Source organism: Rutidosis leptorrhynchoides, chromosome 10 (assembly GCF_046630445.1).
Source record: "Rutidosis leptorrhynchoides isolate AG116_Rl617_1_P2 chromosome 10, CSIRO_AGI_Rlap_v1, whole genome shotgun sequence".
Taxonomy (NCBI): Eukaryota; Viridiplantae; Streptophyta; class Magnoliopsida; order Asterales; family Asteraceae; genus Rutidosis; species Rutidosis leptorrhynchoides.
In genome coordinates, this window is record NC_092342.1 from 284,410,638 (window position 1) to 284,482,726 (window position 72,089).

The following is a 72,089-nucleotide window of genomic DNA, read 5'->3' on the forward strand; positions in this document are numbered from 1 at the left end:
CTTTGATTATATGCAATAATCTGTTTCGATAGCTCTGTCGGATATTTCACTATAAATTCACCCCTTCGTTTCCTTATTTTCCACGACTCACACCTTCTATTCTTTCTCCCTTGATTCTTACTTTAAAGCATTCATCAATATGCTCCATCCAGTCCTGATTCTTGATATACTCCTAACTTTTATATCTGTCATTCGTCTTTTTCATCTACCACCAGAAGAATCTATTTACTTCTACTATACTCTTGTGTTTATAGTGTTTCTAATTCTCCCGTGTCTCTATATTGCTATCTGCATCGATATACATGGTTTGTAATTTCGGGGTTATTATCGAAGTTTATATTCTTCATTATTTTTCGGAGCTTCATGCTTTCGTTTTCTTTTCCCGACTTCGAGTCAAGTGAGTAATGGTCCGGAATTCGTAGATATGAAATTCAGAATGAACATAGCTAATGCTCTAAGAAGAAAATAGTAATAGAACGATTTTGATTTGTTAAATTACCAGAATACCCTGGAGAAGACCGAGTCATCCAGAAAAATATTCGCTTGATATGTTTAGAGATTAGATAGAATGTAAGAGTCGTGTAAATGGCACATGATGACGGTACTGTGAATCATCATGCTTCATTAGAAACTCAGCATGACTTACTGTAATATAATGACGTTGATCAAGTTTCATTATATTATACTAATCCATGCTTCAGTTCCCAACACTACTTCAAAACATTCATATTTTAAACTCGAAGGTTTCAGAATTTAGAAACTAACATAGTTTCTTTTATGTTGCAGATATTACGGAGAGATAAATGATCTCAGATATGAATAGTTGTGAAAATATCGCCAGAAATATGGAGGATATTTATAATAGGACATACGAGAATATCTTAGAATTTCTAATATCAATGGATGATGAAGAAGATTTGTCTGTGAAGGTTTAGAATGAGAAATAAGATGTTTGCTAACGATTTCAGCAGGCACAGAATCATTTGGATTCTTTGAAGGCAAACTTATTCTTTGTGATTTGTCCACGGCTTTCTTCATAGTTTCACATAATCCGCTTTTCGGTACTAAATTTTCTATCGAGCGTTCCTAACACTCCTTTCTTTATCATCAAACTTTTGGCCATTAAGATCATCTACAACATGCTGCTTCGTCAGCATTTTCAAAGTTAACTGATCTGGGTCATCGGTTATCAAACCGAGGTAGTTTCAGGAGAATTGTGTTTTTAGAATGATTAATCGCTGATGGTAATATTGTGGAATATAAAAGGTTTCCCAGTAACAATAAAGAGTACGCATATATATCGCAGTTATAATAAAGTTGTTTCGGATGAAAAGTCGGAGTTGACTTGCTGGAGCTGTGACAAAATTAGCTACTTTGGAAAGGGATTGCAAAACGATCTTCGGTAATAACGATGTCAAAGGAACTAGAACAGATACGTGTCAAATGTTTACTCAGTTTCCTAGGGTTTTTCAGGTACATAACTATATGCATCAATCTTTTCTTCCGTAGATGAAGTGCGGTTGGTTTATCCTCTCGATTGAGGTGTTTTTAAGAATCGTGATAGATTTGAACGCTGATTGTAATCGTCGAGATACAATGAGGTTTAAGATGAAATCAAGTGGCAATATTGAAGAAATGTTTAGTTTCATATGTTATAATCAATATTTTAATTCATTTTAATTGTCCAATGTCATTAGTCCACAGTCGATAGTCCACAGTAACAGTCCAATAATTCATATATAGTTTAATATATAATATACGAATTAATTAATACGTGTCGTGACCCGTATACCTCTCAGACTCGATCACAACTCAAACTATATATATTATTGTAGAATCAACCTCAACCCTGTATAGAGAACTCGATCATTACTGCATATAGAGTGTCTATGGTGATTCCAAATAATATATATAGATGCGTCGATATGATATGTCAAAACATTGTATACGTGTCCCGATATTTAAAGTGCGTAAAATAATTACAGAAATTAAATGACGATAAATAAAAGTGCGATAATTAAATTGCGATAAATAAACTGCGATAAATAAAATGTAATCAGTTAGCTAGGAACAGTTAGCTGGAACAGCTAGCGTGGATTCTTAACAAAATTTTTCATAGTTAATTTGTTTGTTTCTAACAGATTTTATTTTGTCATATGTTTTCTTCATATGCCACTTGTTGGATTCTGGGAAGTAAAAATCCAAATATGAAATTGAATGAAAATGGTTATTCTACGGTGAATGGATACGTATATTGGTGGTTGTAAGTAGGATAGTAAATGACTGTTGAATCAGCTTCGACGAATGTACAATGTAACTTATTAAGATGAAATCTAATTATTCCTCGGGTATTACCTACCCGTTAAAAAAAAAATTCACCATTAATATTTTGTACAAAAGAACTTTTAATTACAATCTTTATGAAAACATATATACATATATATTTTCTTCAGATGAAATCATGAATTTAATGAGTTAATATGATATTAATCTCTTTTGCTTTTCGGTTTGAGCTAGAATAAGAAATCTCTAAAACTTTTTGAAACCACATATTCTTCGCAGAATATCAATGAAGTTATGGATCAATACTTCATCGTTCATTATTGTTGGTACTCCTTGGTATCTATGGTGCGTATGATGTTGATGTTTGTGGGACAGATTATGATGTCGAGACGTGTGATGCGGATGTTGTTTGTTAGTGGTGATGATGGTATTGTTGATGTTATTGATGGTGGTGCTGATTATGCTGCTGGTGCTGGTGCTGGTGTTTGCAACCTTCGCACCATGTTCTCCAAAGCCCTCACGCGAGCGCGAAGTTCGTTAACTAGTGCTAGTACACCGGGATGATTGGCGGTTGGAGCGAGCGAATGAACAAGATTTGTAATATGGGATAGTATATAATCGTGACGAAATACTCTAGAAATGAGAGAGAAAATGGTGTTTCGAATAGGTTCACCAGTAAGTGCTTCATGTTCATCGCCAAGAGGGCAATTTGGTGAATGGAATGGATCACCTTCTTCTTGTCTCCAGTGATTTAGTATATTACGAACCCATCCCCAATTCATCCAGAATAGATGATGGGAAATTGGGTGATCCATTCCGGTGACGCTGCTTTCGGAGCCCGAATGGAAATCCATATCGGCATAACTGTCGGAATCTGAAGAATTCGAACTAGATGCGGAATCCATCTTGTATAATGGGGAAAATGAATTTTTGGTATGGAATAGATTATAGGAGTTAGATTTGGTACTCTTCAATACATAATTTACATATGTATATATAATACCAAAATCCCGTAAATTACGGAGAATCTTTGAAAAGATATCAGTCAAAGTTCGCAATAACAGATATGCTAAGATAAGAATTTGTCTATACACTATCAATGCAGTAAATGCAGTAAAATGTGTCTAGACTTATGAATGATAAGCAGGTAATTTCCTAAGGATGATAAGCAGATGATTTCCGACTAGAAATGATAAGCAAAACTTTTGACATGTAGACACGGTCAAAGTCCAGACTCATTAATGCATCCTAACAACTACTAGTTAGACACACTAATGCAAGACCTGGTTCGCTACGACCACCGCTCTGATACCAACTGAAAGGACCCGTCCTAATCCACCTGGACGAAGTCATCAACATTTGGTCTCATTGCGATGATCGAGTCCAAGTAATGTCCTTATATTGAGCAAATGCACATCGGAAGACTTAATTCGTACCTGAGAATAAACATGCTTTAAAGTGTCAACCAAAAGGTTGGTGATTTCATAGGTTTATCATAACAATCATTTCAATATGTTAATAGACCACAAGATTTCATAATCATAAACATAATACACTCGCAAGTGTATGTAAAGCATTCTAAGTGGTTGAGCACTTGGTAACCATACTTAACATTTAATCAACGTCTCATATTATCTTTATTATGAAATCTCACTACACCATACCAAGTGTAGTCACCAAAACGAAGTACTGTGCAACCGTTGAATACTGGTCGTCCAGTCCGGTTGGGGTTGTCAGGCCCGATAGATCTATCAACAGGATTCGTGTTTACAATACCCATGTAAATAATAGTTATCAAGCTACAGGGAAATATGCCAGTGGTACAACTCAACGTAGAATATATTTTTAAGTACTTGTGTCTATTTTGTAAACATTTATAAAATCAGCGCATGTATTCTCAGACCAAAAATATATATTGCAAAAGCAATTAAAAAGGGAGCAAATGAAACTCACTTTTGCCTTGAAGGTATTTAATTCGACTTGGTCTCCGATAGATATCACGAACCTAACCATATATATAATATATCAACATATTATCTTTTTAAGTAATGGTTACATATATATATACTTTTAATACTTTTAATATTTTCTTAGTCCGTAGTTAGCAGTCCGATGTTAGTGGTCCACAATTAGTTGCTTAAATAAAATAAATAAAGACCCCATCGTATTCGTATTGATCAGAATTAATCTCGACCCATGGTACCATGTTGTCAAATGACGTGTTGCGTACATAAAGTACCGTGTTGTCAAATGACGTGTTGCGTACAATCATGAGGTCTTATGATTAATCTTCTCGTGTTATTTACGGGTGGTCCTGAAATATATAAAATTAAATCAAAAGTAATTATATATAAAATATCATATTAATTAGAAAAGATATGATTAATTTACTTTTTCTCCAAATATTTTCGTAGCTAAACTAGCTTCGGATACCCAATCTTGTTTTAGTCGTAGTTTCTTCATTACAACTCCGTTTTTGTTGGTTCAACTTGCCACTTCCTTGGATCGAGTCAAATTTTAAGAATATGAACTGAAAATACCTTAATTTGTATTCGAAATCATAGGTTATAGGTTAAACTTTGGTGAAACTTATGAAAGTGATCATTTTCCATCATAAAAACAACATTTAATGATCATTTTTCTAAAAATACTTACACTTTGAGTTAAACCATGAAATTTTTATGTATTAACATATTCATAAGAAATATCATTTTTCCAGAACATGAACTTCCAATTCAAAGTTCAAGATGGTTTTTAATTATCCAACCCAAAACAGCCCCCGGTTGCACTCCGACGACGTAGATTCAGTTTTTAAGATGTTCTTTGTAAAACCAAGTTATATCTTGTTAGGTTAGCATATCATTATGATATATTACAGGTCTTGAAGTGTTTTAAAAGTCAAGTTAGAAGGATCTATTTAGTTTGCGAACAAGTTTGAAATCATTCAAACTATGTTCTTGTTGTTAAAATTTTATACCACAAAATAAGATAGCTATATGAATATGAATTGAATAAGATTATGAACAAGGTTACTACCTCAAGTTACTTGGACAAAGTTACTGCAAAAGATAAGAAATAATCTTGGAATCAAAGAGTGGTAGAGTTAGATCAAAAGGTTGGAAGTAAACTTCTTCAAATGGGTGGTTATTTTGATATGTTCTTGAAAGAGTTTTCTTATGGTGTTTAAGGCTTGTAATTGAAGCTAAATGATGGGGAAAATACTTGGAGATGTTCAAGTATGAAGTTAGGAGTATTTTGAGAGAGAAATGAGGGTGTAGGTATGAGAAAATGGAGTGAAGAAATGGTATTCATTTATAAAAACGTTTTTAGTTTATAAAGAAAGAAAAGGATTCCTAATTTTGTTTTCTTACTAATAATTCATACTACTTGACAAATTCTAGTTACCTCATATCTAGGGCAGTAATAATGTTGATTAGGATGTTGATTTTATGTGTATATATCAATAGTAAATACGTATAGAAGTTGGGTATGATACGGGTACATATACCCTAGATATACGTATAGAAATCTTGAGGAAACGGAACGAGAATTCAAATATAGCTATCTTTTGTGAATATACTTATATTGTTTTATGTATTTAAGTCCTTAAAAAGTGATTAAATACATTATATATACGATACATGTATAAGCATTTTAGATTATAAGTATATATATCAAAGAATGTTACGTATAGTTATCGTTTTGAAAACTTAAGTTAGTAGTTTCAAAATATACTTATAACTCATTGTCATTAGTACACAATGAGATGTTAAACCATCCTTAGATCATGTTAAATATATATAAATACATATATATACACAAACGTATAATTGGATGGTCAAACGTTGTGTAAAACTCTTTTCAAAAACACAAGTCTCAACAATTTGGATTGCTTATCATGTTGGTATGGTTTAATTTATGTAAATATTAATCTCATAAGTATAATTTGGTCTGAAAATTCCGGGTCATTACAGAAAACATGCTTAAAACATCAACACGAATGTTGGTGAGCTATAGTTTAAATGTAACGGTAATGTAAGGTAGGCCACGAGATTTCTGTGTTTCAAAACAGTATGAAAAGTATATGTTCAACCGTGGGCACTTGGTAACTAACTTAACGTAATATCACCCCCTATAAGTACACTTGGCGAGTACGTAAGTTTACAAAGTATTAAACACCCGTTAAATGCTAGCGCGACTAGCCCGAGTGGGGATGTCAAACCCTATGGATCCATATCTAAGATTCGCGTTCACCGGTTCAAAAACCAATGACTAAATGTTACCGAGCTAAGGGGAAAGTTTATGTCGTTGTATAACCCACACATATATAAGGTTTAAGTACTCGTGCCTAGTATGTAAAATATAAAAAGCGCATATATTCTCAGTTCCCAAAATAGTTAAAGTAAAAAGGGATGCTATAACTCACAGTGAAAAAGTAGTAAAGTCGGTACGAGATAAGTAAGCAAGTAGTTGGTCCGAAAGGTCCTAAACCTAAGTCAAAAGTTACTAAGTCAGTAAATCGTTCCCAAAGGTTTAAAAGTATGTAAATTAGGTCTTAAGTACCATCATCATTCAACAACATAAGTAAAAAGTAAAGTAAGTTTTAAATCAAGAATAGAGACCGGAACAAAGGCTGACTTTGTTCAGCTGCCATGACCTCTATACAAACTGAAATGAGGTGAGACCAGTGGCCATGGCTCCGTATATGAGTACTTTAACCACTAACCAATTTTCAAAACCAAACTCGTCTTCGTTTGACCGTGGTGATGGTTTAAGTGCGAGTAGGTCACAAATTTCAGCACAACGTTAAAAGGGCGTAGTGACTTTCGGAAGGCTATAAATCCTAAACCGTAAATCGGATTAAGACGAGGCCTAAATGGAAAATCATCTAATCGAACCGAACTAACTGGAAATAAACTTTCCCAGTAGCTCAGGTGTAATATCCTACAAAACTAAAACTATATTAAACCCATGACTAATGTTTAATCACTCACTACTTACAAATTATTATAACCCAAATTAAAATAATTTAAGATTAAGACATAAGTAATAGGTGGTATATAAGTTAATTAGTAAATTAATTAATTTGACATCCTACCTAGTACTATTACATACGTAAAATATAAGGTATATATAAACTTAACTAGATATCATTCTTAACTAGTAATGCTAACAAATACTTGTCACTTGTCCTTTGTCCTAGCATTCACAAGTAGTTACAAGGTTCAATTTTAAATGTGAAGGTAAGTCCATCAGTTAGATGGAATTTGATTGGGACAACATTTATTAGAAGGGATAGTGATAAGTCTTTCATGAAATTATATATCACATACTATCACCCATTTGACACTCTCTTGACTAAACCAAATAAAATGAAATATCTACCTAGTTGATAGCCAGATTACTCCCTACAATCCATAATATTAAGAGAAAGAAGATATAGACAATAGAGAATTTAAATAAGAATACGAAGTATTTGCGGGTCTAGTTTCAGTTCTAACACAAACATGTTTTTAAGGTACCTACTAACCAACACCTTTGTTATTGTAGTATAATTTGTTAATGGGCTTTCTTAATCAACTTAATGTTTAAGATTGACTATATATCACATGGAGTATCATAGGTATAAGATGTTAAGATTTTGGTACAAAATGGGTATCTTTTGTAAATTTTGAACTCAAACAAATTGTAGTCATATATTTAGTAATGGAGTATTGAAAATATATGTGAAATTAGAATAGTAAAAATTATGATCTGATGGGACTAAAATGTAGAAAATTTTAAGGCTATGACTCTGTTTTTTTTATTAATTAAATAATATGAGTACCTATAAATTACAATTAAATAGCATTGTGTTTTACTCAAGGAAATGACAGAGAGTAAATATAATATGACTATGTTTTTATAGTATAATATGAATTCAAATGTGGATCATCATCCACTACTACTTATTTCATACAAGTATTACGTTCGCTTATGATTGTGTAAAATGTCATAGGGGATTAACTCAGACCACTGATCCACTGATTATGTGATGGATGATTTAAAACATATATGTAAATGAAAAATAAATCGAAACTGATGTTTGATGTTGGAGTCACATTTTCTTTTACGATAGTTATAATTTTTTTAGTCTTAAAATACTTTGGTCACTAGTAATTTGAAATATGAAAGCCATAGTAACATATACTAACATAATTATATCTTTAATATAAAATTTATGGAACTAGTTAGATGGAAGTAAACACTTAGGAATCATATGGTAACACTAATTAAATAAAGGATATTACATACTCCCTATTTGAATGTGTTTTGTACTCATACGTGTGTATTCATTAGATTTGGCTCGGTGATAGTCTCCTTTGGTGGTATTTTGTTGTCCTTGGAACTTCGTCATTCAACATAAGGTACGGATATTCTAGGTGGTTTTAGGATCGCTTCGGTAAATCTTTCCTCTCAAAACTTTGTTTCGAATTGTATAAGTATTATTGTATGACATGCTTGTTTAAAATTGTTTGTCTATTAGCCTTTGAAATGTGTTATGTTTTCCTCATTTTGGATGTACTAATGAGGTTGCTAATTGTGTATAAAAGTCGAGGAATCATAATATTTTGGCCTTTGGAAATTGTGTCAAAACCGTGTCTCAAAAACCCCACCAAATCAGTCCCGAAAACAGCCCAAAACGGCTGTGAAACTGTCCCCGAACAGCAGCTATTTTCAGCCCCGAAAACAGCCCGTATTTGCCTCGAAACAGCCCCGAAAAATGTCGGAAACATCCCGGTAAAGAACATGTGTGAGTGTGACGAGTGGTACGGTGATACGTATCGAGTGTCCCTCATTCCGTGTGGCTTTACATGTCCCGTTAAGTCCCGTTTAAGCTATTAATTTTGTGAAGGGCTAAGATATTATGTACCATGACTCGTGACAAAGGTTGGACCGATTGGTTGGGTGACAAGCGTAAAATACTTAAATCAACTCGTTAATTCTTTTTAAAACATACTTTAAAGTCCGTTAGTCACTTTAAAAATTTTTGAACATTTATAATTAATAAGTCGGTTAAAACGGTTTCTTAAAATATGCCTAAGAGTAACCTATCCATGGAGGTCCCGTGGGCGCATTATTGTGACACCGATAATGTGGCATCGACCGTAGCGGTGTATTTATTTATATCTACGGCGTCTCCTTTTGATTACCCGGTAGTTGGTACGAGCTCTTAATTATTATATTTTGATAGGAGGCGGATGGATCGATCCTAGGATTTTGTTTTGACGGTGTACATTCATCGTAGTGTCATACGAAACGTCACCGATATGGATGATTAGTGGAGTAGCTACCCTATGATTTCATTTTGATACTTTGTACATATTTGTTTTGACTCTTAGTGCATTATTTTATGAAATTTGCATCATGATATATGGTATTGTGGATCTATACATATTTGTACTTTGTTTTTCAACTAAGTTATTTTGAAAATAAGTTCGTTTTGAAATAAAATTTGCATGTCATACTATACTCCGTTATTTGTTATATCCGTTCACTGGGCTTTGGCTCAGTCGTATTCTTTGTTTTCCTTCTTATACGACAGGTAATCAAGGGGGCATTGGGAACGAGGGAAGAGTGTAGAGTGGAGTGAACTTAGCACCTTGCCTTAGAGATTTCCTTCAAGATTTAGTAGCTTGTTCTTGGTTTAATAGTACTTTTGAATAAGTTGTCAACTTTGGTTTTGATTATGGTTTGAATTCGAATAAGAATGACGCTCATTTATCTATTAAGTTACCTTTATTTATAAGTATTGGAATTCATAAGATTAGGGTCTTTACAGATGGTATCAGAGCTTAGGTTCTTTACTGTAGAAACTTTAGTCCTAAGTTATGGCCTGTGAGATTTGGGTAGACGTTTGGGTTAGGATTTTCTTTCCACTATAGTATTCTATTTCCACTTTGAATATTCTATTTTATTCTTCGTACTAATCATAACCGTTATATCCTAATCTCGTTCATAGATGGCACCGAAAAGAAAAGGAATGTCTGAGGAAGAAGTAGAAAATAAGATTAGCCAAACTATCATGAATTTGATACCCAACATTGTAGCTCAAGCTATTGACGCGATGCGTAAGAAAGGTGGCGAGACTTTTAAGCATGAAGAAGAGGATGAATATAAGGAAGATAAAACTGTAACGGGAGATGCTATTCATGTTTGGCTAGGATGGTTTCAAAAACAACGTCCTTTGTCATTCAGCACTGCTAGTGCTCCTGTTGAAGCTGAGAAATGGATCACTCACATTGAGAAGATTTACCGAGTGCTTGGTTGTGAAGAGAGATTTTGGGTTCCATTGGCTGTTTATAAACTAGAGGGGGATCCTCAGCGTTGGTGGATCGCTTTGAGACAAGCGAAAGGGGGTATCGAATTTGAGGATTCATTAGATTGGGTTGATTTCAAGGAGTTGTTTTTTCCGTCAATACTTTTCTGAGGCGGAGAAAGAGGCTGTGATTCGAGAGTATGCGAATATTAAGCAAGGGAATGACGAGTCTATTAATGATTTCACTAAGAGGTTTTTGAGGCTTGTGGGTTTGATTGGGGCTGCTGCTAGGTCTTCTGAGGACCAAGCCCGTAAGTACAAATGGGCTGTTCATGGGCGTTACCGCTCTAAAATGATTAATCTGAAATGTTTTGATGTCGCTGAGGCACCCGATTATGCTCGAAATTTGGAGATGGAGCGAGCCGAGTATTTGGCTACTAAAAATGATGATGGTAAGAACAAGAGGGTTAAGATTGCACAACCACTACGATCTGTTCCTGCACCGACTACCAAACAGGGTCAACAATCTGGGAACCAAGGGTATCGTGGTAATAATTGGAATAATAGAGGAAATCAGCTAAGGATTGACAGCGGGAAAAATAAAAATAACCGTGGTCAATTACAAGTGTACCGTCCTCAAGGGCAACAAAAGGGTAACGGAAATGGTGGTGTTACTGCCAATGCACCTTGTGGGACTTGTGGAAAGAACCATCCGGGAAGAGTTTGTTATCGTAGTGCGGGTTCATGTTTTGCTTGTAGAGAGGTTGGTCACTTAGCTAAGGATTGCAAGAATCCTAGACCTGGGTTTGTTCCGAAGGTTCCTCCGCCAGCTCCTGGTGGACGCGTCTTTGCCATGACTGCTGCTCAGGCTGCTGACGCTAAAGGTATATTTCGATCCCTATTCATTTTAAAAATATTTCCTTTGAGTTATTTGTTCTTTCATTCTTGATATTATTAGGTACTATTACTGGTCATGTATTTGTACACCATCGTGCCCTCTTCGTTCTGTTTGATTCTGGCTCTACGCACTTGATTGTGTCTGTTAAGAGCTCGAAATATTTGAAAGTGCCTCCAACTTGGTTGTCTACTCCATTTACAATCTCCACCCCAATGGGTAGTATTGAAATTATAGATCGTGTGTTTCAAAATTGCCGTTTAGAATTCAATGGCTGCATGTTTCCCGCAAATCTCTTTCCTATGACCATGCATGACTTTGACATTATTCTTGGCATGGATTGGTTATCTCGCCATCACGCGAATATCGATTGTTATTCTAATAGGATTTTGTTTGGAAATCATTCTATACCCGATTGTGTCTTTAATGGTGATCTTCCCGTAAAATCTATTAAGGTTATCTCAGCGCTTAAGGCGCAAAAGCTCATTTCACATGGTTGTGTTGGTTATTTAGCTTCGATTCAGAATTTATCTATCGAGAGCCCTTCGCTTGAAAATATCGATGTTGTTCGAGAGTTTCCCGATGTATTTCCTGACGAATTACAGGGTTTGCCTCCAGTTCATGAAGTTAAATTTTTGATTGATTTGATTCTGGGTTCCCAACCGATATCAAAAGCTCCTTATCGTATGGCACCTGATAATGCTAAAAACGAACATATATTTCATAGCATTATTCCTCAAGAAAGACAAGCTTTTAGTTGCAACTGTTCTATTTACAAGTGATATTCGTTTAAATAATAAAAGGTGAAGACAAAAGACAGATTCGACGAATTGAAGACGCAAACGACCAAAAAGCTCAAAAGTACAAAATACAATCAATGAGGTTCCAATTATTGATAAGAAACGTCTCAAAATTACAAGAGTACAAGATTCAAAACGCAAAGTACAAGATATTAAATTGTACGCAAGGACGTTTGAAAATCCGGAACCGGGACCAGAGTCAACTCTCAACGCTCGATGCAACGGACTAAAAATTACAAGTTAACTATGCACATAAATAAAATATAATATTTAAATAATTCTTATAATTATTTATATATTATATTATTATTTATAAACGTCGGCAAGAAAGAAAACAAAGATATGTGACTTCTCCCAGCTGGCCATGCGATCGCATGGCCTGGAGGCACAAAATCATGGCCAGGAGGCACAAAATCCATGCGATCGCATGGCTCTAAAATCCAGCCCAGGTCCTATAAATTCAACGCGTTTTGGCCAAAATATAACCACCTATCTCTCTATCCTACAAACGTAATTTATATATATATTATAATTTTAATTTTAATTTTAATTCTAATAATAAGGGTATGTTAGCGAATGTTGTAAGGGTGTAAGTCGAAATTCTGTCCGTGTAACGCTACGCTATTTTTAATCATTGTAAGTTATGTTCAACCTTTTTACATTAATGTCTCGTAGCTAAGTTATTATTATGCTTATTTAATCCGAAGTAATCATGATGTTGGGCTAAAAATATTAAAATTGGGTAACTGGGCTTTGTACCATAATTGAGGTTTGGACAAAAGAACGACACTTGTGGAAATTAGACTATGGGCTATTAATGGGCTTTATATTTGTTTAACTAATTGATAGTTTGTTAATGTTAATATAAAGATTTACAATTGGGCATCCCTATAAATAACCATATACACTCGATCGGACACGATGGGCGGGATATTTATATGTACGAATAATCATTCATTTAACCGGACACGGGAATGGATTAATAGCCACTAGAATTATTAAAACAGAGGTGAAATTATGTACAAGGACACTTGGCATAATTGATAACAAAGTATTAAAACCTTGGGTTACACTCAGTCGACATCCTGGTGTAATTATTAAACAAAGTATTAAAATCTTGTTACAGTTTAAGTCCCCAATTAGTTGGAATATTTAAACTTCGGGTATAAGGATAATTTGACGAGGACACTCGCACTTTATATTTATGACTGATGGACTGTTATGGACAAAAACCAGACGGACATATTAAATAATCCAGGACAAAGGACAATTAACCCATGGGCATAAAACTAAAATCAACACGTCAAACATCATGATTACGGAAGTTTAAATAAGCATAATTCTTTTATTTCATATTTAATTTCCTTTATTTTATATTTAATTGCACTTCTAATTATCGCATTTTTATTTATTGTTATTGTATTTAATTGAACTTTTAATTATCGTACTTTTTAATTATCGCAAGTTTATTTTATCGCACTTTTATTATTCGCAATTTCATTATCGTTATTTACTTTACGCTTTAAATTAAGTCTTTTATTTATTTAATATTTTACATTTTGTTTTAACTGCAACTAAAGTTTTTAAAATCGACAAACCGGTCATTAAACGGTAAAAACCCCCCTTTATAATAATAATATTACTTATATATATATATTTGTATTTTTATAAAAGTAAACTAATATAGCGTTAAGCTTTGTTTAAAGATTTTCCCTGTGGAACGAACCGGACTTACTAAAAACTACACTACTGTACGATTAGGTACACTGCCTATAAGTGTTGTAGCAAGGTTTAAGTATATCCATCCTATAAATAAAAAAATATCTTGTGTAAAATTGTATCGTATTTAATAGTATTTTATACCCCTTAGCTTTAACATCAAGTATTTTTGGCGCCGCTGCCGGGGAACGCCGAAGCGAAACGCCACACACATAAAAAAAAGATTTTTATTTTTAGTACGCTTTTGAAGAAATACGTTTTAAATATTCGAAAATATAAAAAGAAAAACAAAAATATAAATATTTTTAAGAGTTTGTAAGTTATATAAAAGTTTCTTTATCTTTATTTTATAAAAATATAAGTTTTATTTAATTTATATAAATATATTACATAATTTTATTAAAACAGAAAGAAAAAAAAAGTAATAAACTCTCTGCTCGATCACTGTTGCAGCCCAGAGCCTGGCCCAATTTCGCAAGCCATGCGATCGCATGCAAAATCAACTAACACCTCATGCGATCGCATGAGGTGATTTGACAGGCCTGGTAACCTCAGCCGCCTGTTTAGGGTTTTAATTAATATATAATTATTATTATTATAACCCTAATTAGGGTTTAATTTTTAATTATTAATTTAGTTTTTATTATTAATTTGTATTATTTAGTTTAATTAGTATAATTAAATTATAAAATTAATAGTTTTATAAAATAAATAATATAAAAATAATATTTTTATAAAAATTGTAATTTTTACAAATTTTTATATATTTTTATATTTTGTCCCTTTTTAATAGTTTTAGCGTAATTTTTGTATTTTTCGCTCGTATTTGTTTTTAACTCATAGTTTTTGCCATAGTTATTTTTACTTCTAGATTTTTGGGTTTTGCCGTAAAATCCCTTAAGTGCTTTTTCTTTAGACTAAGATTTAAGTGCTTTAGAATTTTGCGACGCCTTTTTAAGTTTTAGTACCTTTTTAAGATATTGCCATTTGGAATATAGTTTTTCCTATAAGCCTTAATATTTTTAGACGCCTTTTACCTATGTATCAATTATCATTCCAATTAGTAATCTCAATTTGCGATTATAATTTTAAGTTAGTTGTAGTGATAAGGTTGGGTTAGTCAAGTGTTTTTAAGTTTTATAAGTTTCTTTTATTTTTCCGTCGCCTTTTATTTTTCTTTCTTATTTTTCTTTTTCGATCTTTTTCCGACGAACTCTTTTTCTTTCTTATTTCTCGCCATTCTAGTTTTTAGGACATAGATTTTTATTCTACTTCTTATCTAAATTTCTTAAAATTACGAAAATTTATTTTAAGTGGTTAAATTGATAGACATCAAAATTTTCAGGTTCGTAGTAATAGTTGGATTTGTATGTGGACCGGGTTATTGGAGCCAAACAGTCCTCAATTATATTGAGACCAAATGAATCCTGCCCCTCTGCTGCATCTTTTGGCTATTCGAAACGTGGGCAAAATCAGAAAAGTCTATTGATTGGATAACTTATATAATTTTTCTTTCCTTTTTAAAAACTAATAGGATATTCAGTGAATGCACCGAGCAAGACGTTCACCACCTTTTGTACGTTCACCACCTGTAACTAGATCAAGACATTTAGCAAATATTACCGCCGTTGATTTTTCTTTAGAATCTTCATCCAGTCGACCAAGTACTCCAGTTCAAATTTCCGATAATCCATTTTTTGAACCCGACCTCACAATTGAGAATCCGGAGAATATTCAGGGACGATTCGTAGATCCTGAACCACTAAACTTTCCTCCGGAACCACCAATCATTCAAACAGAGATTGTTGAGGAACGAACCATTAAACCAGAATCCTCTAGTGATTCCGATTCAACAAATTCAATTATGGAAGTAAAAGAACCATTAAGTATGGAAGACCGAATGAGAGCTAAACGCACTGGCCAAGGTCACGCAATTACTCATCCAGACATTAATGCGCCAGATTATGAAATCAAAGGACAAATTCTACACATGGTGACTAATCAATGCCAATTTAGTGGTGCGCCAAAGGAAGATCCAAATGAACATCTTCGTACCTTTAATAGGATCTGCACACTATTTAAAATCCGAGAAGTGGAGGATGAACAGATATATCTCATGTTATTTCCCTGGACTTTAAAGGGAGAAGCCAAAGATTGGTTGGAATCGTTACCTGAAGGGGCGATTGATACATGGGACGTTTTAGTTGAAAATTTTCTTAAACAATTTTTTCCTGCATCTAAAGCCGTAAGACTTCAAGGAGAAATTGTTACGTTCACACAGAAGCCAAATGAAACTCTATATGAGGCGTGGACAAGATTTGGAAAGTTATTGAGAGGATGTCCGCAACATGGTTTAGACACCTGTCAAATAGTACAAATATTCTACCAAGGATGCGACATCACTACAAGGAAAGACATAGATATAGCAGCTAGTGGTTCTATTATGAAGAAAACCGAAACTGATGCTTACAAAATTATTGATAACACTGCTTCCCACTCACATAAGTGGCACCAAGAAAAAGATATCGTTAGATCATCTAAAGCAGCTAGAGCCGATTCTAGCCATGACTTAGATTCCATTTCCGCAAAGATAGATGCTGTCGAGAGACGAATGGAAAAGATGACTAAGGATATTCACTCAATACGAATTAGTTGTGAGCAGTGTGGAGGACCACATTTGACAAAAGATTGTCTCAGTATTGAATTATCAATGGAACAAAGAGAGAATATTTCATACATAAACCAAAGGCCTGGAAATAATTATCAGAATAATTATCAACCGCCAAGACCGATTTACAATCAAAACCAGAACTATAACCGAAATATTCCATGCAATAACCAACAAGTTCCTAGCAATCAACAAGTATCCAACAATACTTACAATCAGCAAAGACCTAATTTTCAAAATAAACCACCACAACAAACCGATGATAAAAAGCCGAATTTAGAAGATATGATGACGAAGCTAGTTGAAACTCAAACGCAGTTTTTCACATCTCAAAAACAAACCAATGAACAAAATGCTCAATCATTTAGAAATCAACAAGATTCTATTCAAAATCTGGAACAAGAAGTAAGTAACCTAGCAAGGTTAATAGGTGAAAGAAAACCGAAAAGTTTACCTAGTGATACAAATGCTAATCCCCAAAATGAAACAGCTAAAGCTATTACCACAAGAAGTGGTACAACACTTAAACCACCTGAAATACCTGTAACTTCTGATGAAACTATTCCTACTCCACAAGAACCACAACCTGAACAAGATAAGGAAACAAAACCGGTAGTTGAAAAGGTTAATGAAGATAACACAGTTAAGGATAAACCTTATGTTAAACCATACCAACCACCACTTCCTTACCCGAGTAAAATGAAGAAAGAGAAACTTGAAGCCGAGCAATCCAAATTCTTGGATATGTTTAAACAGATAAATGTAAATCTTCCTTTCATTGATGTGATTTCAGGAATGCCCAGATATACTAAATTCTTGAAAGATCTATCACGAATAGAAAGAAAATGGAAGAACTCTCGGCTGTTACTATGCATGCTAATTGTTCAGCAGTGCTGTTGAATAAGATACCAGGAAAACTATCTGATCCAGGAAGTTTCACAATTCCATGTTTTCTGGGTAGTCTTAGTTCAATCGAAGCATTAGCAGATTTAGGTGCTAGTATAAATTTAATGCCGTATTCACTATACGCTAAACTAGACCTTGGAGAATTGAAACCAACTAGAATAAGTATACAACTAGCCGATCGATCAATAAAATATCCTAGAGGGATAATGGAGAACATGCTAGTTAAAGTTGGTACTTTAATATTTCCAGTAGATTTTGTTGTTCTGGACATGGAAGAAGATTCTCAAGTTCCTCTCATATTAGGAAGACCATTCTTAAACACGGCTAAAGCAATGATAGACGTGTTCGGTAAGAAATTGACCCTAAGTATAGAGGACGAGAGTGTTACCTTTTCAGTTGATAGAGCAATGCAACAACCACAATCTGCAGATGATACATGTTATTATATTCAAACTATAGATTCACATGCAGAATTGTTAGAAGAATTTCCAGAATTACAAGGAACAGGAGAATGTTCTTTAGGAGAAGGTAATGAACCAATTAATGAAGCTGAAATGTTAGCTACACTAATAGCTAATGGATATGAACCAACAACAAAAGAAATTCAAATGGTAAAAGAAGAAGACAGATATCGATATAAATCATCGATAGAAGAACCTCCAAAATTAGAGTTAAAGCCACTTCCAAACCATTTGGAATACGCTTATTTACATGGTGAATCTGAATTACCTATAATAATATCGTCTTCTCTTACTGAAAATGAGAAATTACAACTCATTTCTGTGTTGAAAGTTCATAAACCAGCCATTGCATGGAAGATTCATGATATTAAAGGAATAAGTCCTTCGTATTGCACACATAAAATCCTTATGGAAGAAGGTCATAAAACGTATGTGCAACGCCAACGAAGACTAAATCCTAATATGCAAGATGTAGTTAAGAAAGAGATTATTAAACTGCTAGATGCAGGTTTAATATATCCAATTTTTGATAGTCCATGGGTAAGCCCAGTTCAATGCGTACCTAAGAAGGGTGGCATGACTGTCATTACAAATGAAAAAAATGAGCTTATTCCTACAAGGACTGTAACAGGATGGCGTGTATGTATTGATTATCGAAAATTAAATGACGCCACCAGAAAAAATCACTTTCCCTTACCTTTCATTGATCAAATGTTGGAAAGATTAGCCGAAAATAGTTACTATTGTTTTCTAGATGGATTTTCCGGATATTTTTAAATTCCAATAGCACCCGAAGATCAAGAGAAAACCACATTCACGTGCCCTTATGGTACTTTTGCTTACAAACGCATGCCATTTGGACTTTGCAACGCCCCTGCAACCTTTCAAAGGTGCATGATGGCGATTTTTCACGACAAGATAGAAGAATGCATGGAAGCTTTCATGGATGACTTTTCAGTCTTCGGTGATACATTTGAATCATGTCTAGTTAATCTTGAACGAATGCTGATTAGATGCGAACAGTTAAATCTAGTACTTAATTGGGAGAAATGCCATTTCATGGTTAAAGAAGGCATTGTTCTTGGACATAAAATTTCAAAGGAAGGAATTGAAGTGGATAGAGCTAAAGTAGATGTAATTGCTAAACTTCCACATCCAACCAATGTTAGAGGAGTTAGGAGTTTTCTAGGGCATGCCGGTTTTTACCGACGTTTCATAAAAGATTTTTCTAAAATTGCCACTCCTATGAATAAACTCCTAGAAAAGGATGCTCCATTCATCTTTTCAGATGAATGTATCAAATGTTTTAATATTCTTAAAGAGAAACTCACTAATGCGCCGATCATGATAACACCAAATTGGAATCTACCATTTGAACTAATGTGCGATGCAAGTGATTTTGCAATGCGAGCCGTTTTAGGACAAAGGATTGAAAAACGATTTCAACCTATATATTATGCTAGTAAGACGTTACAAGGAGCACAAACGAACTATACAACTACTGAAAAATAACTCCTTGCTATTGTCTTTGCTTTTGACAAATTTCGATCATATCTCGTTCTAGCAAAAACGGTGGTCTATACCGACCATTCTGCTCTTAGATACCTATTTTCGAAACAAGATGCTAAATCACGATTAATCCGTTGGATCTTACTCTTACAAGAGTTCGATATTGAAATCCGAGATAAAAAAGGAGCATAAAATCTCGCCGCTGATCATCTTTCTCGTCTTGAAAATCCTGAGTTAGAAGTTCTAAATGAATCGGCCATACAAGACAACTTTCCTGATGAATATCTATTGAAGATAGATTATAATGAAATACCATGGTTTGCAGACTATGCAAACTACTTAGTATGTGGATTCCTTGAAAAAGGATTATCGTACCAAAAACGAAAGAAATTCTTCAGTGATATAAAACACTATTTCTGGGAAGATCCACATTTGTTTAAAATTTGTCCAGATGGAATAATACGCCGATGTGTATTCGGAGATGAAGCCAGTAAAATATTAAACCATTGTCACACAGGACCAACAGGAGGGCATTATGGGCCTCAATTAACAGCAAGAAAAGTTTATGAAGCTGGATTCTATTGGCCTACAATTTACAAAGACGCACACCTTCTTTGCAAATCCTGTGATGCTTGTCAAAGGGCCGAAAAAATAAGTCAACATGATGAAATGCCACAAAATGTTATCCAAGTATGTGAAGTATTTGACATTTGAGGTATTGACTTTATGGGTCCATTTCCAAAATCTCATAATAATCTCTATATTCTCGTAGCCATTGATTATGTATCTAAATGGGCGGAAGCACAAGCTCTCCCAACTAATGATGCACGAGTTGTAGTCAACTTTTTAAAACGTCTTTTTGCAAGGTTTGGAACACCGAAAGCTTTAATAAGTGATCGGGGAACTCATTTCTGTAATAATCAACTTGAGAAAGTTCTCAAAAGATATGGAGTAACTCATAAAATCTCCACCGCATATCATCCACAAACAAGTGGACAAGTTGAAAATACCAACCGAGCTTTAAAACGTATTCTAGAGAAAACCGTAGGATCAAATCCGAAGGAATGGTCCATTAAATTGGAGGATGCACTCTGGGCTTTTAGAACAGCCTACAAAACTCCAATTGGAACCACACCTTTTAGACTTGTTTATGGAAAAGCATGTCATCTTTCAGTAAAAATTGAACACAAAGCATTTTGGGCTTTGAAGACATGTAATCTTGATATACATGAAGCTGGACGTCTACGATTAAGTCAACTAAACGAATTAGAAGAGTTAAGACATGAAGCATACGAAAATTCATTAATCTATAAAGAAAAAACGAAGAAATGGCATGATAAAAGAATCAGAAGTTTAAAAGAATTTAAAGAAGGAGACAGAGTTCTTCTTTTCAATTCACGATTCAAGCTATTTCCTGGAAAATTGAAATCAAGATGGTCTGGACCATTCATAGTCAAAAGAGTTTTCCCATACGGAACGATAGAATTAATAAATTCAAATGGGATTGAATTTAAAGTTAATGGTCACAGAGTTAAACACTACATAGATAGTCCGATGGAATTCGACAATGAAGTTAATCACGATTTCGATACCACAGCTAACTAAGTGTGGGGAAAATCAAGTCTTTAAAGGATAATATGTATTTCTGTTAGAGTTAGATTGTCTGTTTTCGTGTAGTTCTCGAAAATGGACCCGAATGGTCTTTCCCTAGCAGACCCTAAAGAACTAGTCTTCTCCCCCCATTCTGAATTTTTATTTTTTTAGGAAATGAAGACTGCCTGTGAACTAAACCATGGTCTAATGCTACACGCTTTGATCACTAAACGTAATAATGACACACTACCGAGTGAAATAGTATCAGTAATCAGAGAAAGATTGGACGGAGTAAGAAAAGAATCCAGATGCGAAGATAATAAGTTACAATTTGGTAAAGGAAAATCAAAATCCGCAGCGAAAAAAAGAGCACGACACCTAGAAAGATGTCACAAATGCGGAAAATGGTCACATGGAGGTAAATGTTCAAATAATCAAACCTATTCAAATACCGAATTTGTTACTTTATGCAAAGACGGACCGTTCATATGTTTAGAAGAAAAAACACTGAATGCTCGAGGTTACGCCTATGTAGCCATGGAAAACCAATTAAACCGACTATCTTATGAATGGGATAGATCATATAACTAAGAATACTATCTCATAGGTAAGTCTGTACAGTTTTTATTTTTTATTTATTTTTATTTTTAACCTTTTGATAATAAACGCTAATTTGTTCGCTATAAAGTATTAAATTGGTATTAAATAAAATTAGGTTTGGCGACCGAAATTATTGATATCATACAAAAATTTATTACATCACTGCGAAATTTAACGTTTATTCTTAAGGTATAAATATCTTTAATCAATCAACCCAAAATATTTCAAAAATTTGTCATGAGTTAAATTAGGTCATGGAACCGAAATTACTTTACCGAAAAGAGGGGCGTATATTTTTAATAATATTTGATTGATTAAAGTGGGATAAAAAGCCAAAAAGATTTTTAGTTTTATTTTTACCATGTTTTTAAAATTAATATATAAATCTTAAATTAATATTGTAAACTTTGTAAAAACAATATATTTAAAATTGTAAATATTTGAAAAATATTATATAAGTTTGGTGTGATTTTATAATATGAATTTTTTAAATTAAGTTTGGTGTGAATTTTTAATTTTTAAAATAAGAATTTTTAATTTTATGCATTTCAAATTTTAAGTTTGGTGTGAATTTTTAATATTAATTTTGAATTTTATGTATTTTTATTTTAAGTTTGGTGTGAATTTAAAAACAAAAATTTACTTTATCTCATTAAGTTAAAAAAATGATTTTTAAAATTCGTCGTAAGTTGAAGACTAGGTCATTGAACCGAAATTGCTTTACCCGAGGGAGGGACGAGAACTTTTATTATCATTATTTTTAATCTTATTGAATTAAAGTATGCTAAAAACATTAAAAAAAAACCCAAAAATCTTTACTTTTAAAAACCGCGCTTTGATTTGACAAATTTTAAAATTTTGTCGAAGGACAGACTAGGACAACGATCCGAAACGCCCTCGCTCCTAAAGAAAAACAAAATTTTTAAAATTTAATTAATTATAAGTTTTATAAAGTATAAACCTTTTAAAAAAAACCTGAAATCACTGTAGCCGGCACCCCATGCGATCGCATGGGGTTTGCACTTGGAACCCATGCGATCGCATGGGGACCAAATGCAGGCCTGATACAAAACAGCCAGCGAGCTGTCTTCCTCACCACAACACACATACATTCACGAAAATACCTCAAATCTTCACCAAATTACATCAATTTTCCACCGTAATTCGTCATTTTTCTTGCTCTAATCATGCCTAGATTCTCATTCTTCAGCAAAATGGTAAAAATTACACCCCTAAACTCTATAAATTCCTAGTTTTTATGATAATTAACAATTTTTTACCTAATGCAATTTTGTTAATTTCTAGTGTAATTAGTGTTAAATTGTTAGTATTTTATGCATGTATAACCTAGATTGATGCTATTTAACATGATTTGAAGCCAAAAACTTCAAAAATTTTAGAAATCTAGGGTTTGTGTTCTTGAGCAATTTGGGGCTTTTTGATATAAACAGGTTATGGCCGATTTTTGTCATGAATTATTGCTAAATTGAGTAGTGTAACATGTTTAGATAGTTAAATGATCCAAACATTGATCCTAAACATAATTTTTGGAGATTAAAGTGGACTTTTTAAGTCCAAAATTCATGAACTTGATTAATTTGATGTAATTGCCATTTGAGACTTGTTTAATTATTAGTAATGACTATTTTGACATGTTATTTGAGTTAAATGCTTATGAACTTTGTATACATTTTCATATGTGCTTATTTGAAAAGTGTAGAATTGTGAAAAATTGTGAAAATGTGTATAAGTTTAATTTTGATTTAACATGTTATAGTGATTGTTTTAAGTTGTTATTTTGCTAACACTAATGCATATTTGGATGCACAAATTTTGTGTTTAATGTATTTTGCAGAAAGCCGATACTGGAGGTTCAGGAGCATCATCATCTATGACGACCAGCACCAGCACCAGAACCAGAACCAGAAATACAACACGAACAAGAACCACAACAAGAACCACAACAACAGCCTGATCAGCACATACCTTATTATGATCCGGTACAGTTTGTTGATGAATTCATAGTATTCCCAATGAGGCCGCCAGTAGAATTCCCAACGATTCCTGAGCACACTCTGCATCCTAATCTGAGATTTGATAGGAGATGGAGAGATTACGAGACATATCAAAGGAACAAATTCAAATTGGTAACAAAAAATGTAGAGGTGCCAAGGGTAATCGATTGGGCCCCTTTGGAAACGGTCCATCTAGCTGACCGTGTTAGACAGTTTTTAGTTCAAAGGTATGGCAGTTCTTCTTTTACAGATTGGGAACGTCTTTTCACCATTCGTAGACCTGTATATAAGGAATGGTGTGTTGAGTTGATGAGTACTGTATCACTTGATACAAATATAGTTAGAATAGATGATAAAAGATTTCTTAGGTTTATCCTTGGTGGTAGGATGTACAGAATGTCCATGCTGGACATGGCCAGGGCCTTACAGATATATACTCCTGGTGAGTTGCTATTACCCGATTGTACAAATTTGATTCATTATGGTGAAAGGGTAGATAGTAACTTTGACGCTGACGCCATTTGGAGGCGTATGTCACATTTTGATGTTTTTACACGAGCAGGAGGACACTCCTATACACATATTGACAGAGCCGAGCTTCGTATTATTCATAGATTTTTGGCTAACTCGATTACACAGAGAGGTCATAATAAAGAAAAAATTACCTTACATGATTTATTCTAAATAAAGTGTATTCGGGATCCTAGAAGCTTTGTCAATATACCTTACTGTGTTGCTTTTTATTTATCTAAAATGGTAGAGGGAATGCAGGACGGGAGTATAATAGGAGGAGGTATTTTTGTTACTCTCATTGGAGAGTATTTAGGTATTGATAGGAACCAAGGGGGTCCATTACAGCTTTGTAGAGAACAGGTTGAGCCCTTAGGATTGAAAGTTTATGTGGGTGCTAAGGTATTGAAAAGTAGACGTAACCAGGCAGTACCCTATGAGGGATCTCATCCTCAGGTAGAGAGAGGCTCAGACGAGGAAATGGAGGAGGCGGAAGACATTAGGGATGTCTTTCGAGATGCTATTCTTGACGTCCACGTTCGTATAGATGAGGAAGCAATGACGAACGCGGCCAGACATAGTATGTATGAGTAGTGGAACTCCGAGCGAGTATACGAGGATTATAGGCGACGCCAACACGATAGCTGGTTAGTTCATCAGCACCAAATCATGAGCCAGCTATCATATCAGGTACCAAATAACTATGTACCTACTCGACCTGCTCATTTTTCGCCACATAGCCCCGATATCCGACCACCCTTTAACCGGTATGACTATAACCAAGCCTATCAAAACACCTATAACCAACAATGGAACCCACCTGACGAGATGAACTGGAACCCATATCCAGACTGATTTAGTTCCATTTGGTTATTTATATGATTTTTATGTTTTTATCTTTTTACTTATTCATGTTTAAACTTATGTTATTGAATATACTTATGTAATCTTTATCATTTTTATTATTATTGTGTACTAATATTTCACATTTAGAATTTGAAAGTCGGATATTAAGTCTCATTTCAAATTGTCATGCATGTTTATATTTGTATGTATGTATATTGTAAATTGTACAAAACATGGTAAAACAGCGCATTTTCAAAGACTGACATTAAGTTCAGCAAAAGCTACTAATTTTGACGACAAGATGACAAATAAATGTGATGTAACAACAGACGAAATGAACAAATGATATGCACCATTTATCATTCAGCAACCAAACGCCAATATGTTTGGAAACTTTGGTAAAATTTAATCATTTTTACGCTAATCACCCTCAATAATTTAAATTGTTACTGATTTCTTGCAAATGAGGGCATTGCAAGATCTTAAGTGTGGGAAGGGGTTAAATTCTTTCGGATTTTTTTAATTTTTATCTTAAACACTTGGTTACCATTAAAAATACTAGTAACGTAGTAGTTGTATTAGAATCTAGTGCTCTCTGATGATAAAGAACAACCCTAGTCTTATATACTGACTACCCAATTCTAGTAAAATTTTTCAAAAATTTTCAATTAAATGAACTCAAAATCATGTTTATACATATTTATGAACGATAAAACTAGGTGTTAACACCGAAATTATTGTTACCTCAGAAAGGACATAAATTGAGAAACAAACCAAAATGTTAAAATTCATTTAAAATGGAATAGAGGACAATAAAAAGGAAAATAAAAGCCAAGTGTGGGAAAAATTACCAAGTTATCTTAAACATATGTCACATATTTCTGTAACAAATAACTGAAAATACTTTTGCTTTGGACTAAACTAAACTATTTTACCCGATGAAAGAAAAGAAGAGATGGATCTACACGGTGAATCAATTCCATCATTAAAAGGAAGTAAAGTCTTCCGAAAAAGAAACGTGCTTCTTGATTTAGGTCATGAAGTTGTCGTCCAGACCAGCTGTAGGTTGACGAAAAATCTAGAAAAGTCATCACTAAAATCAGCAGGAAATCCACGGACCTCAGCATCAAACAGGGTTGCCAAGTGGTCAGACTTATCCTAACCATGAGAGGATCTGTCTTGTAAAATGGGGAGGGCACCGTGCAAATTAGCTGGATAAGACTAATGAATCAGATCCCCAGAAAGGATAATCTCCTTAAAGATTAAAAATCAGCTTTTAAGCCTGATATTACTCAATCCTAGAGATTGACCTTAAAGATTGAGAATTAAAACTCATGGAATTCAATGATATCTAAACTCGAGCTTGAACGAGAAAATATTTTGATCAAATTATAAACCGATTTGTTTTCTGAAAACCCATTTTCAATGCGTTCATTACCATTGAACGTAAAATCCTAGGAATTCACCTGGAATTCATTAGGTCATCTGAACCAAATCGGGTGTCAACCGTAAGAACGGTGGTTGCATAGCATGGTTAAAGACAGGACCTTGTGCCAGACCGACAAATTATAAGGGTGAGCTTTACTATTGCTCCTATAAAGGATAGTAATTGCGTCCAACACGTTATAGACCATAATTAAAAGCATGTCAGGGGACATTGCCTTAACAGTTGCTTGTTCAACGCTTTCCTTTACAACCTGACGGTAGTTTACCGAAAGGTAATATACGGGACAAGTAAACTGGACGTGTTGCTTTCCTAATACAAGGTTATCAAGTGGGTGACACAAAACCGCAAGTTTTGAGCTAAAATTTTCAAATCTGAAACCCACCAAGCCCACAAAAATATTTTGCAAACACCGGTGAAGGGTTATTCCGGAAAACTTATCTAGGGTAAAAACTAGATTTAATTTTTAAAAGATCAACTGTTTTCATAAAGATCCAATTTCCTTAATGGATCTAAATTTTATAGTCATGTGGGACTGTAAACCACATCGTTACTACCATTGTTTATACCGCCGTAAAGAAATCACTGATGTACAAAGTGTGAAGAATAAAGAAGTGATTCTTGTATTTCAAGACTATATTGCTTGAGGACAAGCAACGCTCAAGTGTGGGAATATTTGATAATGCTAAAAACGAACATATATTTCATAGCATTATTCCTCAAGAAAGACAAGCTTTTAGTTGCAACTGTTCTATTTACAAGTGATATTCGTTTAAATAATAAAAGGTGAAGACAAAAGACAGATTCGACGAATTGAAGACGCAAACGACCAAAAAGCTCAAAAGTACAAAATACAATCAATGAGGTTCCAATTATTGATAAGAAACGTCTCAAAATTACAAGAGTACAAGATTCAAAACGCAAAGTACAAGATATTAAATTGTACGCAAGGACGTTCGAAAATCCAGAACCGGGACCAGAGTCAACTCTCAACGCTCGACGCAACGGACTAAAAATTACAAGTTAACTATGCACATAAATAAAATATAATATTTAAATAATTCTTATAATTATTTATATATTATATTATTATTTATAAACGTCGGCAAGAAAGAAAACAAAGATATGTGACTTCTCCCAGCTGGCCATGCGATCGCATGGCCTGGAGGCACAAAATCCATGCGATTGCATGGCTCTGAAATCCAGCCCAGGTCCTATAAATTCAACGCGTTTTGGCCAAAATATAACCACCTATCTCTCTATCCTACAAACGTAATTTATATATATATATTATAATTTTAATTTTAATTTTAATTCTAATAATAAGGGTATGTTAGCGAATGTTGTAAGGGTGTAAGTCGAAATTCTGTCCGTGTAACGCTACGCTATTTTTAATCATTGTAAGTTATGTTCAACCTTTTTACATTAATGTCTCGTAGCTAAGTTATTTTTATGCTTATTTAATCCGAAGTAATCATGATGTTGGGCTAAAAATATTAAAATTGGGTAATTGGGCTTTGTACCATAATTGGGGTTTGGACAAAAGAACGACACTTGTGAAAATTAGACTATGGGCTATTAATGGGCTTTATATTTGTTTAACTAAATGATAGTTTGTTAATGTTAATATAAAGATTTACAATTGGGCGTCCCTATAAATAACCATATACACTCGATCGGATACGATGGGCTGGATATTTATATGTACGAATAATCGTTCATTTAACCGGACACGGGAATGGATTAATAGCCACTAGAATTATTAAAACAGGGGTGAAATTATGTACAAGGACACTTGGCATAATTGATAACAAAGTATTAAAACCTTGGGTTACACTCAGTCGACATCCTGGTGTAATTATTAAACAAAGTATTAAAATCTTGTTACAGTTTAAGTCCCCAATTAGTTGGAATATTTAAACTTCGGGTATAAGGATAATTTGACGAGGACACTCGCACTTTATATTTATGACTGATGGACTGTTATGGACAAAAACCAGACGGACATATTAAATAATCTAAGACAAAGGACAATTAACCCATGGGCATAAAACTAAAATCAACACGTCAAACATCATGATTACGGAAGTTTAAATAAGCATAATTCTTTTATTTCATATTTAATTTCCTTTATTTTATATTTAATTGCACTTCTAATTATCGCATTTTTATTTATTGTTATTGTATTTAATTGCACTTTTAATTATCGTACTTTTTAATTATCGCAAGTTTATTTTATCGCACTTTTATTATTCGCAATTTCATTATCGTTATTTACTTTACGCTTTAAATTAAGTCTTTTATTTATTTAATATTTTACATTTTGTTTTAACTGCAACTAAAGTTTTTAAAATCGACAAACCGGTCATTAAACAGTAAAAACCCCCCTTTATAATAATAATATTACTTATATATATTTGTATTTTTATAAAAGTAAACTAATATAGCGTTAAGCTTTGTTTAAAGATTTTCCCTGTGGAACGAACCGGACTTACTAAAAACTACACTACTGTACGATTAGGTACACTGCCTATAAGTGTTGTAGCAAGGTTTAAGTATATCCATCCTATAAATAAATAAATATCTTGTGTAAAATTGTATCGTATTTAATAGTATTTCCTGCTAAAATTTAATAGTATTTTATACCCCTTAGCTTTAACATCAGCACCACTCGAGTTGCAAGAACTCAAGGAGCAATTACAAGAATTGATAGATTGTGGTTTTATTCGACCAAGTGTGTCACCTTGGGGTGCGCCAATTTTATTTGTCAAGAAGAAGGATGGTAGCATGAGACTTTGCATTGATTATCGCGAGTTAAATCGTATTACTATTCGAAACCGTTATCCCCTTCCACGTATTGATGATTTGTTTGATCAGCTGCAAGGTTCGAAGTATTTTTCTAAGATTGATCTTAGGTGTGGGTATCATCAGCTCCGTGTTAAAGAAGAAGATATCCCTAAGACCGCTTTCAGCACTCGTTATGGGCACTATGAGTTTTTAGTGATGCCGTTTGGATTAACTAATGCTCCTGCGGTTTTCATAGATCTAATGAACAGTGTGTTCCATGAGTATTTGGATAAGTTTGTGATCGTATTCATTGATGATATCTTGGTATTCTCAAAGAGTAAAGAAGAGCATGAGAGTCATCTTAGTGTTGTACTTGAAACCCTCCGAAGTAAGAAATTGTTTGCGAAATTCTCTAAATGTGAAATCTGGTTGCAACGGTGTAACAACCCAACCCGTTAACCATCCGAAAACGTGCCATAAAAAAATTCTGGAACAGCACATCTGGAAGGCGTCCAGATTTCTGGACGGCGTCCAGTTATGAAAGACTGGACGGCGTCCAAGCCTTTTGGACGGCGTCCCAAATGCTTGCCAGATTCTGATTTACTTAACGTTTACACACGGGCGAAAAACTCGCTTCCCGACACTTTTAAACCAAAAAACTTTCACAATATGTTATAATAATTAAAACTAAGAGTTTTCCATAATAAAACCGAGTTTTACAACCCCGGGCCCACATCGACCCAAATTACAACCAAGTGACCATTTCGACCCATTTAGTTAAATTCAAAACATAGACCGAGCATGGGATTAGGGAATACGCTACCCAATCCTAATCAAATCTAAAAGCAAGCCTTCTAAAGCAAATACGCAAGTCCACTAGTTTCCACGCTTACCCGAGCCACCGCATCCATGCAATCTATAAAAATGTAAACAACGAGAGGGTAAGCTAACACTTAGTGAGTGAGAATATACTACATACATATATATACATAAAATGGACACGCCACACAAAATATCAAATACCACATACCGGAGCATCCAAGCATAAGGCAAGCTAGTCTAAGCATACCGTACAATCATTAAGCAACGAGCTAAAGATACAACAACAAACATAAGTTCACCAACGACGATGTGAACAACGCCTAATAGCTACACCCGGAGGGTTAGCTACATCACAACAATACGTTAATATATACATAACAATATATAAACGAATAAGGTTAACCCCTTAACCCATTACCAAATACCAAACACCACAATGAAGATTGGCCGAACTACACGAGCCTTAGTAATCCGAAACCACACGAGATTACTATCTTCAACAAGACAACATCGAGGTTGGCCGAACTACACGAGCCTTAGTAATCCGAACTACACGAGATCACTACCTCAATAAGATGACCGAACTACACGCGTCACCGTGAATCCGAACTACACGAGATTCACTTCCGATAAGATGACCGAACTACACGCGTCATCGTGAATCCGAACTACACGAGATCCACTTCTCCAACTCAAAACCCACGGTCACGGGATTATAAAATCCACCACATCGGGGTTATTAACATCACAACAATATCAACCCTTCGCCATTAGGGTTATATACTTCACATCACAACACGTGTGATAACGTACACACAAAACGTGTACCTCGCCAAAGGTGGTCAACCAAAACGCACAACCGTGCCAATTGGACATAAATGCAAGTCCATCAAATCCACCTATATGTGAAGTGAGCTCTATAACCGAGAACCACTTCACCCGACCCGCACCCATCCTACACATACATATGCACATAGGATATTAACACTCACCTTATCGCCTTGATGAATGCCACCGAATAATCCGTAACTCGTCAATGGAAAGTACCTATTCCATTATCACAAAACACACAACACAAATTAGGGTTGACTTACAAACCAACCCAATTGACACTTAGTGCAATTTCGACCCAAATGCACTTCCAAGCATAAACCGCGCCCAAACTAACCAATACTCACTAACACGAGTGAAAATGGTCCTAACACACCGATTAAACCCGGACACAAGTGTTAAACACGTGTCATACCCATTTTGACACCAAAACCCTAATTTGACCCATTTCAAGATTAGGCAATGAAACACACCCAAAAGTGTTCCAACACTTCCATAATCACTAAACCTAGCGATTAAACTCATTTTCAAAGCCTAATCAAGGCCAAAACGTCATCTAACCCAAAACCCGCCAAGCGACAAGAATAACTAGTCACCATGAACCTACTTCATCATCTAAAAGGGTTTTACAATAAACTAGCTCAAAACCCTAACTTGAATATCAAATCTAACAATTGAAATTCGGAGTTTGAGCTTACCAATACTACCACAACGTATCCGTGAACGAGATGAGCAACTTTAGAACCCGAGCTTTGATGAGAAACTGACTCCTTCTTCTCCAAATCAAGCTCTCTCTCTCTTTCTAAACCCTTACTCTCTCTCTAAATATGGTTGAGAGTGTTTTGTTGGTGAATATTAGGTTGAATGAGCTCAACCTTTGCCCATTTGTGGCTTAAAACTGACCACCAAGTGAAAAGACCAACATACCCCTCTAAATATCTTAAAATCTCACAGCTGGCCCGACAGACCAACTGGACGGCGTCCAACATTCTGGACGGCGTCCAGTCCTTCACTGCTGGACGGCGTCCCACATATCTGGACGGCGTCCCGAATAACTGAAAAGGCAGAAACAGAAACAGGGTGTTACAACTCTCCCCCACTTAGACATGATCGCGTCCTCACGATCTGCGCCACTTAACCGTACGGACCACACTCAACGGTCCTCAACATAAGTCCCAATCCGACTTTCCTAGGCAACACTTCCCAATGAATCGCCTTTAACAACTAAAATCATCACACGCGATTTATCAAATCACAATTCGAGCACTAAAACCATGCTCAATCCCTCACATCGGGAAAAACTCAACCAATCTCGAACCGAGATATCAATCCCTTAGCGTACCCTTACCGAGTACAACAGTGAAAGCAACCAAGTCTCAACCTAAGGTCAACAACCCGAAATGATGAAGACCGAACCAAACGAATCCTTACGAATAACACCAATCACCTAACATCCCTTGTAGTGCGCAACACGTCCAATACGCAACTACCATAACATCATAATCCAACGGCTAAAGCCTATAGCGCCCAAAACGACTATGGCAACGCTAATCCCAAGGTGTACAAAATCGACTATCGTCACACCCGTAATAACATGTGAGCGAAGCACAGCTATCCCATCACTAAATCATACAACATGGTCCTCACGACCCCACCATCGGTGTATAAAACAACCGATAGTTCCCACAACATGGTCCTTACAACCCCACCATTGGTGTATAAAACAACCGATAAATCATACGACACGAAGGCTGGCCGAAAACTACATGCGCCTTAGTGAATCCGAACTACACGCGACTCACTACCTTCCTCGCAACAACAATCGGGATTGGACGAACTACACTCGCCTTAGTGAATCCGAACTACACGAGACTCACTATCCCAAAGGAATGACCGAACTACACGAGTCATTTGTGAATCCGAACTACACGAGACTCACTCCTCAATACAATGACCGAAACCACACGAGTCATTGGTGAATCTGAACTACACGCGATTCACTTACATAATACAATGACCGAAACCACACGAGTCATTTGTGAATCCGAACTACACGCGACACACTTTCACAATAAGATGACTGAACTACACGCATCATCGTGAATCCGAACTACACGAGATTCACAACTCAACACCGGACAAAGTCAGCGGACCCCGAAAGTCATGCTTCACTGATATAATCCCATGATGAAGTCAGCGAACCCCGAAGGTCATGCTTCACCAATCAACAATCTCATGATGAAGTCAGCGGACCCCAAAGGTAATGCTTCACCAATCAATAATCTCATGATGAAGTCAGCGGACCACGAAGGTCATGCTTCACCAATCAACAATCCCATGATGAAGTCAGCGGACTTCGAAGGTCATGCTTCACCAATCAACAATCCCATGATGAAGTCAGCGGACCCCGAAGGTCATGCTTCACCAATCAACACCCTTTTGGCCTCGAACAACGAGTAGCGTAACATCGCGCTCTGCTACGCCATAGCGAATCCTAACGGATACCACTAACCATTCCCACAAACGAGCAAGAACCACCTATATCGAACATAGGCACAAAACAACAATTCCCCAAGAGAGAACCCAACACGCACATCCCTTAACCGAGGGATTTCACCTTGCTCGCCAAACACGTCCATTATCTCTCAACGAGGTTTACCACCTTACCACCTCGGTGATAATTCAAATCCAAAATCATAAGTACAATTTAACCGAAATTGTACTCTACCACAAATCGACCAAAACTAGGTCCCGACACGATTTTCGGATCTAACAAAACATCATCCGAAATCTCACACTAAAAGCTCCTCGTGCGGGAGTGTAACTCCCCCACTTGGAACTACGTTCCGTAACCGCATCTCGTACAACCGTACAATGCAACCAAAGGTAGACTTTACCAACAATTGGGTTCACACGACCCATCACCATCTCTTGCTCCAACCTTGAGCGTACCAAGGATCTTAACCTATCCTTAAACACTTCGAACGAAAAGTGTACCACCAATTACACAAACCATACCCTCTCAATCATCCAATTGCTTTAGTTTGTCAACTTCCACCTAGTCACTCATGTACCTAAGGGTTTCACTTCGGTACCCTAAGTACAATGTAACCACAACATAATCGGAGTCGAACACCACGCTAATAGGTATAAAAGAGGCACCTAATGTCGCGTCACGTAGACTCCTTTACCAACATACATCGAGATCCAAAACACTTGATTTCTAGGGTTTCATCCCACCCGTCGAACCTCATGGTTCATCAACTTCAACACACAAGCGAACACGCGCTTAACAATCGAACACCAAAACCCATTTCTATGGCTTGGTAAAAACATTTCCCAAATACTAAGGAATGCTTGGTTGCACCAAGTCTTACGTCCTTCGCCCGACAATCAAACGTCACGATAGGGTACTTCCATTAGGAACGTCACCCATACAACAATATGCACAACACAAGGCATTTAATCAAATCAAATTCAAACGGCACTTAATAAATAATCTAAGGACATATTTATTAAATGAAATGTACCTTAACGTCTCCTTGCCGCATTCGTCCCCGCTAACTTGGGACATTCCGACTTACGATGTCCTTCTTCTTGGCAATTGAAGCACACCATGCCATCACCCTTTGGTACCGGACATTCTCAAGACTTGTGACCCCTCATGCCACAATTGTAACACCTAGATATACTAGCATCTGATATACCCGTCCGTGTACCACCCGTGCTTACACTCGGACCCTTAGTCCTCTTACTTGGAGCACCATAAGAAACAACCCTTCTTTCACTTGAAGGTTCACCCTTCTTGGATCGTGAATACGACTCGAAACCTCTAGCCAAGGTGAATAATTCCCCAAACGATTTTGCTTGACCCCGGCTAATTTTACTCTTCAAGTCATCATTCAAGGTCCGATAGAAATCCCCCATCAACAAACGGTCATTCCCCAAATACTCCGGACAAAAACGAGCCTTCGCCATAAAGGTCGTCTTGAGAGTATTCAAATCCATAGAACCCTGTTGCAAATTTCGCAACTCATTACGCAATTCCGACAAATCAGCTGAAGTCCAAAATTCCTCGAAGAATTCCCCCTTAAACTCGTCCCACGATAGAGCCATAAACGGCTCACCACCGACAAGGTCAATCTTACCATCCAACCAATCCTTCACCCTACCCCGCAACAAACTAGTAGCGAGTCTTGTCCTCTTCTCGGGAGGGCATTCAATAGTACGAAAACACCCTTCGACATCCAAAATCCAAGTTGTGCTTATCAAAGGATCCGGTTTCCCATCATACATTGGGGGTTTAGTCCTCATGAAGTTCTTAAGACAACGCTCCATTCCACTACTACCTTGAACTTCGGAATACTTCCTATCAATTTCTTCTCGAAACGCACTTATTTGCTCCGCAACAGCGGCCGCAACTCTAGCGTTAAACTACAAATCGTTCATCTCGATCCCGGTTTCCGTCGCCATTCTAAGGAATGCAAAGCGGTTAGATCACGAACGTATAAAGCACACACACAAAACCGCCCCCATCTTGCTAAACACTCGTCGTCCATCACTTGCTAGACACGATTTGCACCCGTAATAAGGTTTGCAAATCCTTATTACGCACACACGCCGTATCAACTCGTTAGTACAACGACCGCCTCGCTCGATGATATAAACAAACACAGACAAAATTCTACGCGATATAAACACACGCAAGAATTATTATCACCACACAATAATATATTAATAATATCCGCATTACTAATATAAACGTTAGTCCACCTACAAACAAGGCACTAACTATAACCTATTCCAACCCGTACTCCTACAAGTCCCGCAACAAATTAAGCACACACAAAAGTCTAAGTCTAGGCACCTGTCTCAAGTCACCTAAATCCCTTAGACCATGCTCTGATACAACTTGTAACAACCCAACCCGTTAACCATCCGAAAACGTGCCATAAGAAAAAATTTCTGGAACAGCACATCTGGACGGCGTCCAAGCCTTTTGGACGGCGTCCTAAATGCCTGCCAGATTCTGATTTGCTTAACGTTTACACACGGGCGAAAAACTCGCTTCCCGGCACTTTTAAACCAAAACACTTTCAAAATATGTTATAATAATTAAAACTAAGAGTTTTCCATAATAAAACCGAGTTTTACAACCCCGAGCCCACATCAACCCAAATTACAACCAAGTGACCATTTCGACCCATTTAGTTAAATTCAAAACATAGACCGAGCATGGGATTAGGGAATACGCTACCCAATCCTAATCAAACCCAAAAGCAAGCCTTCTAAAGCAAATACGCAAGTCCACTAGTTCCCACGCTTACCCAAGCCACCGCATCCATGCAATCTATAAAAATGTAAACAACGAGAGGGTAAGATAATGCTTAGTGAGTGAGAATATACTACATACATATATATATATAAAATGGACACGCCACACAAAATATCAAATACCGCATACCGGAGCATCCAAGCATAAGGCAAGCTAGTCTAAGCATATCGTACAATCATTAAGCAACGAGCTAAAGATACAACAACAAATATAAGTTCACCAACGACGATGTGAACAACGCCTAATAGCTACACCTGGAGGGTTAGCTACATCACAACAATACGTTAATATATACATAACAATATATAAACGAATAAGGTTAACCCCTTAACCCATTACCGAATACCAAACACCACAATGAAGATTGGCCGAACTACACGAGACTTAGTAATCCGAAACCACACGAGATTACTATCTTCAACAAGACAACATCGAGGTTGGCCGAACTACACGAGCTTTAGTAATCCGAACTACACGAGATCACTACCTCAATAAGATGACCGAACTACACGCGTCACCGTGAATCCGAACTACACGAGATTCACTTCCGATAAGATGACCGAACTACACGCGTCATCGTGAATCCCAACTACACGAGATCCACTTCTCCAACTCAAAACTCACGGTCACGGGATTATAAAATCCACCACATCGGGGTTATCCACATCACAACAATATCAACTCTTCGCCATTGGGGTTATATACTTCACATCACAACACGTGTGATAACGTACACACAAAACGTGTACCTCGCCAAAGGTGGTCAACCAAAACGCACAACCGTGCCAATTGGACATAAACGCAAGTCCATCAAATCCACCTATATGTGAAGTGAGCTCTATAATCGAGAACCACTTCACCCGACCCGCACCCATCCTACACATACATATGCACATAGGATATTAACACTCACCTTATCGTCTTGATGAATGCCACTGAATAATCCGCAACTCATCAATGGAAAGTACCTATTCCATTATCACAAAACACACAACACAAATTTGGGTTGACTTACAAACCAACCCAATTGACACTTAGTGCAATTTCGACCCAAATGCACTTCCAAGCACAAACCGCGCCCAAACTAACCAATACTCACTAACACGAGTGAAAATGGTCCTAACAAACTGATTAAACCCGAACACAAGTGTTAAACACGTGTCATACCCATTTTGACACCAAAACCCTAATTAGACCCATTTCAAGATTAGGCAACGAAACACACCCAAAAGTGTTCCAACACTTCCATAATCACTAAACCTAGCGATTAAACTCATTTTCAAAGCCTAATCAAGTCCAAAACGACAACCAACCCAAAACCCGCCAAGTGACAAGAATAAGTAGTCACCATGAACCTACTTCATCATCTAAAAGGGTTTTACAACAAACTAGCTCAAAACCCTAACTTGAATATCAAATCTAACAATTGAAATTCGGAGTTTGAGCTTACCAATACTACCACAACGTAGCCGTGAACGAGATGAGCAACTTTAGAACCCGAGCTTTGGTGAGAAACCGACTCCTTCTTCTCCAAATCAAGCTCTCTCTCTCTCTCTCTAAACCCTTACTCTCTCTCTCTCTAAATATGGTTGAGAGTGTTTTGTTGGTGAATATTAGGTTGAATGAGCTCAACCTTTGCCCATTTGTGGCTTAAAATCGGCTACCAAGTGAAAAGACCAACATACCCCTCTAAATATCTTAAAATCTCACAGCTGGCCCGACAGACCAACTGGACGGCGTCCAACATTCTGGACGGCGTCCAGTCCTTCACTGCTAGACGGCGTCTCACATATCTGGACGGCGTCCCGAATAACTGAAAAGGCATAAACAGAAACAGGGTGTTACAAACGGGTTGCCTTCTTGGGTCATGTGGTATCGGCTGAGGGTATAATGATGGATCCGGCGAAAATTGAGGCTATTACAAATTGGTCAAGACCTACTTCGGTTATTGAGGTTCGAAGTTTTCTTGGTTTAGCTGGTTATTATCGAAGATTTGTTGAAGGTTTTTCGATGATTGATTTGCCGCTTACCAAGTTGTTGAGGAAAGGGGAAAAGTTTGTGTGGACCGATGAACGACAAAAGAGTTTCGATGAGTTAAAGAAAAGACTTGTATCTGCCCCTATTCTTGCATTGCCGTCAGGAAGTGGGGGTTTTCAAATCTATAGTGACGCTTCTAAGCATGGTTTGGGTTGTGTTTTGATGCAACATGGTAAGGTAATTGCTTATGCCTCAAGGCAGTTGAAACCCTATGAGGTTAATTACCCTACTCATGATTTGGAGTTAGCTGCTGTGATTTTTGCGTTGAAAATATGGAGGCATTACCTTTATGGAGAAACTTGTGATATTTTCACCGATCACAAGGGTCTCAAATACAGATTCACGCAAAAAGAGATAAATATGAGACAACGAAGGTGGCTGGAGTTATTGAAGGATTATGATGCAAACATTCAATACCATCCGGGTAAAGCGAATGTGGTAGCCGACGCTTTGAGTAGAAAGACATTTGGTAGTATCTCTTGTTTGGTTACTCACATTCGAGAATTCGAAAGACTTCATATGGGATTGAGTAAAAGAGGAGCATCGGGGATGTTGGCAAATTTAAAACTCGAGTCCAATTTAATTTCAAGAATAAAAGAGGCTCAATTGGATGATGGGGATTTGTGGACAGTGTTTCAAAATTTAGAAGAGGGTAAAGTGAAAGAATTCAGAGAAGATGATGATGGGGTTATTTGGTGTGGGAATCGATTGTGTGTTCCTAATGATGATGCGATTCGTAAGGCTCTATTGTCTGAGGCTCACAGCTCACCTTTTTCTGTACATCCTGGTTCGACCAAAATGTATCAAGATTTAAAGAAGCACTTTTGGTGGAGTGGCATGAAGAAAGACGTTGCTAGATATGTTGGGAAGTGCCTTACTTGTAAACAAGTAAAGATCGAGCACCAAAGTGCTAGTGGTTTGTTGCAGCTGTAGTGACCCGAACTTTTCCATGTTTATATATATTAATTGAGATTGATATTTACATGATTAAATGTTTCCAACATGTTAAGCAATCAAACTTGTTAAGACTTGATTAATTGAAATATGTTTCATATAGACAATTGACCACCCAAGTTGACCGGCGATTCACGAACGTTAAAACTTGTAAAAACGACATGACGATATACATATGGATATACATATGGTTAACATGAGATTATGATAAGTAAGTATCTCCATAAGTATATTAACAATGAGTTATATACATATAAACAAGACTACTAACTTAAGGATTTCGAAAAGAGACATATATGTAACGATTATCGTTGTAACGACATTTAAATGTATATATATCATATTAAGATATATTAATATATCATAATATCATGATAATATAATAATTTAACATCTCATTAGATATAATAAACAATGGGTTAACAACATTAATTGAGATCGTTAACTTAAAGGTTTCAAAACAACACTTACATGTAACGACTAACGATGACTTAACGACTCAGTTAAAATGTATATACATGTAGTGTATTTAGATGTATTAAAATACTTTTGGAAGACTTAAAGACATATATCAAAACACTCATACTTAACGAAAATGGTTACAGTTACTTTCCCATTCTTTTCTTTCATCAAGAATTCTAGTCGTATTCTTACCCGTATTATACACAGCTTCAAAACGTACTTACTATGGGTATATACCAATAAGAACTAGCATGGGATTCCACTCTTGATTATTTCATGTATGACTAATCAATTTTAACTTCTACCATGAGCTAGTCAACTAACTAGAACTCCTTTTAACCCCACTCACCACTCATCAATTACCACTCATCATTCACTCCATTTCACTTCCAATTCTCTTTCTAATTCTCTCTCAACACACACACACTATTATAAACGTATTTTTCCAGTAGTTAATCATCATCTTCATCAAAAATCACTTCAAGAATCAAGCTATAATCATCATAGGAAGAACACTTCAAGAACACTTCAAAAATCCCTTCAAGTTTACTAATTTACTTCCAAGCTTTCTAATCCATTCCAAGTAATCATCTAAGATCAAGAAACCTTTGTTATATACAGTAGGTTATCTTTCTTATTCAAGGTAATATTCATATTCAAACTTTGATTCAATTTCTATAACTATAAACTATCTTAATTCGAGTAAAAATCTTACTTGAACTTGTTTTTGTGTCATGATCCTACTTCAAGAACTTTCAAGCCATCCAAGATCCTTTGAAGCTAGATCATTTCTTGTCACTTCCAGTAGGTTTACCTACTAAACTTGAGGTAGTAATGATGTTCATAACATCATTCGATTCATATATATAAAACTATCTTATTCGAAGGTTTAAACTCGTAATCACTAGAGCATAGTTTAGTTAATTCTAAACTTGTTCGCAAACAAAAGTTAATCCTTCTAACTTGACTTTTAAAATTAACTAAACACATGTTCTATATCTATATGATATGCTAACTTAATGATTTAAAACCTGGAAACACGAAAAACACCGTAAAACCAGATTTACGCCGTCGTAGTAACACCGCGGGCTGTTTTGGGTTAGTTAATTAAAAACTATGATAAACTTTGATTTAAAAGTTGTTATTCTGAGAAAATGATTTTTATTATGAACATGAAACTATATCCAAAAATTATGGTTAAACTCAAAGTGGAAGTATGTTTTCTAAAATGGTCATCTAGACGTCGTTCTTTCGACTGAAATGACTACCTTTACAAAAACGACTTGTAACTTATTTTTCCGACTATAAACCTATACTTTTTCTGTTTAGATTCATAAAATAGAGTTCAATATGAAATCATATCAATTTGATTCACTCAAAACGGATTTAAAATGAAGAAGTTATGGGTAAAACAAGATTGGATAATTTTTCTCATTTTAGCTACGTGAAAATTGGTAACAAATCTATTCCAATCATAACTTAATCAACTTGTATTGTATATTATGTAATCTTGAGATACCATAGACACGTATACAATGTTTCGACCTATCATGTCGACACATATATATATATTTCGGAACAACCATAGACACTCTATATGTGAATGTTGGAGTTAGCTATACAGGGTTGAGGTTGATTCCAAAATATGTATAGTTTGAGTTGTGATCAATACTGAGATACGTATACACTGGGTCGTGGATTGATTCAAGATAATATTTATCGATTTATTTCTGTACATCTAACTGTGGACAACTAGTTGTAGGTTACTAACGAGGACAGCTGACTTAATAAACCTAAAACATCAAAATATATTAAAAGTGTTGTAAATATATTTTGAACATACTTTAATATACATGTATATATTGTTATAGGTTCGTGAATCAACAGTGGCCAAGTCTTACTTCTCGACGAAGTAAAAAATCTGTGAAGGTGAGTTATAGTCCCACTTTTAAAATCTAATATTTTTGGGATGAGAATACATGCAGGTTTTATAAATGATTTACAAAATAGACACAAGTACGTGAAACTACATTCTATGGTTGAATTATCGAAATCGAATATGCCCTTTTTATTAAGTCTGGTAATCTAAGAATTAGGGAACAGACACCCTAATTGACGCGAATCCTAAAGATAGATCTATTGGGCCTAACAAACCCCATCCAAAGTACCGGATGCTTTAGTACTTCGAAATTTATATCATATCCGAAGGGTGTCCCGGAATGATGGGGATATTCTTATATATGCATCTTGTTAATATCGGTTACCAGGTGTTCACCATATGAATGATTTTTATCTCTATGTATGGGATGTGTATTGAAATATGAAATCTTGTGGTCTATTGTTACGATTTGATATATATAGGTTAAACCTATAACTCACCAACATTTTTGTTGACATTTAAAGCATGTTTATTCTCAGGTGAATATTAAGAGCTTCGGCTGTTGCATACTAAAATAAGGACAAGATTTGAAGTCCATGTTTGTATGATATTGTGTAAAAACTGCATTCAAGAAACTGATTTCGATGTAACATATTTGTATTGTAAACCATTATGTAATGGTCGTGTGTAAACAGGATATTTTAGATTATCATTATTTGATAATCTACGTAAAGCTTTTTAAACCTTTATTGATGAAATAAAGGTTATGGTTTGTTTTAAAATGAATGCAGTCTTTGAAAAACGTCTCATATAGAGGTCAAAACCTCGCAACGAAATCAATTAATATGGAATGTTTTTAATCAATAAGAACGGGACATTTCAGTTGGTATCCGAGCGTTGGTCTTAGAGAACCAGAATTTTGCATTAGTGTGTCTTATCGAGTTTGTTAGGATGCATTAGTGAGTCTGGACTTCGACCATGTTTACTTGAAAAATGATTGCTTAACAAATTTTGTTGGAAACTATATATTTTTAACATGTGAATATTATGTGATATATTAATCTCTTAACACGTTTGATATTATGTGATAGATGTCTACCTCTAGAACAAGTCCCATTGACTCACCTAATAATAATGAAGAGTCAAATGTAAATTGGAATGATTCGTGGACTGATTCACAAGTTCCCGAAGAGGAACCGGAAGAAGAGTCGGAACCAGAAGAAGAATCGGAACCGGAAGAAGAATCGGAACCGGATGAAGAAATAGAACCGGTGGGGGAAATAATAAAACGGTTAAGTAAAAGAAAATCCTCAACCAACCGACCAAGGTTAATTATGGTCAATGGTGTTTCCGCTAAGGAAGCAAAATATTGGGAGGATTACCAATTCTCCGATGAATCGGATTCTGACGAGAATTCCGATGATGTTATAGAAATTACCCCAACTGAATTTAAAAAGGCAAAAGAAAATAATAAGGGAAAGGGCATAAAAATAGAGAAATCTAATTCCAACCCCGATGAACTTTATATGTATCGTCAACCCCTGAAGTCCTTAAGTTGTAACAATGACCCGGGAACCTCTAAACCACCAGGTTTTTCTAAACCAATGTGGAAAACGACGGCTCGTATTAGGAGAACATCATATATCCCTAGAAACTTGGCAAAACGAACCAAAACTGAAGAAGAAGAAACAAGTGAGCCGGAATAAGATAGTTGTATTCGTGTGGTGTAATATATGTAATATAGTGTGCTTATGCTTTATGATATATGTAAAAATTGCTTGTATTAATAAGTATTTTTTTTATGAATCTAACTCTTGTCTATTTTACAGTATAAAAACACAAAATGGATAGACAACCCAATATTTTAAGAGACCTACCCGGAGACATGATTGATGAAATCTTGTCTAGAGTCGGTTAGAATTCTTCGGCACAACTATTTAAGGCGAGATCAGTTTGTAAGACATTCTAAGAACGTTCCAAGAATGCCTTGGTTTATAAAAGGCTTTCGTTCGAAAGATGGGGGATATCACATTGGGAAATCCATAAGTTACGATGTGTTTACTTTGACGCATATATTACGGGGAACCCAAATGCTATTTTACGCAATGGGTTAAGAAATTATTTTGACTCAATATATCCGAATATTGGACTTCGTGATTTAGAAAAAGCGGCTAACATGCAACATAAAGAAGCATGTTATGCTTACGGATTAGTAATGTTCGCTTCTCACCAAAGTGAGAACAAGAACATCGGCCTACAACTATTAAACAAAACGTTCCCACAAGTGACGGAGTTGGTAATTGGGGTAAGAAATGAGGTTTTTAGATTGTTACGGGACTGTTGGACATTACGTAACCCTCGTCCCTTTGACGACATTACAACACGCTGTCTTATCAACGGCCATAACGGTTATGTTCCACAAGACCAAGGATGGGAAGTAGTCCTAGTAAAACCAGAATGCATGACTTGTTTCTGGACGTATGAATTACGTGTCTTTATTGCCTTTGCTGAACGACTTGTGTACTAGCTAGAATTATCTTCACAACTATCTTGTATCAAAGTTATTGTGTGCTATATTTCATGCTTTATGTAAAATAAGCGGTATTGTAAGTTTGTAAAATATTGTATAAAAGTTTGAACGCGAAATATTATTATAATCAGTTTTTCATATAGAATTGTAGTAGTTGAATTGTATATTAGCTACTAAGTATGAACTTAACGGGTAGGTACTACCCGAATTTAAACTTATAAAATGCTAATATGAAGAAAAAGCTTTTATAAATGAGTTCATATTATGCTACGAAATACTATTAACTACTCTTAATATTCTGTATGATTAACTTGTTCCATTTGACTATTTTGAAGGAAATGGCACCGACTACTCGACACACCGTGAATATGAATGAAGAGGAATTCCGTACTTTTCTAGCTTCAAACATAGCCGCAGTACAGGCTGCGCTACATACCAACAATAACCTTGGATCTAGCAGTACAGGAAATCGTGTAGGATGCACCTACAAAGAATTCACTGCCTGCAAACCTTTGGAATTTGTTGGAACCGAAGGACCGATCGGACTGAAACGGTGGACCGAGAAGGTAGAATCAGTGTTTGCCATAAGTAAGTGTACTGAAGAGGACAAAGTAAAGTACGCTACGCATACCTTCACAGGTTCTGCGTTAACATGGTAGAATACCTATCTAGAGCAAGTGGGACAAGACGATGCGTACGCACTACCGTGGTCAGCATTCAAGCACTTGATGAACAAGAAGTACCGTCCCAGAACCGAGGTCAGTAAGCTCAAGACAGAACTTAGAGGGTTACGAACCCAAGGATTTGATATTACCACGTATGAAAGACGATTCACAGAATTGTGCCTATTGTGTCCGGGAGCATTCGAAGATGAGGAAGAGAAGATCGATGCGTTTGTGAAAGGATTACCGGAAAGAATCCAAGAAGATATAAGTTCACATGAGCCCGCCTCCATACAACAGGCATGTAGAATGGCTCACAAACTAGTGAACCATATTGAAGAAAGAATTAAAGAACAGACTGCTGAAGAGGCCAATGTGAAGCAAGTCAAAAGAAAGTGGGAGGAAAACGGTGATAAGAATCACCAATACAACAACAACAGCAATTACAACAATAATCGCAACAATTATCCCAACAATCGCAACATCAATCGCAACTACAACAAACGGCCCAACAACAACAACAACAACAACAACAACAACAACAGCAACTACAACAATCATCCCAACAACAATAATAACCGCAACAACAACAACAACAATCAGAAGCAACTATGCCAAAGGTGTGAAAAGTATCACTCGGGGTTCTGCACCAAATTTTGCAACAAGTGTAAAATAAATGGTCATAGCGCGGCAAAGTGTGAGGTCTAAGGACCAGGGGTTAATAGAACGAAAGGAACAAATGGTGTCGGAACGAGTAATGGCGGAGCAAGTAGTGTCGGAGCAAGTTATGCCAATGTAGTTTGTTATAAATGTGGAAAACCGGGCCACATTATTAGAAATTACCCGAACCAGGAGAACACGAATGGACAAGGCCGCGGAAGAGTTTTCAATATTAATGCGGCAGAGGCACAGGAAGACCCGGTGCTTGTTACGGGTACGTTTTTTATTGACAATAAATCTGCTTACGCTTTATTTGATTCGGGTGCGGATAGAAGCTATATGAGTAGAGATTTTTGTGCTAAATTAAGTTGTCCATTGACACCTTTGGATAGTAAATTTTTACTCGAATTAGCAAATGGTAAATTAATTTCAGCAGATAATATATGTCGGAATCGAGAAATTAAACTGGTTAGCGAAACATTTAAGATTGATTTGATACCAGTAGAGTTAGGGAGTTTTGATGTGATAATCGGTATGGACTGGTTGAAAGAAATGAAAGCAGAGATCGTTTGTTACAAAAATGCAATTCGCATTATACGAGAAAAAGGAAAACCCTTAATGGTGTACAGAGAAAAGGGCAACACGAAGCTACATCTTATTAGTAATTTGAAGGCATAAAAACTAATAAGAAAAGGTTGCTATGCTGTTCTAACACATGTCGAGAAAGTACAAACTGAAGAAAAGAGCATCAATGATGTTCCCATTGCAAAAGAATTTTCCGATGTATTTCCGAAAGAATTACCGAGATTACCCCCACATCGATCCGTTGAATTTCAAATAGATCTTGTACCAGGAGCTGCACCAATAGCTCGTGCTCCTTACAGACTCGCACCCAGCGAGATGAAAGAACTGCAAAGCCAATTACAAGAACTTTTAGAGCGTGGTTTCATACGACCAAGCACATCACCGTGGGGAGCTCCTGTTTTGTTTGTCAAGAAGAAAGATGGTACATTCAGGTTGTGTATCGACTACCGAGAGTTGAAGAAACTTATCATCAAGAACCGCTACCCACTACCGAGAATCGACGACTTATTTGATCAACTACAAGGCTCGTCTGTTTATTCAAAGATTGACTTACGTTCCGGGTATCATCAAATGCGGGTGAAAGAAGATGATATTCCAAAGACTGCTTTCAGAACACGTTACGGTCATTACGAGTTTATGGTCATGCAGTTTGGTTTAACTAATGCACCAGCTGTGTTTATGGACCTTATGAACCGAGTGTGTGGACCATACCTTGACAAGTTTGTCATTGTTTTCATTAATGACATACTTATTTACTCAAAGAATGACCAAGAACACGGTGAACATTTGAGAAAGGTGTTAGAAGTATTGAGGAAGGAAGAATTGTACGCTAAGTTTTCAAAGTGTGCATTTTGGTTGGAAGAAGTTCAATTCCTCAGTCACATAGTGAACAAAGAAGGTATTAAGGTGGATCAGGCAAAGATAGAAACTATTGAAAAGTGGAAAACCCCGAAAACTCCGAAACACATACGCTAGTTTTTAGGACTAGCTGTTACTACAGAAGGTTCATCCAAGACTTTTCCAGAATAGCAAAACCCTTGACTGCATTAACTCATAAAGGGAAGAAATTTGAATGGAAGGATGAACAAGAGAAAGCGTTTCAGTTATTGAAGAAAAAGCTAACTACGGCACCTATATTGTCATTGCCTGAAGGGAATGATGATTTTGTAATTTATTGTGACGCATCAAAGCAAGGTCTCGGTTGTGTATTAATGCAACGAACGAAGGTGATTGCTTATGCGTCTAGACAATTGAAGATTCACGAGCAAAATTATACGACGCATGATTTGGAATTAGGCACGGTTGTTTTTGCATTAAAGACTTGGAGGCACTACTTATATGGGGTCAAAAGTATTATATATACCGACCACAAAAGTCTTCAACACATATTTAATCAGAAACAACTGAATATGAGGCAGCGTAGGTGGATTGAATTGTTGAATGATTACGACTTTGAGATTCGTTACCACCCGGGGAAGGCAAATGTGGTAGCCGACGCCTTGAGCAGGAAGGACAGAGAACCCATTCGAGTAAAATCTATGAATATAATGATTCACAATAACCTTACTACTCAAATAAAGGAGGCGCAACAAGGAGTTTTAAAAGAGGGAAATTTAAAGGATGAAATACCCAAAGGATCGGAGCAGCATCTTAATATTCGGGAAGACGGAACCCGGTATAGGGCTGAAAGGATTTGGGTACCAAAATTTGGAGATATGAGAGAAATGGTACTTAGAGAAGCTCATAAAACCAGATACTCAATACATCCTGGAACGGGGAAGATGTACAAGGATCTCAAGAAACATTTTTGGTGGCCGGTTATGAAAGCCGATGTTGCTAAATACGTAGGAGAATGTTTGACGTGTTCTAAGGTCAAAGCTGAGCATCAGAAACCATCAGGTCTACTTCAACAACCCAAAATCCCAGAATGGAAATGGGAAAACATTACCATGGATTTCATCACTAAATTGCCAAGGACTGCAAGTGGTTTTGATACTATTTGGGTAATAGTTGATCGTCTCACCAAATCAGCACACTTCCTACCAATAAGAGAAGATGACAAGATGGAGAAGTTAGCACGACTGTATTTGAAGGAAGTCGTCTCCAGACATGGAATACCAATCTCTATTATTTCTGATAGGGATGGCAGATTTATTTCAAGATTCTGGCAGACATTACATCAAGCATTAGGAACTTGTCTAGACATGAGTACTGTCTATCATCCACAAACTGATGGGCAGAGCGAAAGGACGATACAAACGCTTGAAGACATGCTACGAGCATGTGTTATTGATTTCGAAAACAGTTGGGATCGACATCTACCGTTAGCAGAATTTTCCTACAACAACAGCTACCATTCAAGCATTGAGATGGCGCCGTTTGAAGCACTTTATGGTAGAAAGTGCAGGTCTCCGATTTGTTGGAGTGAAGTAGGGGATAGATAGATTACGGGTCCGGAGATTATACAAGAAACTACCGAGAAGATCATCCAAATTCAACAACGGTTGAAAACCGCCCAAAGTCGACAAAAGAGCTACGCTGACATTAAAAGAAAAGATATAGAATTTGAAATTGGAGAGATGGTCATGCTTAAAGTTGCACCTTGGAAAGGCGTTGTTCGATTTGGTAAACGAGGGAAATTAAATCCAAGGTATATTGGACCATTCAAGATTATTGATCGTGTCGGACCAGTAGCTTACCGACTTGAGTTACCTCAACAACTCGCGGCTGTACATAACACTTTCCACGTCTCGAATTTAAAGAAATATTTTGCTAAAGAAGATCTCACTATTCCGTTAGATGAAATCCAAATCAACGAAAAACTTCAATTCATCGAAGAACCCGTCGAAATAATGGATCGTGAGGTTAAAAGACTTAAGCAAAACAAGATACCAATTGTTAAGGTTCGATGGAATGCTCGTAGAGGACCCGAGTTCACCTGGGAGCGTGAAGATCAGATGAAGAAGAAATACCCGCATCTATTTCCAGAAGATTCGTCAACACCTTCAACAGCTTAAAATTTCGGGACGAAATTTATTTAACGGGTAGGTACTGTAGTGACCCGAACTTTTCCATGTTTATATATATTAATTAAGATTGATATTTACATGATTAAATGTTTCCAACAGGTTAAGTAATCAAACTTGTTAAGACTTGATTAATTGAAATATGTTTCATATAGACAACTGACCACCCAAGTTGACCGGCGATTCACGAACGTTAAAACTTGTAAAAACGACATGACGATATATATATGGATATACATATGGTTAACATGAGATTATGATAAGTAAGTATCTCCATAAGTATATTAACAATGAGTTATATACATATAAACAAGACTACTAACTTAAGGATTTCGAAACGAGACATATATGTAACGATTATCGTTGTAACGACATTTAAATGTATATATATCATATTAAGATATATTAATATATCATAATATCATGATAATATAATAATTTAACATCTCATTATATATAATAAACAATGGGTTAACAACATTAATTAAGATCGTTAACTTAAAGGTTTCAAAACAACACTTACATGTAACGACTAACGATGACTTAACGACTCAGTTAAAATGTATATACATGTAGTGTATTTAGATGTATTAAAATACTTTTGGAAGACTTCAAGACATATATCAAAACACTCATACTTAACGAAAATGGTTACAGTTACTTTCCCATTCTTTTCTTTCATCAAGAATTCTAGTCGTATTCTTACCCGTATTATACACAGCATCAAAACGTACTTACTATGGGTATATACCAATAAGAACTAGCATGGGATTCCACTCTTGATTATGTCATGTATGAATAATCAATTTTAACTTCTACCATGAGCTAGTCAACTAACTAGAACTCCTTTTAACCCCACTCACCACTCACCAATTACCACTCATCATTCACTCCATTTCACTTCCAATTCTCTTTCTAATTCTCTCTCAACACACACACACTATTATGAACGTATTTTTCCAGTAGTTAATCATCATCTTCATCAAAAATCACTTCAAGAATCAAGCTATAATCATCATAGGAAGAACACTTCAAAAATCCCTTCAAGTTTACTAATTTACTTCCAAGCTTTCTAATCCATTCCAAGTAATCATCTAAGATCAAGAAACCTTTGTTATATACAGTAGGTTATCTTTCTTATTCAAGGTAATATTCATATTCAAACTTTGATTCAATTTCTATAACTATAAACTATCTTAATTCGAGTAAAAATCTTACTTGAACTTGTTTTTGTGTCATGATCCTACTTCAAGAACTTTCAAGCCATCCAAGATCCTTTGAAGCTAGATCATTTCTTGTCACTTCCAGTAGGTTTACCTACTAAACTTGAGGTAGTAATGATGTTCATAACATCATTCGATTCATATATATAAAACTATCTTATTCGAAGGTTTAGACTCGTAATCACTAGAACATAGTTTAGTTAATTCTAAACTTGTTCGCAAATAAAAGTTAATCCTTCTAACTTGACTTTTAAAATTAACTAAACACATGTTCTATATCTATATGATATGCTAACTTAATGATTTAAAACCTGGAAACACGAAAAACACCGTAAAATCGGATTTACGCCGTCGTAGTAACACCGCGGGCTGTTTTGGGTTAGTTAATTAAAAACTATGATAACTTTGATTTAAAAGTTGTTATTCTGAGAAAATGATTTTTATTATGAACATGAAACTATATCCAAAAATTATGGTTAAACTCTGTCATAACCCGTCCTTAACCATAAGAACGTGTTAAATAACGTATGATTTCATTGCGAGGTATTGACCTCTATATGCGACATTTTTAAAAGAACAACTGCATATATTTTACATTACAAACCATAATTCTTATTTTGATACAAGCTTTAGACAAAATAAAGATGATTATCGTTTAGCGATAATCTTAGACTTACAAACTTTACAAATGATGATAACAACACGATTTCTAGCATATTTTACAATACAAATCCTCGGATATGCAGTTTTATTTTTGACACAAATATGAGTACGCAAGATCCTGCTTAAATTCAACATGATGCAGCGGAAGCTTCTAATTATCACCTGAGAATAGACATGCTTAAAACGTCAACATAAAGTTGGTGAGATATAGGTTTAATGCCGGCAGCAATATATATATATATATATAGACCACAAGATTTCATATATAAACATTTTAATAAGAATATTCTAAGTGGTTGAGCACTTGGTAACCATACTTAACATTTAATCACGTCGCATATTCCCTTTATTATGAAATCTTACTACACCGTACCAAGTGTAGTCACGAAACGAAGTACTGTGCAACCGTTGAATACTGGTCGTCCAGTCCGGTTGGGGTTGTCAGGCCCGATAGATCTATCAACAGGATTCGCGTTTACAATACCGCTGTAAATAACAGTTACCAAGCTACAGGGAAGTATGCCAGTGGTACAACTCAACGTAGAATATATTTTTCAGTTACTTGTGTCCATATCGTAAAACATAAAATACATGTATTCTCATCCCGAAATATTTAGAGTTTAAAAGTGGGACTATATACTCACTTTCGTCTTGAAGATATGTAATTTTGACTTGGTCTCCGATTGATATCACAAACCTAACCATATATAATATATCAATACCTTTTCTTTTTAAACAATCGTCACATATATATACTTATAATACTTTTAATAATTCCTTAGTCCGTAGTTAGCAGTTCGATGTTAGTAATTCAATTTTAAATGGTTCATTTTTAGGTGTTTAATAAACCCCAACGAAATAAATAAAACCCCCATCGTATATGTATTGGTCGAGATTAATCTTGACCCACGGTACCGGTGTTGTCAAATGACGTGTTGCGTACATAAAGTACCGGTGTTGTCAAATGACGTGTTGCGTACAATCATGGGATCTTATGATTAATCTTCTCGTATTGTTTACGGGTGATCCTGAACCATATAAAATTAAATTATGAGTACATATATATAAAATATCATGTTATTTAAAAAGATGTGATTTATTTAATTTTCTCCAATTATTTTCGTAGCTAAACTAGTCTTAGATATCCGATCTCGTTTTGGTCATAGTTTCTTCGTTACAACTCCGTTTTCGTTGGTTCAACTTGCCACTTCCTTGGATCGAGTCCCTCTTTAAGACTATGAACTGTAAATACCTTAGTTTGTATTCGAAATCACAGGTCATAGGTCAAACTTTAGTGAAACTTATGAAGTTAATCATTTTTGTTACAAAAATATCATTTAATGACCATTTTTCTAAAAATACTTATACTTTGAATTAAATCATAAAATTTTTATGTGTCATCATATTCATAAGAAATATCATTTTTCCAGAATATAAACCTCCAATTCAAAGTTCAAGATGGTTTTTAATTATCCAACCCAAAACAGCCCCCGGTTGCACTCCGACGTCGTAAAAACAGTTTTTAAGGTGTTCTTTGAAAAACCAAGTTATACCTTGTTAAATTAGCATATATTTAAGTTATATTACAGGTCTTGAAGTATTTTAAAAGTTAAGTTAGAAGGATCTATTTAGTTTGCAAACAAGTTTGAAAACATTCAAACTATGTTCTTGTTGTTAAAATTTTATACCACAAAATAAGATAGCTATATATATATATGAATCGAATAAGGTTATGAACATAGTTACTACCTCAAGTTCCTTGGACAAGGTTGCTGTAAAAGAGGAGTAAAGACCTAGAACCAAAAGGGTGATGGAATTGGATGAAAGATTGGAAGTAAGTTTGTGTTCTTGGAAGGATTCTTGAAGTGTTTTTGTAAGAGTTTTCTTATGGTGATTAAGTGATGTTTTTATGGCTAGATCTTCATGGATATTAGCTGAATGGTTATGGAGTTTAAGACTCTTAAAAGTGTGTGTGTTTTTAGCTAGAGGTTTGAGGTAAAAATGAATCAAAAATTGAAAATGGATGGAGTATAAATGGTGATGTAAAAGGTGTATAAGTTTGTAATTTTGTGAAAAAATCTTTTAATCATGTGAAATTGTCATACTAGATAACAAAAGTAGTTACCTTATACATAAGGCATTGAACAAGGGCTGGTTGGTGGTGATTTGATGTGTATATACCAATAGTAAATACGTATAGAAGCTAGGTATGATACGAGTACATGTACTCTAGATATACGTATAGAAATTTTGTGAAAAATGGAATGAGAATTCAAATATAGCTATCTTTTGTGAATACACTTATATTGTTTTATGTATTTAAGTCCTTAAAAAGTGATTAAATACATTACTTATACGATATATGTATAAACATTATAGGTCATAAGTATTTATGTCAAATAACGTTACGTATGGTTATCGTTTTGAAAACTTAAGTTAGTAGTTTCAAAATATACTTGTAACTTATTGTTATTAATACAAAATGAGGTATTAAAACATTCTTAGATCATGTTAAATATGTATATATACATATATATACACAAACGTATAATTATCATATGTTATATAGTTCGTGATATCATCGGTCAAACTAGACGGTCAAACGTTGTGTAAAACTCTTTTCGAAGGCATAAGTCTCAACAATTTGGATTGCTTGTCATGTTGGTAAGGTTTAATTTATGTAAATATTAATCTTATAAGTATAGAATGATCGAAAAAGTGCGGGTCATTACAGTACCTACCCGTTAAATAAATTTCGTCCCGAAATTTTAAAATTGTACCTATTTTGCGTCATCGGGAAACAAGTGTGGATACTTTTGTTTCATTTGATCCTCTCGTTCCCAAGTAAACTCGGGACCCCTTCGAGCATTCCAACGAACCTTAACGATCGGTATGTTGCTCTGCTTGAGCCGTTTAACTTCACGATCCATGATTTCGATTGGTTCTTCGATGAATTGTAGTTTCTCGTCGACATGGATTTCTTCAAGAGGAATGGTGAAATCTTCCTTTGCAAGACACTTCTTAAGGTTTGAGACGTGAAAGGTATTATGTACTCCGGCGAGTTGTTGCGGTAACTCGAGTCGATAAGCTACCGGTCCAATGCGTTCGATGATCTTGAACGGGCCTACATATCTTGGGTTCAGTTTACCCCTTTTTCCGAAGCGTATTACACCTTTCCATGGTGACACCTTTAACATAACCATGTCACCGATCTGAAACTCTAATGGTTTCCTTCGGACATCGGCGTAGCTCTTTTGGTGACTACGGGCTGTTTTCAATCTCTCCTTGATTTGTACTATCTTTTCAGTAGTTTCATGTATGATCTCGGGACCAGTTAATTGTCGATCTCCTACTTCATTCCAACAGATAGGAGATCTACACTTCCTTCCGTACAATGCTTCGAATGGTGCAGCTTTAATGCTCGCATGATAACTATTATTATACGAGAATTCTGCTAATGGTAGATACTTATCCCATCCGTTTCCAAAATCGATCACACATGCCCTGAGCATGTCTTCAAGAGTCTGAATTGTTCTTTCACTCTGCCCGTCCGTTTGCGGATGATATGCGGTACTCATATCCAAACGAGTTCCTAGTGCCTCCTGTAGTGATTGCCAGAACTTTAAGGTAAATCTACTATCACGATCAGATATAATGGAAATAGGTATTCCATGCCTTGAAACAATTTCCTTTATATACAATCGTAATAGTTTCTCCATCCTATTCGTTTCCTTTATAGGCAAGAAATGTGCAGACTTGGTGAGACGATCAACAATCACCCAAATGGTGTCGTATCCCCAGGCAGTCTTTGGTAACTTCGTGATGAAATCCATGGTAATACCATCCCATTTCCATTCTGGGATTTCTGGTTGTTGAAGTAACCCTGACGGCTTTTGGCGTTCTGCTTTGACTTTGGAACAAGTTAAACACTCCCCAACATATGTTGCAACGTCTGTATTTAAATTAGGCCACCAATAATGTGTCTTAAGATCTTGGTACATCTTTCCAACTCCAGGATGTATCGAATATCTTGTCTTATGTGCCTCGTTCAATATCAACTTCCTTAATCCACCCAACTTCGGTACCCAAATACAATTTGAAAAATATCGAATTCCATCTTCCCGCATAACGAGTTGCTTCTCATACTTCTTCATTATTTCATTTCCTATATTTTCTTTAGTAAGTGCTTCTCGTTGAACTTCTTTGATTTGTGAGTTGAGATTCATGCGAATTTTTATGTTCATCGCTCGTACTCGAATTGGTTCTCGTTCCTTTCTGCTTAGAGCGTCGGCCACCACGTTCGCTTTCCCGGGATGATAACGAATTTCACAATCATAGTCATTTATTAACTCAACCCACCTACGTTGCCTCATGTTCAGCTGTTTTTGATCGAAAATATGTTGAAGGCTTTTATGATCAGTAAACACAGTGCATTTAACCCCATACAAGTAGTGTCTCCATATCTTCAATGCAAACACGACTGCTCCCAGTTCTAGATCATGCGTCGTATAATTCCGCTCGTGAATCTTTAATTGTCGGGATGCGTATGCAATAACTTTCTTCCGTTGCATAAGAACGCAACCAAAACCTTGTCGCGAAGCGTCACAATATATTTCAAAATCATCGTTCCCTTCTGGTAACGATAAAATAGGCGCCGTAGTCAACTTCTTTTTCAGTAATTGAAATGCACTCTCCTGCTCAGAAGTCCATTCATATTTCTTCCCTTTTTGCGTTAACGCTGTCAACGGCTTAGCTATTCGGGAAAAATCTTGAATAAACCTTCTGTAATAACCGGCTAAACCCACAAATTGGCGTATCTGCATTGGTGTCTTAGGAGTCTCCCATTTTTCAATGGCTTCAATTTTTGCTGGATCAACCTGAATTCCTTTGCTACTAACAACGTGGCCAAGAAATTGCACTTCTTTCAACCAGAAAGCACATTTAAAAAATTTAGCATATAGCTGTTCTTTTCTTAACAACTCTAATATCAACCTTAAATGCTGCTCATGCTCTTGCTCACTCTTGGAATAGATAAGAATATCATCAATGAAAACGATAACAAACTTATCTAAATATGGACTACAAACTCGATTCATGAGGTCCATGAATACAGCTGGCGCATTCGTCAATCCAAACGGCATGACCAAAAATTCGTAATGACCGTAGCATGTCCAAAAAGCAGTTTTCGGTATATCTTCTTCTTTGACACGTAATTGATGATAGCCCGATCTTAGGTCAATTTTCGAGTACACACATGATCCTTGGAGTTGATCAAATAAGTCGTCAATTCTCGGTAGTGGATACCGATTCTTGATAGTTAACTTATTTAATTCACGATAATCTATACACATTCGGAAAGATCCGTCTTTCTTCTTGACGAATAAAATTGGAGCTCCCCACGGTGAAGTACTTGGTCGTATGAATCCACGATCCAGTAATTCTTTTAACTGACTCTGAAGTTCTTTTAACTCGGACGGTGCAAGTCTATATGGAGCACGGGCAACCGGTGCAGCTCCTGGTACAAGATCTATTTGAAATTCTACAGATCTAAATGGAGGTAATCCCGGCAACTCTTCCGAAAAAACTTCAGGAAAATCTCTTGCCACAGGCACGTCGTTGATGCACTTCTCTTTTTCTTTCTTTTCGACTTTATTAACATGTGCTAGAATAGCATAACATCCCTTTTCTAAACACTTCTTGGCTTTCAAACAGCTAATGAGTTTTAGCTTTGAGTTACCCTTCTCTCCATAAATCATCACCGGCATTTTATCCTTACAAGGAATGCGAATTGCCTTCTTGGCACACACAACTTCAGCTCCTACTTTGGACATCCAGTCCATGCCGACTATTACATCAAAACTTCCTAATTCTACGGGTATCAAGTCAATTTTAAACGTTTCTCCGGCTAACTTTATTTTACAATCACGGTAAATTTTATCGGCTTTAATTAGTTTACCATTAGCTAACTCAATCATGTACTTAGCATCTAAAGGTAATGATGAACAATTCAATTTAGCGTGAAAGTCTCTACACACGTAACTTCTATCAGCACCAGTATCAAATATAATAGATGCGGATAAGTTATTAATGGTAAACGTACCCGTAACAAGCTCCGGGTCTTCACACGCCTCTCTAGCATTAATAACAAATGCTCTCCCACGTGCAGGTCCGATATTCTTCTCTGGATTCGGGCACTGGCTCTTATAGTGACCTTGTTTTCCACACCCAAAACAAGTAATGGTAGCCAAAGCAGTTCTATTTGCATTGGTGGCAGGAGTCTTGGTACCATTTGTATTTGTAACGAGAGCCCTACAATCTTCAGCAAGATGACCCTTTCGATTACATTTGTTGCATACCACATTACAGTAGCCTGAGTGATGTTTGTGGCATCGGTTACATAAAGGATTTTGTCCTTTGTAACCAAAGCTTAAACCACTACCCGCACCTTGCGTGATTTCTTGTTTCTTAAAAGATTGTTGTTGATTACCTCGATCATAACTTCCATTCCACTTTCTTTTATTACCTGATACCTTCACATCAGTATTGGATGCTTTCTTATCCAAGATGACCTGATCCATTAGCTCGTTTGCCATGGTTATAGCTTCATGAATTGTCTTAGGTTTCGATGCTGTAACATTTTCCTTGACCTTTTTGGGCAAACCATCTTTGTACATTTCAATCTTCCGTTCTTCGGTTGGAACCAATTCAGGACATAGCAAAACTAATTCCATGAATCGCTGATTGTAGTTGGTGATTTCAGTACCAACAACCTTCAGGCTTCGTAATTCATCTTCCAACTTCCTAACCTCGTTCCTTGGACAATACTCGTTGATTAACATTGTTTTGAATTCTTCCTAAGGAGTATCATAAGCTACATCTCCTCCTACAGCCTTCACATAATTTTTCCACCACGTGAGTGCACTATCTTGTAAAGTGCACGATGCATACTTGGTCATGTCCTTTTCAACACAACCACTGATTTTAAACACAGTCTCCATCTTTTCTATCCACCGGGTTAAACCGATCGGTCCTTCTGTTCCACTGAATGATGAGGGCTTGCAAGCTTGAAAAGTTTTGTAAGTGCACCCCACACGAGGATTTGGGTTAACTGCAGCACCTCTTGCAGCCTCGACCCATAACATTCTGTCGTTCACTCGCTGATTGATGAGTTCCTGGATTTCTTGTTCCGTCATTCGGTTCAATCGCGCCATTTCCTAATGAAAGAAAATAATTATTCACATGGAATATTATAGATGTAGTGTATATTTACAGTACATTATAGCTTATTAATTATATGAACCAGGTATTATTATAAAAGCCTTTTCTTCTTATTAGCATTTTATAATTATATCTAGGGTAGTACCTACCCGTTAATGTCCATACTTAATAGCTTAGTACAGAATCAATTACTACCATCTAAATAATACTTAACCATGGAAAATTATTGCATTTCACACTTCACTATTTTACATATGCTTATCTTACATCGAACATTAAGCAAACCACACTAATAATATTATACAAAACATTATATGATCCCATGGTTTAATATGGCAGCGCATCGTTTGGTCTATTTTCTAGGACGTTTAGGTTCAAAGAATCGCTTAACGCTTATCCTGGCTGTCTGCCTATATTTTGGCTGTAGGACTGAAGAACTGGATGCCGGGATAGAACGAATAGGAATAGCGGGAATAGGGGTGGTAGTGTCTAGTGGAGTTGGTGCCACATCATCCTTACTAAACTCGGGATTTGAATTTTCTAATTCATTAGCCTTTCGTTTCTTTCCTAGTTCGAACTCGTCTTTTGTAATTTCCTGTATTTCTTCCTCGGGTTCACTTTCCTCCTCGGGTTCACTTTCCTCCTCGGGTTCACTTTCCTCCTCGGGTTCACTTTCCGGGTTCTCTATAGTTGGTTCATCCGGAATTTGTGAGTCTTCCCCAAAGATATCATTTTCGTCATCGGATAGGTTAATGACTGAAACGCCATCTGAAGATTCTGATTCGGAGTCGCTGAATGTGATAATAAGTTTCGAGCCCGACATCTATCACATAACAACTAACCCATTAGTACTACATAATATTTACATATAAATTTTAACCAACAATGATAAGCAATGGTTTTTAAATCAGACCCGGTCAAAGTCCAGACTTACTAATGTATCCTAACGACTTCTCGGTTAGACACACTAATGCAAACCTGGTTCGCTAAGACCACTGCTCTGATACCACATGTCATAACCCGTCCTTAACCATAAGAACGTGTTAAATAACGTATGATTTCATTGCGAGGTATTGACCTCTATATGCGACATTTTTAAAAGAACAACTGCATATATTTTACATTACAAACCATAATTCTTATTTTGATACAAGCTTTAGACAAAATAAAGATGATTATCGTTTAGCGATAATCTTAGATTTACAAACTTTACAAATGATGATAACAACACGATTTCTAGCATATTTTACAATACAAATCCTCGGATATGCAGTTTTATTTTTGACACAAATATGAGTACGCAAGATCCTGCTTAAATTCAACATGATGCAGCGGAAGCTTCTAATTATCACCTGAGAATAGACATGCTTAAAACGTCAACATAAAGTTGGTGAGATATAGGTTTAATGCCGGCAGCAATATATATATATATATAGACCACAAGATTTCATATATAAACATTTTAATAAGAATATTCTAAGTGGTTGAGCACTTGGTAACCATACTTAACATTTAATCACGTCGCATATTCCCTTTATTATGAAATCTTACTACACCGTACCAAGTGTAGTCACGAAACGAAGTACTGTGCAACCGTTGAATACTGGTCGTCCAGTCCGGTTGGGGTTGTCAGGCCCGATAGATCTATCAACAGGATTCGCGTTTACAATACCGCTGTAAATAACAGTTACCAAGCTACAGGGAAGTATGCCAGTGGTACAACTCAACGTAGAATATATTTTTCAGTTACTTGTGTCCATATCGTAAAACATAAAATACATGTATTCTCATCCCGAAATATTTAGAGTTTAAAAGTGGGACTATATACTCACTTTCGTCTTGAAGATATGTAATTTTGACTTGGTCTCCGATTGATATCACAAACCTAACCATATATAATATATCAATACCTTTTCTTTTTAAACAATCGTCACATATATATACTTATAATACTTTTAATAATTCCTTAGTCCGTAGTTAGCAGTTCGATGTTAGTAATTCAATTTTAAATGGTTCATTTTTAGGTGTTTAATAAACCCCAACGAAATAAATAAAACCCCCATCGTATATGTATTGGTCGAGATTAATCATGACCCACGGTACCGGTGTTGTCAAATGACGTGTTGCGTACATAAAGTACCGGTGTTGTCAAATGACGTGTTGCGTACAATCATGGGATCTTATGATTAATCTTCTCGTATTGTTTACGGGTGATCCTGAACCATATAAAATTAAATTATGAGTACATATATATAAAATATCATGTTATTTAAAAAGATGTGATTTATTTAATTTTCTCCAATTATTTTCGTAGCTAAACTAGTCTTAGATATCCGATCTCGTTTTGGTCATAGTTTCTTCGTTACAACTCCGTTTTCGTTGGTTCAACTTGCCACTTCCTTGGATCGAGTCCCTCTTTAAGACTATGAACTGTAAATACCTTAGTTTGTATTCGAAATCACAGGTCATAGGTCAAACTTTAGTGAAACTTATGAAGTTAATCATTTTTGTTACAAAAATATCATTTAATGACCATTTTTCTAAAAATACTTATACTTTGAATTAAATCATAAAATTTTTATGTGTCATCATATTCATAAGAAATATCATTTTTCCAGAATATAAACCTCCAATTCAAAGTTCAAGATGTTTTTAATTATCCAACCCAAAACAGCCCCCGGTTGCACTCCGACGTCGTAAAAACAGTTTTTAAGGTGTTCTTTGAAAAACCAAGTTATACCTTGTTAAATTAGCATATATTTAAGTTATATTACAGGTCTTGAAGTATTTTAAAAGTTAAGTTAGAAGGATCTATTTAGTTTGCAAACAAGTTTGAAAACATTCAAACTATGTTCTTGTTGTTAAAATTTTATACCACAAAATAAGATAGCTATATATATATGAATCGAATAAGGTTATGAACATAGTTACTACCTCAAGTTCCTTGGACAAGGTTGCTGTAAAAGAGGAGTAAAGACCTAGAACCAAAAGGGTGATGGAATTGGATGAAAGATTGGAAGTAAGTTTGTGTTCTTGGAAGGATTCTTGAAGTGTTTTTGTAAGAGTTTTCTTATGGTGATTAAGTGATGTTTTTATGGCTAGATCTTCATGGATATTAGCTGAATGGTTATGGAGTTTAAGACTCTTAAAAGTGTGTGTGTTTTTAGCTAGAGGTTTGAGGTAAAAATGAATCAAAAATTGAAAATGGATGGAGTATAAATGGTGATGTAAAAGGTGTATAAGTTTGTAATTTTGTGAAAAAATCTTTTAATCATGTTAAATTGTCATACTAGATAACAAAAGTAGTTACCTTATACATAAGGCATTGAACAAGGGCTGGTTGGTGGTGATTTGATGTGTATATACCAATAGTAAATACGTATAGAAGCTAGGTATGATACGAGTACATGTACTCTAGATATACGTATAGAAATTTTGTGAAAAATGGAATGAGAATTCAAATATAGCTATCTTTTGTGAATACACTTATATTGTTTTATGTATTTAAGTCCTTAAAAAGTGATTAAATACATTACTTATACGATATATGTATAAACATTATAGGTCATAAGTATTTATGTCAAATAACGTTACGTATGGTTATCGTTTTGAAAACTTAAGTTAGTAGTTTCAAAATATACTTGTAACTTATTGTTATTAATACAAAATGAGGTATTAAAACATTCTTAGATCATGTTAAATATGTATATATACATATATATACACAAACGTATAATTATCATATGTTATATAGTTCGTGATATCATCGGTCAAACTAGACGGTCAAACGTTGTGTAAAACTCTTTTCGAAGGCATAAGTCTCAATAATTTGGATTGCTTGTCATGTTGGTAAGGTTTAATTTATGTAAATATTAATCTTATAAGTATAGAATGATCGAAAAAGTGCGGGTCATTACAAACTCAAAGTGGAAGTATGTTTTCTAAAATGGTCATCTAGACGTCGTTCTTTCGACTGAAATGACTACCTTTACAAAAACGACTTGTAACTTATTTTTCCGACTATAAACCTATACTTTTTCTGTTTAGATTCATAAAATAGAGTTCAATATGAAACCATAGCAATTTGATTCACTCAAAACGGATTTAAAATGAAGAAGTTATGGGTAAAACAAGATTGGATAATTTTTCTCATTTTAGCTACGTGAAAATTGGTAACAAATCTATTCCAACCATAACTTAATCAACTTGTATTGTATATTATGTAATCTTGAGATACCATAGACACGTATACAATGTTTCGACCTATCATGTCGACACATCTATATATATTTCGGAACAACCATAGACACTCTATATGTGAATGTTGGAGTTAGCTATACAGGGTTGAGGTTGATTCCAAAATATGTATAGTTTGAGTTGTGATCAATACTGAGATACGTATACACTGGGTCGTGGATTGATTCAAGATAATATTTATCGATTTATTTCTGTACATCTAACTGTGGACAACTAGTTGTAGGTTACTAACGAGGACAGCTGACTTAATAAACTTTAAACATCAAAATATATTAAAAGTGTTGTAAATATATTTTGAACATACTTTAATATACATGTATATATTGTTATAGGTTCGTGAATCAACAGTGGCCAAGTCTTACTTCTCGACGAAGTAAAAAATCTGTGAAGGTGAGTTATAGTCCCACTTTTAAAATCTAATATTTTTGGGATGAGAATACATGCAGGTTTTATAAATGATTTACAAAATAGACACAAGTACGTGAAACTACATTCTATGGTTGAATTATCGAAATCGAATATGCCCTTTTTATTAAGTCTGGTAATCTAAGAATTAGGGAACAGACACCCTAATTGACGCGAATCCTAAAGATAGATCTATTGGGCCTAACAAACCCCATCCAAAGTACCGGATGCTTTAGTACTTCGAAATTTATATCATATCCGAAGGGTGTCCCGGAATGATGGGGATATTCTTATATATGCATCTTGTTAATGTCGGTTACCAGGTGTTCACCATATGAATAATTTTTATCTCTATGTATGGGATGTGTATTGAAATATGAAATCTTGTGGTCTATTGTTACGATTTGATATATATAGGTTAAACCTATAACTCACCAACATTTTTGTTGACATTTAAAGCATGTTTATTCTCAGGTGAATATTAAGAGCTTCCGCTGTTGCATACTAAAATAAGGACAAGATTTGAAGTCCATGTTTGTATGATATTGTGTAAAAACTGCATTCAAGAAACTGATTTCGATGTAACATATTTGTATTGTAAACCATTATGTAATGGTCGTGTGTAAACAGGATATTTTAGATTATCATTATTTGATAATCTACGTAAAGCTTTTTAAACCTTTATTGATGAAATAAAGGTTATGGTTTGTTTTAAAATAAATGCAGTCTTTGAAAAACGTCTCATATAGAGGTCAAAACCTCGCAACGAAATCAATTAATATGGAACGTTTTTAATCAATAAGAACGGGACATTTCAGTTGGTATCCGAGCGTTGGTCTTAGAGAACCAGAATTTTGCATTAGTGTGTCTTATCGAGTTTGTTAGGATGCATTAGTGAGTCTGGACTTCGACCATGTTTACTTGAAAAATGATTGCTTAACAAATTTTGTTGGAAACTATATATTTTTAACATGTGAATATTATGTGATATATTAATCTCTTAACGCGTTTGATATTATGTGATAGATGTCTACCTCTAGAACAAGTCCCATTGACTCACCTAATAATAATGAAGAGTCAAATGTAAATTGGAATGATTCGTGGACTGATTCACAAGTTCCCGAAGAGGAACCGGAAGAAGAGTCGGAACCAGAAGAAGAATCGGAACCGGAAGAAGAATCGGAACCGGATGAAGAAATAGAACCGGTGGGGGAAACAATAAAACGGTTAAGTAAAAGAAAATCCTCAACCAACCGACCAAGGTTAATTATGGTCAATGGTGTTTCCGCTAAGGAAGCAAAATATTGGGAGGATTACCAATTCTCCGATGAATCGGATTCTGACGAGAATTCCGATGATGTTATAGAAATTACCCCAACTGAATTTAAAAAGGCAAAAGAAAATAATAAGGGAAAGGGCATAAAAATAGAGAAATCTAATTCCAACCCCGATGAACTTTATATGTATCGTCAACCCCCGAAGTCCTTAAGTTGTAACAATGACCCGGGAACATCTAAACCACCAGGTTTTTCTAAACCAATGTGGAAAACGACGGTTCGTATTAGGGGAACATCATATATCCCTAGAAACTTGGCAAAACGAACCAAAACCGAAGAAGAAGAAACAAGTGAGCCGGAATAAGATAGTTGTATTCGTGTGGTGTAATATATGTAATATAGTGTGCTTATGCTTTATGATATATGTAAAAATTGCTTGTATTAATAAGTATTTTTTTATGAATCTAACTCTTGTCTATTTTACAGTATAAAAACACAAAATGGATAGACAACCCAATATTTTAAGAGACCTACCCGGAGACATGATTGATGAAATCTTGTCTAGAGTCGGTTAGAATTCTTCGGCACAACTATTTAAGGCGAGATCAGTTTGTAAGACATTCTAAGAACGTTCCATGAATGCCTTGGTTTATAAAAGGCTTTCGTTCGAAAGATGGGGGATATCACATTGGGAAATCCATAAGTTACGATGTGTTTACTTTGACGCATATATTGCGGGGAACCCAAATGCTATTTTACGTAATGGGTTAAGAAATTATTTTGACTCAATATATCCGAATATTGGACTTCGTGATTTAGAAAAAGCGGCTAACATGCAACATAAAGAAGCATGTTATGCTTACGGATTAGTAATGTTCGCTTATCACCAAAGTGAGAACAAGAACATCGGCCTACAACTATTAAACAAAACGTTCCCACAAGGGACGGAGTCGGTAATTGGGGTAAGAAATGAGGTTTTTAGATTGTTACGGGACTATTGGACATTACGTAACCCTCGTCCCTTTGACGACGTTACAACACGCTGTCTTATCAACGGCCATAACGGTTATGTTCCACAAGACCAAGGATGGGAAGTAGTCCTAGTAAAATCAGAATGCATGACTTGTTTCTGGACGTATGAATTACGTGTCTTTATTGCCTTTGCTGAACGACTTGTGTACTAGCTAGAATTATCTTCACAACTATCTTGTATCAAAGTTATTGTGTGCTATATTTCATGCTTTATGTAAAATAAGCGGTATTGTAAGTTTGTAAAATATTGTATAAAAGTTTGAACGCGAAATATTATTATAATCAGTTTTTCATATAGAATTGTAGTAGTTGAATTGTATATTAGCTACTAAGTATGAACTTAACGGGTAGGTACTACCCGAATTTAAACTTATAAAATGCTAATATGAAGAAAAAGCTTTTATAAATGAGTTCATATTATGCTACGAAATACTATTAACTACTCTTAATATTCTGTATGATTAACTTGTTCCATTTGACTATTTTGAAGGAAATGGCACCGACTACTCGACACACCGTGAATATGAATGAAGAGGAATTCCGTACTTTTCTAGCTTCAAACATAGCCGCAGTACAGGCTGCGCTACATACCAACAATAACCTTGGATCTAGCAGTACAGGAAATCGTGTAGGATGCACCTACAAAGAATTCACTGCCTGCAAACCTTTGGAATTTGTTGGAACCGAAGGACCGATCGGACTGAAACGGTGGACCGAGAAGGTCGAATCGGTGTTTTCCATAAGTAAGTGTACTGAAGAGGACAAAGTAAAGTACGCTACGCATACCTTCACAGGTTCTGCGTTAACATGGTGGAATACCTATCTAGAGCAAGTGGGACAAGACGATGCGTACGCACTACCGTGGTCAGCATTCAAGCACTTGATGAACAAGAAGTACCGTCCCAGAACCGAGGTCAATAAGCTCAAGACAGAACTTAGAGGGTTACGAACCCAAGGATTTGATATTACCACGTACGAAAGATGATTCACAGAATTGTGCCTATTGTGTTCGGGAGCATTCGAAGATGAGGAAGAGAAGATCGACGCGTTTGTGAAAGGATTACCGGAAAGAATCCAAGAAGATATAAGTTCACATGAGCCCGCCTCCATACAACAGGCATGTAGAATGGCTCACAAACTAGTGAACCATATTGAAGAAAGAATTAAAGAACATACTGCTGAAGAGGCCAATGTGAAGCAAGTCAAAAGAAAGTGGGAGGAAAACGGTGATAAGAATCACCAATACAACAACAACAGCAATTACAACAATAATCGCAACAATTATCCCAACAATCGCAACATCAATCGCAACTACAACAAACGGCCCAACAACAACAACAACAACAACAACAACAACAACTACAACAACAACAACAACAACAGCAACTACAACAATCATCCCAACAACAATAATAACCGCAACAACAACAACAATCACAAGCAACTATGCCAAAGGTGTGAAAAGTATCACTCGGGGTTCTGCACCAAATTTTGCAACAAGTGTAAAAGAAATGGTCATAGCGCGGCGAAGTGTGAGGTCTACGGACCAGGGGTTAATAGAACGAAAGGAACAAATGGTGTCGGAACGAGTAATGGCGGAGCAAGTAGTGTCGGAGCAAGTTATGCCAATGTAGTTTGTTATAAATGTGGAAAACCGGGCCACATTATTAGAAATTACCCGAACCAGGAGAACACGAATGGACAAGGCCGCGGAAGAGTTTTCAATATTAATGCGGCAGAGGCACAGGAAGACCCGGAGCTTGTTACGGGTACGTTTCTTATTGACAATAAATCTGCTTACGTTTTATTTGATTCGGGTGCGGATAGAAGCTATATGAGTAGAGATTTTTGTGCTAAATTAAGTTGTCCATTGACACCTTTGGATAGTAAATTTTTACTCGAATTAGCAAATGGTAAATTAATTTCAGCAGATAATATATGTCGGAATCGAGAAATTAAACTGGTTAGCGAAACATTTAAGATTGATTTGATACCAGTAGAGTTAGGGAGTTTTGATGTGATAATCGGTATGGACTGGTTGAAAGAAATGAAAGCAGAGATCGTTTGTTACAAAAATGCAATTCGCATTATACGAGAAAAAGGAAAACCCTTAATGGTGTACGGAGAAAAGGGCAACACGAAGCTACATCTTATTAGTAATTTGAAGGCACAAAAACTAATAAGAAAAGGTTGCTATGCTGTTCTAACACACGTCGAGAAAGTACAAACTGAAGAAAAGAGCATCCATGATGTTCCCATTGCAAAAGAATTTTCCGATGTATTTCCGAAAGAATTACCGAGATTACCCCCACATCGATCCGTTGAATTTCAAATAGATCTTGTACCAGGAGCTGCACCAATAGCTCGTGCTCCTTACAGACTCGCACCCAGCGAGATGAAAGAACTGCAAAGCCAATTACAAGAACTTTTAGAGCGTGGTTTCATTCGACCAAGCACATCACCGTGGGGAGCTCCTGTTTTATTTGTCAAGAAGAAAGATGGTACATTCAGGTTGTGTATCGACTACCGAGAGTTGAACAAACTTATCATCAAGAACCGCTACCCACTACCGAGAATCGACGACTTATTTGATCAACTACAAGGCTCGTCTGTTTATTCAAAGATTGACTTACGTTCTGGGTATCATCAAATGCGGGTGAAAGAAGATGATATTCCAAAGACTGCTTTCAGAACACGTTACGGTCATTACGAGTTTATGGTCATGCCGTTTGGTTTAACTAATGCACCAGCTGTGTTCATGGACCTTATGAACCGAGTGTGTGGACCATACCTTGACAAGTTTGTCATTGTTTTCATTGATGACATACTTATTTACTCAAAGAATGACCAAGAACACGGTGAACATTTGAAAAGGGTGTTAGAAGTATTGAGGAAGGAAGAATTGTACGCTAAGTTTTCAAAGTGTGCATTTTGGTTGGAAGAAGTTCAATTCCTCAGTCACATAGTGAACAAAGAAGGTATTAAGGTGGATCAGGCAAAGATAGAAACTATTGAAAAGTGGGAAACCCCGAAAACTCCGAAACACATACGCCAGTTTTTAGGACTAGCTGGTTACTACAGAAGGTTCATCCAAGACTTTTCCAGAATAGCAAAACCCTTGACTGCATTAACGCATAAAGGGAAGAAATTTGAATGGAAGGATGAACAAGAGAAAGCGTTTCAGTTATTGAAGAAAAAGCTAACTACGGCACCTATATTGTCATTGCCTGAAGGGAATGATGATTTTGTGATTTATTGTGACGCATCAAAGCAAGGTCTCGGTTGTGTATTAATGCAACGAACGAAGGTGATTGCTTATGCGTCTAGACAATTGAAGATTCACGAGCAAAATTATACGACGCATGATTTGGAATTAGGCGCGGTTGTTTTTGCATTAAAGACTTGGAGGCACTACTTATATGGGGTCAAAAGTATTATATATACCGACCACAAAAGTCTTCAACACATATTTAATCAGAAACAACTGAATATGAGGCAGCGTAGGTGGATTGAATTGTTGAATGATTACGACTTTGAGATTCGTTACCACCCGGGGAAGGCAAATGTGGTAGCCGACGCCTTGAGCAGGAAGGACAGAGAACCCATTTCAAGTAAAATCTATGAATATAATGATTCACAATAACCTTACTACTCAAATAAAGGAGGCGCAACAAGGAGTTTTAAAAGAGGGAAATTTAAAGGATGAAATACCCAAAGGATCGGAGCAACATCTTAATATTCGGGAAGACGGAACCCGGTATAGGGCTGAAAGGATTTGGGTACCAAAATTTGGAGATATGAGAGAAATGGTACTTAGAGAAGCTCATAAAACCAGATACTCAATACATCCTGGAACGGGGAAGATGTACAAGGATCTCAAGAAACATTTTTGGTGGCCGGTTATGAAAGCCGATGTTGCTAAATACGTAGGAGAATGTTTGACGTGTTCTAAGGTCAAAGCTGAGCATCAGAAACCATCAGGTCTACTTCAACAACCCGAAATCCCGGAATGGAAATGGGAAAACATTACCATGGATTTCATCACTAAATTGCCAAGGACTGCAAGTGGTTTTAATACTATTTGGGTAATAGTTGATCGTCTCACCAAATCAGCACACTTCCTACCAATAAGAGAAGATGACAAGATGGAGAAGTTAGCACGACTGTATTTGAAGGAAGTCGTCTCCAGACATGGAATACCAATCTCTATTATCTCTGATAGGGATGGCAGATTTATTTCAAGATTCTGGCAGACATTACAGCAAGCATTAGGAACTCGTCTAGACATGAGTACTGCCTATCATCCACAAACTGATGGGCAGAGTGAAAGGACGATACAAACGCTTGAAGTCATGCTACGAGCATGTGTTATTGATTTCGAAAACAGTTGGGATCGACATCTACCGTTAGCAGAATTTTCCTACAACAACAGCTACCATTCAAGCATTGAGATGGCGCCGTTTGAAGCACTTTATGGTAGAAAGTGCAGGTCTCCGATTTGTTGGAGTGAAGTAGGGGATAGATAGATTACGGGTCCGGAGATTATACAAGAAACTACCGAGAAGATCATCCAAATTCAACAACGGTTGAAAACCGCCCAAAGTCGACAAAAGAGCTACGCTGACATTAAAAGAAAAGATATAGAATTTGAAATTGGAGAGATGTTCATGCTTAAAGTTGCACCTTGGAAAGGCGTTGTTCGATTTGGTAAACGAGGGAAATTAAATCCAAGGTATATTGGACCATTCAAGATTATTGATCGTGTCGGACCAGTAGCTTACCGACTTGAGTTACCTCAACAACTCGCGGCTGACCATAACACTTTCCACGTCTCGAATTTAAAGAAATGTTTTTCTAAAGAAGATCTCACTATTCCATTAGATGAAATCCAAATCAACAAAAAACTTCAATTCATCGAAGAACCCGTCGAAATAATGGATCGTGAGGTTAAAAGACTTAAGCAAAACAAGATACCAATTGTTAAGGTTTGATGGAATGCTCGTAGAGGACCCGAGTTCACCTGGGAGCGTGAAGATCAGATGAAGAAGAAATACCCGCATCTATTTCTAGAATATTCGTCAACACCTTCAACAGCTTAAAATTTCGGGACGAAATTTATTTAACGGGTAGGTACTGTAGTGACCCGAACTTTTTCATGTTTATATATATTAATTGAGATTGATATTTACATGATTAAATATTTCCAACATGTTAAGCAATCAAACTTGTTAAGACTTGATTAATTGAAATATGTTTCATATAGACAATTGACCACCCAAGTTGACCGGCGATTCACGAATGTTAAAACTTGTAAAAACGACATGATGATATATATATGGATATACATATGGTTAACATGAGATTATGATAAGTAAGTATCTCCATAAGTATATTAACAATGAGTTATATACATATAAACAGGACTACTAACTTAAGGATTTCGAAACGAGACATATATGTAACGATTATCGTTGTAACGACATTTAAATGTATATATATCATATTAAGATATATTAATATATCATAATATCATGATAATATAATAATTTAACATCTCATTATATATAATAAACAATGGGTTAACAACATTAATTAAGATCGTTAACTTGAAGGTTTCAAAACAACACTTACATGTAACGACTAACGATGACTTAACGACTCAGTTAAAATGTATATACATGTAGTGTATTTAGATGTATTAAAATACTTTTGGAAGACTTCAAGACATATATCAAAACACTCATACTTAACAAAAATGGTTACAGTTACTTTCCCATTCTTTTCTTTCATCAAGAATTCTAGTCGTATTCTTACCCGTATTATACACAGCATCAAAACGTACTTACTATGGGTATATACCAATAAGAACTAGCATGGGATTCCACTCTTGATTATGTCATGTATGACTAATCAATTTTAACTTCTACCATGAGCTAGTCAACTAACTAGAACTCCTTTTAACCCCACTCACCACTCACCAATTACCACTCATCATTCACTCCATTTCACTTCCAATTCTCTTTCTAATTCTCTCTCAACACACACACACTATTATGAACGTATTTTTCCAGTAGTTAATCATCATCTTCATCAAAAATCACTTCAAGAATCAAGCTATAATCATCATAGGAAGAACACTTCAAGAACACTTCAAAAATCCCTTCAAGTTTACTAATTTACTTCCAAGCTTTCTAATCCATTCCAAGTAATCATCTAAGATCAAGAAACCTTTGTTATATACAGTAGGTTATCTTTCTTATTCAAGGTAATATTCATATTCAAACTTTGATTCAATTTCTATAACTATAAACTATCTTAATTCGAGTAAAAATCTTACTTGAACTTGTTTTTGTGTCATGATCCTACTTCAAGAACTTTCAAGCCATCCAAGATCCTTTGAAGCTAGATCATTTCTTGTCACTTCCAGTAGGTTTACCTACTAAACTTGAGGTAGTAATGATGTTCATAACATCATTCGATTCATATATATAAAACTATCTTATTCGAAGGTTTAAACTCGTAATCACTAGAACATAGTTTAGTTAATTCTAAACTTGTTCGCAAACAAAAGTTAATCCTTCTAACTTGACTTTTAAAATTAACTAAACACATGTTCTATATCTATATTATATGCTAACTTAATGATTTAAAACCTGGAAACACGAAAAACAACGTAAAACCGGATTTACGCCGTCGTAGTAACACCGCGGGCTGTTTTGGGTTAGTTAATTAAAAACTATGATAAACTTTGATTTAAAAGTTGTTATTCTGAGAAAATGATTTTTATTATGAACATGAAACTATATCCAAAAATTATGGTTAAACTCAAAGTGGAAGTATGTTTTCTAAAATGGTCATCTAGACGTCGTTCTTTCGACTGAAATGACTACCTTTAC

The 72,089-nt window shown here is 35.7% G+C and overlaps 1 protein-coding gene across 1 annotated transcript; it reads left to right on the forward strand.

The window, feature by feature from the left end:
* Positions 1–10,285: 10,285 nt before the first annotated feature.
* Positions 10,286–39,293, forward strand: LOC139871102 (uncharacterized). Its single transcript, XM_071858842.1, has 5 exons — positions 10,286–10,711; positions 10,755–11,466; positions 11,541–12,161; positions 38,155–38,734; positions 38,834–39,293. Exons 1-5 carry the CDS (start codon positions 10,286–10,288, stop codon positions 39,291–39,293), a joined length of 2,799 nt encoding a protein of 932 aa, XP_071714943.1.
* Positions 39,294–72,089: the final 32,796 nt, after the last annotated feature.

Bases quoted from the DNA above. Each gene is read 5' to 3' on its own strand.
- LOC139871102 (XM_071858842.1), top strand. From the start codon at position 10,286: ATGGCACCGAAAAGAAAAGGAATGTCTGAGGAAGAAGTAGAAAATAAG. The intron at 11,467-11,540 runs GTATATTTCGAT...TGATATTATTAG, and splicing joins TCAGGCTGCTGACGCTAAAG to GTACTATTACTGGTCATGTA. The intron at 38,735-38,833 runs GTGGCTGGAGTT...GACATTTGGTAG, and splicing joins ATAAATATGAGACAACGAAG to TATCTCTTGTTTGGTTACTC.